Here is a 68506-nt window from a genome sequence, read left to right as displayed (position 1 = left end):
ATTTTTTTTAAATAATTATTTGCTGTACTGGCACTTGCATTATGTGCATGACCTGCTTTTGATTTTGCTTTTCATGTGCTTTATTTTCCTCCTTTCTATTCTTAACGTTATGAAGTGTACTTTTTCAACATTGCCCCCTATTAGTTTTCATGAGATGACTATTAAAACTCCAAAAAAATTAGTATAGGATAGTATTAGATACCAGGAGGGTTCTTATATTCTGCTCATTGAGGTTGTTGCTTGCTAGAAAGTTTTTTCCTACTATCATTTTGATAATAAGTGAAGACACATACTAGTTAGAGCAAGTTTTAAGCTGATGCGAGCAAGGTGAATCAAATGTAGGAGTAAACAAACTCATACATCTGCTACAAAATTTTTGGCTTATATTTTGCACTTAAAGAGTGATTAGAGTACACCCTGATAACATAGTTGCTCCTTTTCCCCAGATGCAATTGATGGCACGTGAGACATGTGTGCTCTGTTTGGAGGTGGGCACTGTCATCTATGCTTCATTCATAATATGTCTCTTGTCTTCCTTGCTAGTGGAGTCCGTGTCTAACTATCTAGTGAAAACCAGTCAATTGCTGTAGAGGACAGGGTTTATTTTTCCCAAAAAAATGTAACATGGAAAAGTTAACAAGATTTTAAGTTTTTTTTTTCTTTCTAAATTCATATGGATGTATTATCCTATTGAGATTGATTCATGAACTTTGCAATGTGCATAATGCTGCATGATATGATATAACAGTGTTTGTTTTAATTCTTGTGCTCTGACTAAAATCATTCTGTATTGATTCAGAGCTTGGTTTGTCGGTTCCAAGGTGACTTGCGTGAAGAAGAATCATTATTAACTTGAAGAAGCTATTTTGATGAACTGGAACAAAAGATTCTTATACTTTTTGGCTTATTAAAACTCCCAGCTCTGTTTACTATGTAGCTACAATGATTCCAACTCAAAATTCATCCAACACATGATATTGTGATTGAGAAATAATGTTTCAGTTTGTCCTGTTCAATTTTTTACCAATTGAAAAAACAGTATTTCTTTTCTTTGATTCTTGCCTTTACAACTTAAAAGCTTAGTCCTTTTCTTTTTACAAGATAATCCTATTACTACCCAAATAAATACGAGCATAAACATAAATTTGTAAAAAATGTATCGAGTAGCAATCTCACTAATTCACAAGAACTCATTTTCCTATGTTTTGTATTTGTTTCATTATTATGAGGGTGAATAGGGAACAACCTCGATCCAACTATAAGAAGCTATTTTTCTTACTCCCTCCTCTCTTGTCAACTTCCTCACTGCCTTAACATCTTCCCATTTTCCATAAGAAGCATACATGTTGGAAATAACAATGTAGGCATAACCCTTGTCACCCTCCAACTCTATCACTTTTGCAGCTGCAATCTTTGCTAACTTTAAATCCGTACAACCCTCACAAGTACCAAGCAGAGCTCTCCAAGCCAAAGCAGAACCCCCGAAACCCAGCTCATAGATTAACTCCACCGCCCTCCTCCTCAGCTCCCCTCTCTGTCCCATTAACCGGATCATACAACAACAGTGTTCTATACTTGGTTCAATTCCGTAATCCTCGATCATTATTTTGAAGTAATGAAATGCTGTTTCGAATGGCATTCGATTATGAGCGCACGCTGATAAAACGTTAAGAAATGTGATTTCGTCGGGCTGCACAGTTCTCTCGAGCTGCAGCTGATCAAAGAGCTCGAGTACTCTTGAAGAGTTTCCATTGTGAGCAAAGCCAGAAACCATAGCATTCCAAGTGATCAAATTTTTATCTGCCAATGATTTGAAAATCAATTCTGCCTTTGTAACCTCTCCACATTTGGAGTACATATCAATTAAAGCACTTCCCACAACAGTACATGTATCAAAGCCTCTCTTCACAGAGCAGCAATGGATCAACATTCCCCATGTTAAAGCAGAAAGCCCTGCAATTCCACTTAAAATACTTGAAAATGTGAACTCATCTGTTCTTAAATTTTCCAAGTGCATTTTGCACAAGACAGCCAAAGCTTCTCTTGCTTGGTTTCTATTTACAAATCCTGTTATTATGGAGTTCCATGAAGACGAGTCTGGATTTGGCATTCTTGACAAAATCTCAACAGCTTCTTCCATCTCTCCAAACTGTGCATACCCATTTATCAGCTCATTATATGATATTGTATCAGGCTTAGGCATCTGCTGTACAAAACAAACTGCTTGTTTTAAGTCTCCATTTTTAGCACATGCTGCAATGGCCGAATTCCATGAGATTATGTCCTTGTCAATCATATTACTGAACACAACCATTGCTTCTTCAACAGAACCACATTTCCCATACATATCAATCAAGCAATTGGAAACAACAATGCCATTTTCTACACCAGATTTCACTATCTTAGAATGAACTGACCGGCCTAACCGCAAAAGGCTCAGCGGGCCACACGCAGCCAAAGCAGCCGTCAAGGAAAACAAGTCTACAAAAATATCAGACCTGTCAAGCTCAAGAAAACTACCCAGTGCTTTACTAAACTGAGCAGAGCCCACGAACCCTGAAATAATAGAATTCCAAGAGACAACACTAGGATGAGGCATTTCAACAAACACTTTGTGTGCACCATTCAAAGAACCAAGTTTGACATAAAAGCGAATAAGGGCATTGGAGATAGAGACATCTGAGCCAAACCCAGATCGTAGAATGTAGCTATGAAGCTGATGACAATAAAAATCCCAACTCATGTCTGTGGAAGCTCTTAGCATGTGGACCAAGGTGTTCCAATCTGCTTTAAACAAGGCCTGCTCACTTTGAGAAAGATGTTGTTTTGGACATAATGAATGTAAAAGTAGGTTCTTTTGTACCAATCTATTGAATAGGAATCTTTGCATAGCTTTGATGATTAAAATTCACAACACAAACCAACCAACCAACCAACCGACGAAAGAGAAAGTTAATAAAGATTGATTTTTTTTTATAAAGAAAGATGAGTTATTTACGCATAGGAAAGTTAGCTGTGAAAGGCTTCTACTTATACATAGGATTCTACGTACCAAAGTTAAATGCTTTACCACTCGCACATTAAAATTAGTCCTGACTTTTGGTTGTGTATCTTATCTATTTGTCCACTAGTCAACAAAATATAACTCATTGCAATGAATGAGTTTTAAGAAAGTCATGGCTACATCAAAATGAAAAATAAAAAGTTTGGTTGTAACACATCTCACAAGTTACAACACAAAGCCACCTCCTTTGTTTCGGTGGCAACATCTAATGATGCATGCATGGTTTGATATAATATAAGCTAAATTAATTTATATATATATGTATGTATACAACTCGGTTGGTATCTAATTTTAGATTGACTAAATAAAGTCTTTCTACAAATTTAGATAGATGGAGAGATAGAGAGACAATCTAGCTAGTGTGATGTAAATTTATCCTATAATTCTAGAAAAAATAGGTGAAAACAATCTTCTGGGGGTGTTCTGTTCTGTTCATACAAGCCTTTCTTTCCCCCAAAAGAAAAAAAAAGTTTGAAGAGAATGAGAGAGAGAAAGAGTTAGAGAATTTTGTTTGAAAAGATAAAAAGAGAGAAGACTGGTAGAGAAGGAGAAGGAGGAGGCTCATAGTCAAATCAAAGTGAATGGAGAATGTTAGTTGAGATCATCAAAGTTTAAACCAAACAAAACAAGCAAAGAAGATATGAAAAAGAAAGAAGAGAAATTTGGTTTCTTAAAAAATTGAGAAAAGTGGGGTTGTGTTGAAAAGAAAGGAGAGAAAAATTAGTAGACGGAAAAAGAAGAATAATGATGGATTATTTGATGAAGAAAGATGTATTTGAAGAAGTGGCAATAATAAGTGGTTTGATAGTAATGCAATTTGTTTATGCTGGAAATTCTATTGTTCTAAGTTATCTTATGTCAATTGGTCTTGCTTCTTCTACCATTGTTATTTACTCTTCCTTTGCCACTTTCTTCATCTTATCTCCAATTGCTTTTCTCTTTGAAAGGTTAATATATATATTATATTCTTTCTTTCATCAATTCTATTACAATACAAGTTTTCCTTTTCCCAAATTAATTTTTATCTTTTTCTTTTTTTACAGAAGCAAATGGCCCAAGAAATTCAGCTTGAAACTCATAACTCAGATGGTGGTAATAGCCTTTGGAGGGTATGTGAATTAATTCAATTTTCTTTATACTAATAAAATTTCCCAAAATTGGTCTGAATAAGATTTTGTTATATAATTTGTATAGGGTAACTTTATTCCAGTCTCTTCTGTTAAAGGGTATTAGTTTAACATCACCAGCAATGGCAACATCCATGCCAAATCTCACTCCTGGTCTAATTTTTATAATTGCTTGGATATTAAGGTAACCAAAAAAATAAAAGAAAACACTTGTTCTTATATACATATATTCAAAAGGGAATATGATAATATTTGTATATATGTTATATAATGGCAGATATGAGAAAGTGAAACTAAGTTGCATGTACAGCAAAGTGAAGATAGCAGGGACATTGCTGTGTGTTGCAGGTGCTTTAACAATGAGCATAATCCACAGTGCAAAATCAGCAACAGCAACAACAACAGTAATATCAACAAGTAATAATGTTTTTTTCGATGAGGACAAGATCATAGGATGCTTCTATCTAATGGCAGCCATCTTTGTTTTGTCCACAAATGTTGTCCTTCAAGCTGCAACCTTGGCTGATTTTCCTGCTCCAATTTCTCTATGTGCATTTACATCTTTGATTGGTGTCTTTCTCACTGTAACTCTCCAAATACTATGTTACCACAAACTTGACTCTGGCTTTCCAATTCTCAGCCTTTCAAATTTGATTATCTACTCTCTCCTGGTAATTAATCAATTAATTACTTAATTAAGAATGAAAAGTGTTTATGGCCCTGAGATTGGCTGAGCTTTTAAAAACTGTTTTTGGGCTGGTTGGGTAATCGGTGTATATATGTGTATTAAGTGTATTAACTCAAAACCATTGATGTGTGTGTGTGTGTGTGTGCATGTAGGGAGGTGTAGTGAGTGGGACATGTGTGAGCTTCAATGGGTGGGCCATGAGGAAAAGAGGGCCTGTTCTTGTTTCCATGTTCAGTCCCATTGGGACAGTTTGTTCTGTAGTTCTCTCTATTTTCACTTTAGGAGAATCCCTCAAACTAGGAAGGTAACATAACACAACACAACATAACATAACATTTTTTTCCCAATATTAACAATGTGTAATTGTATTTACAGCCTTGTTGGTATGGTGCTCATGTTTACTGGGCTCTACTTTGTGCTATGGGCAAAAGGCAAAGAGGGTTACAACACTTACAGTAGCAGCAGCAGCAGCGGTGGCCGAGGCCGTGGTGGTGCTAATGCCTTAGCTAGCGAGTTTGATGCAGAGAAGCCTCTCTTAAGTTAACATACAAAACCTCTGTTGTTTTTTTTTCTTTCTCTGTTTATCTTTGATAGCTAATAGTTTAAGTAGTAACTAGTAACTGGTAACCACATTCAACCTCAAAAGAACAATCAATCAAATGGAAAAATGGACTCTTGGGTTGATTTTGTATATACATATATAAAAGTAGTTTACCTTTTTTTGTATAAAGCTTCAGCATTTTATTTTATTTTTGATGTGATGAGATGAAGAAAAAGAGAGTACTACTACATGTCTAAACAACCCATGTTGAGTTGATAAGGATAAGTTTTTGGAATGTTTAATGTGGCAGACAAACAAAGTAAGTATCTTATAGCAACAACTTTTCAAACAACACAAAACTTTCAACATTCTTCTATTCACCTTTTCCAATACAACAATTCTCCTCTTCTTCTTTTTTAATTTCTTTTCTACTATTCCTAAAAAGAAATGAATAGAAAAGAAAAGAGTGAGAATTTCGATTGAAGCCTTAAAATATGAAAATGTGTAAATATCATACCAATATAGGAATGTAAATGCAACAACCTCATTTGGTATACCACTTTTAATTTATTTTATAGGTGGGTGAAATGTGAATAGTGAAGTGAACAACTGTGATGTGTGTGTGTGTGTTTGTGTCATTTAGTATAAAGCATAATAGGAGTGATTTTGTGAGAAAGTAGGGCCCAAAATGAGGCCATATAGGTGTGTGTGGTGGCCACATAAAAGAGTAACAACAACACTAGTAGTAGTAGTAGTAATAGTAGTAGTGGCTAGTACTTGGGACAGTGGCTTTTGCCTTTTCCTAGTCTTGAAATGGGAAAATGGGGTCCATCCATTTCTAGCTATTTGGAACTCATTCAATGGAAAGTGACAGGTACTATACAGGGTCCCCTCTTCCCCCCTATATTTTCAACTGCTTGCCAATCAAACCCATCTTTTAGTTTTACCTCTTTTTTATTTATTTATTTATCTTTTTTCAACTTACAAACCAAGTATATTCCTCTTTGGACCCACTTGGTAGTATAAAGATCAGGTATTGTTAGTTAGACACGTCATTTGCATTGGGCAGTCCACAATCCACATAATAGTGTTCTTCATTTCTTTTTCTCTTACCTAAATATATATATATTATTAATTTTGTGACTTTTTTCTTTCTTTGTTCTTTGTGTAATCTTTATGATAAGCAGAAGGATATTGAATATTGCTGAATGTTATATCAAATCACAGTTGTCTTTTTCTTCAACCAAAAAAAAAAAAATATTGCAAATTGCTGAAAAAATGAAAATGAAATTTATGCTGAAAAAATTTATAAGTTGTTGTTGATTCGAAATAAATAAGAGGTCTATTATCGAGATAAAAGGAAAATATATATGGGCCAAAAAATTGGGGCCAAGGCAATGGGTTTCTTATCCATATTCCCAAACTCAGAACCATATCCTCCAATGATAGGAAAGTGGACCCACTTAAGAATGACTCAAAAAACTCAAACCCATTTCTCTCTCTCTCTCCAAACTATACACAAATGGATATGTTATATAAAAAAAAAGAAGAGGCTTGGTTGATTTGGAGTTAAGTATAAGAGAAGAGAGAGTGTAATGAAAATGGGTTGTAAAGTGAGTGAAATTGAGTCAGAGTTCACGAGCTCAAATGAGCAGATATGATATTCATTACATTTCATATTATTTATTTAATTAATTAATATCAATCTACAACTACTACTACTACTACTTCTCAATCAATAAGTAACAGTAAATAGTAGCCAATTCATTTCATTTTGTCTCATAAAAATCTCCATTGATTTATTATTATATTATATGTAAATAACAATAATAAGTGAGACTAGTGTAGTGTGTAGTATGGTGTGGTGGGGTTGGCATGCAGCCACACGAAAGCCACGTGGCCTGGGAATAATAACGTTTCACAATATGGTCATATATATATAGATGGGCAGTTAGTATTTGGTGCTACTTCTCTTCATACATTCACAATATTCATCATCACTATATGTAAATAACCATACAAACAAACCACAATTTAATCTTTTCTTTTCTTTTCTTTATTATTATTATTGTTTAATTTTAACTTTTTTTTATGTGTATGTATTTGTGTGGGTTAAGTGTCAACTTCATATACATGAATCTCACACAATCATAAATTGGATGGACAACAAACAACAATGGTGTTGGTGTTGAATTGAGTGTGAGTTGATAATGTGGCCACAAACTGTTGATGAAAATAGACCAAACACAAAACAATATAAATAATCCTTTTATGAATTCAACTAATTAATAAGAAAGAAAAATATAACCCATATTTTATTTCATTAAAAAAAACATAATGGAAATGATGTTACAATGTGGGTACTAATGCATTTATGTAAAATAAACAATAATATGGTAAAAAAGCAAAACTTTATTACTTCATTTGCCCAAAACCAAAACCTCTGCATGTTACTTCCTCTCTTTCTCTTATTCAATTATCAGAACTATCCTATATTACTCTAAACAACGATATTAATACTATAAAACTATTTTCATTTTCATATTTACGACAAACTCTTTTAATATTTATAATAATTATATATATGATCTAATAAAAAAATAACAGCAAAATATTTTATTGTAATTAAATTTATATATTTTTAATTAAAAAATAAGATAAATAATAATTATTTAATACGTAACACAATAATATATTATCACATATTTTGAGTTAAAGTATGACTAATTTCTTTCACTGTAAATATCTCTTTTCTTTTTCTAATTTTTTCAGAAATTAAATAAATAAATTTACAAGTGTTTCTTTTTCCTTCTCTATTTTCTTTTTTTCTTTTTTTATATAAAAAAATATAAATACAGATCAATCACATTTTTGGGTTGTGTGTGTCTTTTGGTAGAAGAATGCTTGTCACCTACTCCTTTTAAGTTCCCAATCTCCCAAAGCTCAAACCTTTATTACAATTTTAGTGAGAGAGAAAAAGAAAGCTAAAGAAGAAGAGAGAGAAATTCTGAGAAGTTACTTGCTTCCTCTGCTCTCTTCTTCTTCTGTAAGTGAGCAATGGAGAGACACAGATGCAAGCTCTGTCATCGAAGCTTTGCAAATGGCAGAGCTTTAGGTGGTCATATGAAAGCTCACCTAGCCACACTTCCTCTTCCTCCCAAAAACCCAGAACCAGCTTCATCTTCTTCATCTGATCCTGATGCAGATGACAACAAGTCTTTAGCTTTGGCTTATGGGTTAAGAGAGAATCCCAAGAAAAGTTTCCGTCTTGCAGATCCCGAGTTCTCTTTCCCCGCCGCCGATAATGGCTCCGTCGTCATTCAAGACAGGGAAAGCGAAACAGAGTCAAGAAACCCAACTCGACGGCGATCCAAACGGAATCGTCGACCCAATGCCTTGAAAAGAATACCCAGTTGGGTTGTTGTTGATTCAGTACCGTTAACTGAGACGGAACCGGTGAGTTCGGTTTCAGATACTTCGCCGGAGGAAGATGTTGCTATGTGCTTAATGATGCTTTCTAGGGATGTTTGGGAACAAGAAGAACAGGTAATAAAGACTGTAACTTTAAAAAAATCAATGACTGATGATGAAGAAGATGAAGTGATTGTGAAAAGGTTGAAGAGAGTTAATAATAACAGTAACAATGGTGTTGCGAAACACAAGTGTGATATGTGTAAGAAAGTGTTTCGATCTCACCAAGCAATGTGTGGTCATAAGAAGATTTGTTCAATGAATGAAAATCAAGAAAAAGAAGGTGTTAAGGATAATAAAATCTTTGAATGTCCTTATTGTTACAAAGTTTTTGGGTCAGGACAAGCTCTTGGTGGACACAAGAGATCTCACCAACTCAACTCATCATCATCTTCTGCAACTGCAACTACAACTACAGCAACTACTGCTAAGCCTATCATCATCATCACTAGTACTAGCACCACCACCACCACCACTACCAATACTACTCTTACTGATAACTCAGTAAAGCACAGACACCATTCTGGTTTGATAGATCTCAACTTGCCTGCTCCATTGGATGATGATGACTTCAGTGTCTTATCTGATGCTTGATTCATCAAGATCTGTTTACACCAAAATCACAAATGGGGTTCTCTTCTCTTCTCTTCTTTTCTTTTCTCTTATATTCTACCCATTGTTGTCTATAGATCAAATGATCATTGATCATCATCATTTTTTTCCTTTTTTTTTTTTGGTTTCCTGAGATTACAGTTCTTTTCCTGTTTTTTTTTTTCTCAACTATGATATGTTTTCAAGTCTCAATTGTTTTACTTACATTAGTAGTATTAGTAGTAGTAGTGTTAGTATTAGTAGTACTCACAAACAATACATAATATCTCTATGTATGCAGGTGAGTGAATAGGATGAGATCATTAGTATTGAAAAATGAAAAATGTAAGTCTTTTCAAATTAGTATATCTCAATTCTGTGTTCTTTCTTTTCTTTATTTTTGATTAAAAAAAATTGTATCTTTAGTTGTTGTTGCTGTTGTTGTAGCGTGAAGCATAGAATCAAATGATTTGAAGATGAACTTATGAATATGAATAGTAAATGAGTAATAATAGAATAAAATGACTAAAATATCCTCAGTAAAAGTAAAGGGGGCCAAAATTGAGTGAATGGAGGGGTCTTCTTGGTTGGTATATGCTCCCACAAAAGATCCCATCTGCCTTGAAATGAACGATGTATCCGGGTAAAAGGAGTTACCTTCTGCAATTCTTATGGAAGAATCAGTCAGACTCAAACTAATCTAATTCTTATTAAAAATTAATTAAAACCAATCAAAGGGTAGTAGTAGTATTAGATTAGATTAGATTAGATTAGATTAGATTATACATGTGATGTGTGATATGAGATATTATTGTTAAGAAATGATACCATCTTTCTCTCTTTTCTGTGTCTTGCCTATTCGGTTGCTTTTACTTTAAAAAATGTGTGAAGAGGACACTCTGTCTTGTGTAGTTAAGGTTAAGGATTCAAAATGAAATGAAAACCTCTCTCTCTTTCTCTCTCTCTCTCAATTGAACTGACACCACAGAGGCATAGCTTTCTACCTTACTTGACAGAGAAAAAGTAACAAAGTAATAAAATACAATAGAGCCAAGGATGTAAGCAACACCAACACCACCATCACCATTTTCCACCTCCCTAATTATGTTCCATTTTTGCTTCTGCCTACCCAAAAAAATTTCTTGTCTCTTTGCACTATCTTTTCTTTCTTTCTTTCTTTCTTTCCCTTTTTTATCAGCATTCATTCAGTGCTAAATTTCCTCTACTTTTTTATTTGATTAATATTATTTCATTGCTTAGTAATCTTCAGCAATCAATACAATATCTTCTTCTTCTCATTACTCACTTTTTTTTATCTCATAGTTGTCAAGGGGTGTAGTGTAGAATATGTTACACTCACTTTTTATAATAATAATAATAATAATAATAATGGTTATGCCTTTTAAAGCCCCTTATATAAATTTTTGTTCTTTCTTGTCTTCTCCTCTCTTATTTTCTTTGATATTAATTGTCATTGTTGATAACGTCTCATAGTTAATTTTGATTGGCAAATGCATAAAGACAATAGACTTATTAGACTCGTAGTGGGGAAAAATAGAGGAAAAAAGATAAGGCAAAAAGGTAAGAAAAATAAAAGATAAAATGATGTAGTAATAGTAATATAGTGTATAGTATAGGGCAATTATTTAATGACATTTTAGAATTAAGATGTGGTCAATTTCAAACCGTTGGATGAGCATATATTAGTTGACTTTTTTGTTAGTGTGTTTTCCTTATCACAACAAATTATTATGTTATCTTTTTCTTGTGATCTAACCCTCCTTCACCAACTATAACCATCCTTAATAATAATAAGAAGAAGAGTGGTTTTTTTTTTCCAAAAAAAAAAATAGCCTTTATACAATTTTCTAGAGGTTTTTCTATATAAAAACCCGTAAATTGAAAAAAATTAAAAAATAATATATGTAGATAATTTACTAAATTTTTATTAGTAAAATAATTTTACAAAAATTTTTATTAGCAAAATAATTTTTTATGGTCGCAAAAATGACCATGAGTTACACTATGTAACCATAAACGATCATTATGGTCTTCTTGTGATTATAGATTTATATTGTGCGACCATCATAATCGCAAATTTAATAAGATTATTTTACAAATTTTAATATTTAAAATAGTTAGTTTAGCAAATTTCAATAATAATAATAATAATCAATTGTTGTTTTGTTACTTTTAATGAATTTTGGATATGAGTTAGTGAAAAAATATTGACTAATATTATTATTTGGTTATGGAAGAAACATACCAAAAGAGAGGGAGATGGAAATGGCAGAAGGACAACTAGTGTTATATGCTGTCTGCCAAGCCAACTCAATTGTATTCAAACTTAGTTTACTTATTTGGAAAATGTACCTATACAATTCATTTTATATATACTAATTAAGGGATAATTAATTATAAAAAAATAATAAAAATTTGTCTTGATTTATAGAGTGAGAGAGAGAGACCTCTTTTTTGGTAAAATTTTGGATTTTGTGTCTAAGTAGTAACCCCCAATCCCATATATAGACACATAGTTTAAGTATTTTGGTATGAAGAAGATTTGACTGACTTTAATGGCATTTTTGGTGTGTGTTTATTATGACTAATAACAGAATATGAGGAGTTATTATTGAGTGGCAAAATATAGTGAATAATTAAGACTAAAAAGGGTGTTGTAAATGAGTCATAATATTAGAAATGAAAACAATGGGTTAGTATATATAATCCAGAAATTAGGGGTTATTATTAGTATATAATAGTAATAATAGAGTAATAGTAGATACATGATAGAACAAGTAACTAGTAGTAACTAGTAAGTATGTAAGTGGAATTGTGGCATGCCAAACAAAAGAAAAAAACAGTAATGATTTAGAAGCAAATGCATGTGTTTGTGTGTTTATATGTTTATGTATGTGTATTTATTATTATTATTTTTGGATGATTTGACCACTTAACAAATTAAGTAATATTGTTATTATGTTATGTAAATTGTAATATATTGTAAGAGTCCTATCCTAATTAGAGGTTGTTGATGCTCTCTTTATGACTCACTCACTCACGAGACTTGCTTCCTTTGCTTTTATGTTTTCAATCTAACCAATCAATTTATTATTATGATTATTATTTCTTTTTTAATCTTATATAAATATATTTATAGAAAAAAGTTGTGTGGGACACTTCACACTTGATAATATTTCACATTTATTATTTTAATGTTCAATATACTTACATGAACATTAAGAATTAGTTTAATTTGAATGTAATTTTTTTTTAATATTTAAAGAGTAAATACTACATAATAGGATTAGTTGTTTGATCAATAGGGAATATAATAGGAATGAAAACTAGAATTTTATATGTTTTTGGCTACAATTTGAAAGACATTTAATTGTAACCAAAAATATCCAAATATTCGAATATTTAGTTTAAATGCAAAATAACGGGATATTGTTTCCTATTTTTATACTTTGACCAATTCTTTTATCAATTCTCTCCCCTTAATCTCTCAACTAATTCTTCTCAATATAACAAGTGCATAATTACATGTGTTAAATTCATAATTATGTTTAATTATATCATAATTCCTAATATGAACTAATTAAATCGTGTCAGTCCGTTATTATATTCACGATCAAACAATTTCACATAGTAAATATAATATTTAAGAAAGTGATAAGTGTAAATAATAAATTTTACTATTAGAATGAATCATTATAGTTGATATTTATTCCATTATGTAAAACAAAGATCAAATAAGAAAATCTTAGAAAAAATAGTGATTTTCGATAGTCAAGTTAGTAAACAATTAAGATAGATTATCGTTTAATTAACCTTTATTTAATTGTATTTGGATAAGTCCAGTAAGGGAGACCATTTTTTGTGCATAGTTTTTTTAGAGGGATTGTTTATAAAACGCCTTTTCTTTTTAAAGGATTTTAAAATATTTCAATATAATAGAAAAAAAACCTATTAATACACTAAATATAAAAATTACAAAAAAGTTACATTATCAAATTGCATCACTAAAATAAAAATCATTGAAAACAGTTTCTTTAAATTACTAAGTTTGGTTCCAATTAAACAAATTCTAACAAATATGTTAAACTAATAATTTAATAATGTTTGACTCGAGTTTCATGGTTACTATACTTACTCAATTACTATGACACTGAGTTTATAAATATTGGTTTAATGGAATTATTTAAAAAAAAATAATAAATAAACAAATAAATTAATGGTGTGTTTATTAGAATGGCTAGGAATAATATTAACTAGGAATTGAATTCACTCTTAATGAATTAATCAATTAAAATCAAAATAATTTGTTTATGGATTCGGAATCCAGATAAGCAGCATTCCCATTAAACGACCTCTTTACGTTATTTTGGTTATTTTGGAATGATAATAAATTATTTTAAGTTACAAAAATACTTTTTATTGATATTTTATATGGATTTTATTTTTTTAATTTTAAAAGAAGCTTAAAATAAAATTTCATAATTTTAAAAAGAATGGGAGTAGAGTGGATCAACACATATTTCATTCTCTATTAAAAAAAAAAAAAAACACATATTTCATTTTATTTCTTAACAAAATTAAAGAAGTACACGAGATAATAAATTCTATTTCGTATTACTTATTCCCAATTCATAATCTCTAACTATTTACACATGTAAAGCAATAAGAGACTTAAAAAAATTCCCACTAAAACTATTTCTTATAAATATAAGATACAAACCACCTTGTAATGTACTTGTGCAGCAAATTTAAAAAAAAAAAACAAAATGGGTTATAATGATCTGTAAAATAAAACCAAAATAAAGGGATTGGATAATTAGGTAGATACTATTTTTTAAAAAAATAATAATGATAAAATGTTTATAAAAAAATGAGAAAGTAAATAGATTGCTTTGGTTTCCAATCAATATTTTTGAAGCAAAAACTAAAAGAATATTCCAAAATCACTCATCTCTAAGTGTAATTAAGTTTGTGATTGTCCATATTAATAGTTTCAACAAAAATAAAATAAGTGATCAATGGTGAATGGTGATGAAAATTTAGACTTATTCTCTCACATTAATTCGTTTCTTCTATCTTTGGTTGCCCTCTAAATCATCATATTGCATTACCTAGAAAAAAAAAATCAATTGAGACAAACCATTAAATAGACTAATCTGACTTACTTTTGTTTCTATGCAACAAAATCAAGAACAATAACAATTAAATTAAAATAAATAAGAGAAAGAAACTGATTATGAATAATACCCTTTGACAAACGGGGCAAAGATTGCTTCTTTCCTGCCATTCATATATACATGAGAGATGAAAATGATGACGACATTTTGTCATAATTTTTGGATTATCAACTGTGTACTCTGTTAAAACAAAAATTAAATGTTTAGTAATCGAAACAAACACACACTACAAATATTTAATAAGATTTTAGAAAAATTGTGTTTTTTAGCTATATTATACGCTATCATATAAGAAAAAATTATAATGTAACCCATCGATAATAATAAAAAACAATCGAAGATATAATATTTTTACCGTCAAGACAAGTAGGACATTCTTCTTTTTCTTCTTCTTCTTGTACATTCGAAATTCGGGTTTTTACAATTACTTGAGTTTTGGGCTTAATCTCTTCTCTAGAAGCTTGTTGGCCATTAGTATTAACATTAGTAGTACGTCTATTGGAAACCTGTGATTAATTCATTATCAATATCTTTAATCATCATAAATATAATATAAAATAAAATCATATAATTAAATTCACATACTTTAGGGACAAAACTTTTTTCATTGTTAGTATTTGATGAACCAAAGCAACATAGCGATGCACCCATGATAAATCTCTGCTTTTAATCACCCACTTAATCTGCAAATTTAAACTAATTAATTACGTGAGTTTGTTAACATTTAAATATATATAATTTTGATGAATTAGAAGAAAAGTATTAATATTTTGAAAACTAACAAAAAAAAAAAAGAATAAAATTATTCTCTCTAAACTTACAATTAATTAAGCTGATGAAGAAAAAAAGAAGAAGAAAGAATTATAATTCATCATTACATATATAGCCATTAATTACTCGAGAATATATACATTTTAATTATGATTAGTTTCCGTAAAGATAAATTCAATTTTTAAAAAAGATATACCTTTGAAAAAATTAAAAAAAGATTTGACACTCTAAAGTATACATATATTTTATTATATTTATTAATATTAATTAATTAAGTGAAATTTTTTTAATTTGGAACTAATATCATTTGAATTCCAAATTTCGTTTTTTTTTTCGAATTTAAAGAATTTGTAGAGAGATTATTAATTGTAATAATAGGAACAACAAAGTTTTTTGATAAACAAATTCAATTCATTATTTATATATATATATTTATACTTACTGAAAGATTAAATATTATTATTATTATTATTATTATTATTTAATATACATGTGGAATGAAAAATGGACTGTTATATAGATACAAAGGAAAGTGTGTACCTTCAATTATTATTAATGTTGATAATTTGAATCTTGCTAAGTTTAGATCTGCAAAATAAAACAGGAATCTTAATCAAAGATAGAAATTGAGTAACAATATAATGAGTAAGAGTAACTAAATAAAATCAATTTAGTAACTAAAATAATAGTTCCATTACTTAAAATATTGTGTAAATCAACAAATGTTGACTTTATACAAAATCAATTAAAATTAAGATTTGACAAAATATTGACGATATAATATATGAAATATATTTTTTAGATAGAAATAAAAAATAATATTCCCCAAATTTCACGCTCAAGTCGTTTCTATCTTGGTGAAAGGTTTTAAATTTAATTTTTTCTGTTAGGCTGATATTTTTGGAGTTTTTTTTTTTAAAAAAAAAAAAATAAAACCACATATAATTAAAATTACATTATATAATTTGTTAGGAAAAAAATTAAAGAGTTTGATATTATGTTTTTTGTTTTAGATTGAGGAGTATGATGGTAAAGCTCTGTTGTTGAATTGAATGTAATTGTTATGTATGTAATGTACTAAGAAAAAATTCACAGCAACTATGAAATCAAAGTAAAAAACACAAAAAAAAAAATTAAGTTAAGAGACAGTCATACATTTTTTCTTTATATATAATTATATTTATGTATATAAACAAAAATCTTAGATATATATAGAGAGAAAGAAAAAAGAAAAAAGAAAAAGCTGTGGTAATGTTAATGTGATCGATCGACAGTGGAAGTAAGAGGTGAGTGAGACCAAATGTGATGTGAGACCCAGAAGATAGATTTGAGACACACTGGTTTTTAACTATATGTTTACCAACTCTTATTTGGGCTTTGTTCATAAAAAAAATTACAAATATACAATTTGTATTTTTTAATATTTTTACGGGTTTTTAAATTTTATTTACGAATCTTTTAATATTTTTAGGTTTGTTTTCTTTTGTTTTTATAGACTGCAGAAAAAAATATAAAAAAAAAAATTTAAAAATGAATAAAAATTAATATTTCATTGTAATTATTCTAAAAAACACTCTTATTGGGCTTCACTATTCACATGGGCCTGCTTCTTCCAAATGGGCCTATGTTTTATATCTAGGAACCATTCAATATATTTTCCCATGGTATACTAAAATAGGAAAATTTACATGGTATACTAACTTTTGTCATTTTTTTTATAAAAATATTGTCAGGCTTAGCGATATTTTTTATAAGTTTCATACTGCAGTATACTGTGTTAAGTTTTCACTGGTGTTCTACTAGTATTTTTTAGCTGTTCTACTGTTGTTTTGAGTTGTTTTACTTTGTTTTTTACTGGTGTTTTACAAAACACAGTATTTTTAAAAATATTTCCGTGTGACAGTATTTTTGTAAAAATTAACCAAAATTTCAGTATTTTTATAAGTTTCTCTAAAATAATTCTTCAGTCTAATTAAAAATTATCCCTCCAATTCAATTGATATATATTTTTAAAAAAAATTATATTTTAAAATTTAGTATAACAAATATACACAATATATTTTATTCTTATTTATACAAAAATATAATTTACAACAAAATTAAATATTTTTATAGACGTACATTTTTTTCATTTGAATTTTTTATTTTATTTGTTTTATTTTTTTATTTTTTTAGAAATTTTCACTATTATTATAAATCAAAGATCATTTACAACCATATAGAAAATAGGATGTGGATTTTCTCCCATCCAAATAACATCTTCATCCAATTCTAGAGCGTACTTTGCTAACTCGTGGGCTGCTTGATTAGCATGCCTACGAATATGAGTAACAGTAACTCTAGAAAAAAAAAAACAAAAGACAACGAACATCATCTATTAGATCCGAAAAACAAGATAAGTCTGTACATGTGACGAGGCCAAAGCAGAAGAAACTCGTAAAAACATCCATTTCAACTTGTGCTATTGGGCTTTGTTGTTGAAAAGCCCAATTAAGACTATAAAAAAGTGCTTTCGCTTCCATTTCATCACTTCTAAATAGCCCTAAATTGGTTTGGATAATGCAACAACAACTTCCCTTTGTAATTTCGAATCACTGCTCCTATATCCAATACTTAGTCTATAGTGTTAACAGCCACATCTACATTTATTTTAAGACAATTGACGTTCGGCGGCTTCCACGGCATCCCATTCTGCATATTTGTGTTAAGACCCGTAGCATTATATGTGACAGTCAGTAGTCCCGTTATCCGTAAGGAGAAATACCGGGTAAGTCCCGTGATCCGTAAGGAGAAGTACCGGGTAAATCCCGTGATCCGTAAGGAGAAATACCGGGTAAGTCCCATGATCCATAAGGAGAAATACCGGTTAAGCTGTACAATCCCACATCGCCTGGGGAAGGTCAAATGGGATGATTATGAGATTGTGTAGGTATGGGACTACACAGTTGAAGAGGGCTTAAATGGATTGATTGGTACTACCTATATTAACAAGGTGCATCTTATTTTTCGGTAGCCCATCACGAAAGAACTCCACAGTTAAGCGTGCTTGACCTGGGGCAATTTCAGGATGGGTGACCTCTTGGGAAGTTTTTCCAGGAAGCGTGCGAGTGAGGACAAAACACGCTAAAAACACTCGTGTTGGTCTATAGGGTCAGTCATCAATCCATGAAGCAGCCAGAGTGACGTACTCGTGTATAAGAGACATTCATTCCGTGGGTGTAAGGACCCAATGGAGGCTTGAAGCGGGGACGTTACAGTATATGGTGGAAAATGTTGCTGGTTTTGCAGATCACGCTGATTGTAACACTATTGGGAAGGCCTTGGACTTGAATGTTGCTGCTGGTTTAGTGCCAAAGGATCTGAAGCTTTGGTTTGTTGCAGTATAGGTTGTTGTTTATCTCTGCTTATGTGCTTAGCTGAACGATATTTATCTATATAGGTTATAACTTGAGTTAGAAGAGTAGAATCAACACGACTTATTCGACCATGAAGTACACTATTTATGTCATTTCATATGCTCCACATAACGCATACTAAAGCTTCAAAATCAACCTTATCCATAGTTGTTGCTTTGTGGATTAGATAATCTCCATTGAACATAGCATGAGCACAATTAAAATCAATATTAAATTGTGTTTGCTTCCAAACAGCCTTAGCAAACTTACATGTAAATAAAACATCCCCAATTAATTCCCAAGCGCTCTTACATCTTGAACAAGTTACTAAATCAATAACCTTTTTTTTTTTTTATACTGAGCTTTGGCAACAGGCAAAGCTTGTTTAATTTGTTGTTAAAGAAATAAAACAATAATAATTTATTTTATTTTGCTTTTACTTATGTGAAAACAATATTTTTGTTAATAAATATTAAAAAGTAACCAATTGAATTGAATTTGAGTTATTATACGGATTAAATCTAAAATATAAATTTTTTACTTAATGCGAATGCATGCACAAACGAATTAAGTTAGATTAACACCCCTAATCTACACATACTTACTCATAGTAAAATTTATCAACTACACAAAAAATTGTACCAAAAAACATTTCTGAAGTTTAAACCCAATTTTTTTCTCAATGCCCCTATATTATTAGATTCATTACTTGAACTAATTAAATCCTTTAAGTGGAAATTACCAACTATAATGAATGATTTATCTACTTATTTTCTTCTTTCACATTTTTGGGTTGTCATTTATCTGGCCGATGGACTAGGCCCATTTATGTACGATGGAAGCCCAATCATATGTGCAGACATCTTCCAATATTCAAAGAGGAAGCCCCATTCAGGCCCATCAAAAGATTTCAGCCCCAATTTTTTTCATCAATAGATTTTATTTAATTCTAAAAAAAAATAATAAAAATTATTACGTGTTGTCATTTTTGACTTTCATGATTTCTATTCCTACTACCATTAATATACTATCAAACCCTTACAAATATCCCGAAAATTAAAAAATAAAAATAAAAAATAAATTATGTAATCTCGCCTATAATTTTAAATAGGTGTGTAACATGTTAGTCTAACTCATATTTTTCATGTTTTTTAAAATATGAATTCTGTTGTATCATGCCATAAAAAAATAAGTCATGCCAAGTCGTGCAACAATTTTATAGGATAGACCCGACATGATTCACAAATCTAGTAATTTCGTACCATACTCAAATTCGCATAGTTGTTTATTTGAGTCGGCTTATTTTTCTTAAATAGACCAACTTATTTTTTTCTATACGTGCTCAAATTAGTAATGTATAGTTTTACATTTTTATTATATATTGATGAGTTAAATACTACTAATATATGTGTATTTTATATGTGTATTTTATAGCATTAATTAATTTTACATATTTTTTCAATAATTACACATAATTATAATTTGAATATTATTATCATTTTGATTAATAAATAAATATTTATTATTATTATTAAATTATTGGACATTTTAATATATTATGCTTTCGAGCTAATTCATTATGTATTGTATTGTATTTAAGTTTATATTTTTTTTTCACTTGTCGTGCCTAAGTTATACTTTTTTTTTATATTTCATGCTTATGCTTCTCGAGTTCATGTCAATTTTATGTGGTATCAAAAAACTTAACCTATATTTAGACTACTAATCAGGCCGAATCATAGCAATAGTACATATATTTTTTTTTTATTGAATGGGATTATAATATATATAAATTTGAGTAAATAAATAATTGTATGTATTTATTTATTATTTGCCAACTCAACACTATTTATTTCAGATTTAGATCCATCCCTTAACAAGACAAACAACACCGTTGGCCATAGAAACACTTCCTAATAATAATTAACAATAAATTTTATAAATTTGAATTTATCTATATGGAGAATTATGATTTAATTATAGTTGGAAATACATACACATTATTATTATTACTATTTTAAAATAATAATAATAATAATAATAATAATAATAATTATTATTATAGTACAATCCTATTCTTACATCTTCTACTTCTCTATAGATATACTGTATATTTATTTATTTAATTTTTAATTATATTTATTAGAAACCAAACAAAATAAAGACTTTTATTAAGTTAGTATTTTAATACTATCTTATTTTATTTAACATTTATAAATCGATTCTTTGCTCTCTTTATTTATTTATTTTTCTTAATTTCAAAAATAAAAAAAAAAAAAAAAGAACACAATGGAGGTGTTGGTGGGTGGGTAGTGCGAAATCGAGGGCTGTCTTCTTTCATGGGCTACGACACACTCTCTCTCCTCCTTCTTCATCTCTCTCTACCTCTGCATCTCCGATCCTTGATCTCTAAGGTAATTTTGCTTCAATTGTTTCTGAATTTTGATTTTAATCAAATAATGCTTTCGAAATCGACCCCAACAATTTCCACTTGTTTTTTTTTTTGCTTCAACAGCCCTAGATCTTCACCATTGTCGCGCTTAATCTCTTTGATTTAAGTTTAGGACCTTGCCTTGCTGCTTTGCTGTACCGATTTTGGTGGATTTTTACCTGGATCTTGACATTTTTTTTATTTCTTCACCAAGCTTCGTTTTTTGCCGCGTCGGAAGTAGTTTGCTTTGGGGTTTTGAATTCTGTGAGATCGGAAAAGGGAAAAAGGATCGTAGGGTGATTTTAGTTAGTTAGGTCGATGGCTTCTAATCCTCCTCCATTCGAGGTGGAGGATCAGACGGATGAGGATTTCTTCGATAAATTGGTGGACGATGATTTTGGTCCCTCGGAATCATCTGCCCCAAAATTCCCCGAGGGTAATGATTCCGACGATGCTAAGGCGTTTGCTAATCTTAGCATTGCGGATGAATCTCCTGCATTGGAGGATTTTAGCGGTGAAGGTATGGTGGATGAACTGAAAACTGAAGACGGTGCTGCCCAAGTAGATGCTGCAGATGGGTCTGGGATAATTTGCGAAAAGAGTGTTGTTGAAGTTAATGCGAAAGATGGGAATTCTGGTGTATCGGCGAACTCAGCTTTAGATGCGGTTCCCGAGCCTAAAAATGATGGGACAGGATCTGAATTGAGGTTAGAATCCATGAGCAATGAGTCCGGCAGTGGAGGGTTTAAGGTGGTGGGGTGGAGTTCGTTCCATGCTGATTCTGCTCAGAATGGTGGTCATGGGTTTGGATCCTACTCCGACTTTTTTAGTGAATTGGATGCAGGTGTTTCTGGGGAAGTTCCTGGAAAAGCTGGTGAAGATTTGACCACTCAAGCAAATATGTTCCCTTCCCATGAAGAGCATAGGGATGAAAGCTTGAACAATATGGTTAATTACACACAACATCAGGAAAGTCAAAATTTTGTTGCTCCAGTAGAGCAGCAAAATACAAATGTGCAGGATGTAAATACCAGTCAATACTGGGAAAATCTTTATCCGGGGTGGAAGTACGACTCAAATACTGGGCAATGGTACCAAGTGGATGTTGTTGATCCTACAGCTCAAGCTCAAGGTAGCTTTGGAACGAATTCTGCTGTCAGTGACTGGACTGCTGTTTCTGAAGTTAAAACTGAGATTTCATATTTGCAGCAAACGCCTCACTCTCCTATGGGAACTGTTGCTAAAACCAATACTCATATGCAGCTACAGTCTAATTCTTTTATGGGAGTTTCTGCTGAAACAAATGCCTATATGCAGCAGCAAACATCTAATTCTGCTGTGGGAACTGCTGCTGAAACCAATTCTTATGTGCAGCAAACATCCAACTCTGTTGTGGGACCTGCTACTGAAACCAGTACAAGTCACAGTGTGTCCGACTGGAATCAACCGTCCCAAGCAAGCAATGGGTATCCTGAACATATGATTTTTGATCCCCAGTATCCTGGTTGGTATTACGACACAATCGCCCAAGAGTGGCGAACTCTGGATTCTTACACTTCGACTGTTCAACCAGCAGTTCAGGATCAAAATGGGGTTGTTTCAAGTAATATATATTCTCAGAACAAAAGTAGTTCCTTTGAAGAGTACAGGCAGGATGACAATCATGGGTCAAGAGGCCTTGGTGGCCAAGGTCAAGAAGGTGGATGGGGTGGATCTTATAATAATAGTAATCAAAACAATCTGAACTTGTGGCAAGCTGAAGTACCTAAGAGTGCAGCCTCAACAGCATTTGGTGGAAATCAGCAACTGGATAGTAAATATGATGGTTCACAATTTTATACAAATGAAAATCCGCAGGCATCTTTGAGTTCTTTTGGAGCAGTTCAATCGTACAATAGAGCTAATCAAGGGCACAATGAGACCAACGGGACTCTGGGATTCCAAGGCTTTAACCCTGTTACCCAGCCGTTTAATCAAGTAAATCTCAACGACCAAAATCATATCTCAAATGATTACTATAGCAGTCAGAAGCCTGTATCTCAACAATCATTTCCTGGTGGCAATCAGTTACCTTATAATCCTAGTGTTGGAAGGTCACCGGATGGACGTCCTCCACATGCTCTAGTAACTTTTGGGTTTGGAGGAAAACTCATAGTATTGAAGGATCATAGTAACGTTGGGAACTCATCTTATGGAAGCCAGGTAAGACAATGTAGCTTTTTTCCTTGCTTATTTAATTTTATTTGCTCAGTGTGCTTGGAAAATTAGTTTTTTTTTGCAGATAAGGGATTTCAGAGAAATGTATTATTTATCCATTTGACTGCATTAGGTTTTCATTCAGGAAATATTCTTCTTTGGATCTTATGATGTTACTTTGATGGACTTAAGCCTTAAATAGCATACATTTATGTCACAAGGGGCTTATCAATCATGTTTTCTGTTTGTTACATGTGTTAAGGGTCCTGTTGGAGGCATAGTTTCTGTTCTAAATATGCAAGAAGTTGTGACAGAGAACACCAATGTTTCAACCAGCAGTAGCTGTAATTACCTTCGTGCGTTGTGTCAACAGTCCTTTCCTGGTCCATTGGTTGGCGGCAATGTAGGAAGCAAAGAGTTGAATAAATGGATAGACGAGAGAATCACGAATTGTGAGTCATCTGACATAGATTTCAAGAAAGGTCAAATATTGAAGTTGCTACTCTCCTTGCTTAAGATAGCTTGCCAACATTATGGAAAACTTCGTTCTCCCTTTGGTTCTGAAGTTGCATTGAAAGTAAGTCACATACTTGCTTCCTGAACTTGCTGCTCATTTAGTTAGCTATCATTAACTTTTTTCTTTGATGGAATATTCTCATAGTGCACTTTATTTATATCACCAGTACTTGGTCTATTGCTTTAGAGTGTGATTAGAATGTATCATTATGCCATAGAAACACTTCGTTAATGGTTAGATCCAAACTTCAGCATAACTCTTCTTATTTGAATTTAAGTTTAGTCATCTTATCAACCGTAGAAGGGTGCTCCCTGCTTCATTCTAGAAACGTTTATGAATTCTACATTTGATAAGCCTTTATATTTGAATTCTCCGTAGGATAATGATACCCCAGAAGCAGCAGTTGCTAAACTTTTTGCTTCAGCAAAGGCGAGTGGAGCACAATTCACTGAGTATGGCGCTCTTAACTACTGTTTGCAGAAACTGCCTTCTGAAGCGGAACTACAGGTAAAATTTGCTTTCTCCTTTCCCATTTCCCCTTTATATCCGGCACTAAGATGAGTCCATGTTTCAGGCAACTGCTTCTGAAGTGCAAAATCTTCTAGTTTCTGGTAGAAAGAGAGAGGCTTTACAGTATGCACAAGAAGGTCAATTGTGGGGTCCTGCACTTGTTCTTGCTTCACAACTCGGTGATCAGGTTTGTTATCCTTTTTATTTATCCATTTCAAACATTATTCAGGTGATTGCATGTGCTGTGTGTTATGCTGTTATTTTTTTTTAAACTACTTTAATTAATTTTGGTGGGAACACCTTGTTATGACCACTCCAGTTCTATGTTGATACTATCAAACAAATGGCTTTCCGACAATTGGCTGCGGGATCTCCTCTGCGGACTCTATGCCTGCTTATTGCAGGGCAACCAGCTGAAGTGTTTTCTGTAAATGCTGTTGCTGATGGCAGTGTTCCGGGTTCTGTTACAATGTTTCAACAGCCTGCACAGGTGAGATTTTGATTTAGGAAGAGCTCTTTTGGCTGGTTTGGGCTAAAACATCATGTGAGATACTTTTGCCTACAGTTTTTCTTTGATCCTCTTGTTTTTTTTTTCTTCGCTCTACTAGTAATTATAATAATAAAACATCGTGTATTTAGCTGATTTTGAATTAGTTAATGAATTAATTGTCTGGATTAAAGATTGCTAAAGCTGGTGAGATAACAATTACCAAGATTTGCGAATTTAATGTGGATTGGGATTTTTGAAATCAATAGCGTTCACGGCAGTCAATGCAAATTTGGAAACTTTTACTATTTTTCTGGGTTTGACAATAGTATGATTTTTCCAACAGTTTGGCACCAGTGGTATGCTTGATGACTGGGAGGAGAATCTAGCAGTAATTACTGCAAACAGAACAAAAGATGATGAGTTGGTAATCATCCATCTTGGAGACTGCCTGTGGAAAGAAAAGAGTGAGGTATGATATGTATCGAGTACCTTATCTTCTTTAAAGCTTTGTGGAAGATTGTGCTTTTCATGATCTAACACAAGGGATGTTTCAGATTACTGGAGCACATATCTGCTATATAGTTGCGGAAGCAAATTTTGAGTCATACTCAGACAGTGCAAGACTCTGTCTGATTGGAGCAGATCACTGGAAATTTCCTAGGACCTATGCTAGTCCAGAGGCTATTCAGGTTCTTTATTACCTAGTTTTCTTTTCCAGATATTTTTGTAAACTTCTATATGTCATGCTTTCAACTTATCATCCAAACCTTACTAGTTATGCTGAACATGAAGTTACTCCCTCTTAATATCCTATTTTTGCTAGGTTAGAAGTATTATTTCTCTCAGTCATTTGTACTTTATGCAGGATATCTTACATCACTCGTTTTCTCTATTTAGTTTTTCTCTTTTTATTACCTGGGCTTCGATTGTCGTTGTTGCCAATCACATGCTATCTCGTTCTCATATGCCTAACTTTTCATTTTTGATATGTTTATGTAATTGGTTCTCCGTCCATGTTGTGTTTTTGCTGATTGTTACTGATTTGATGTTTGGGCAGAGGACTGAGTTATACGAATACTCAAAGGTGCTTGGGAATTCTCAGTTTATTTTGCTACCATTTCAACCATATAAATTAGTCTATGCTCACATGCTTGCTGAAGTGGGAAAGGTTTCAGATTCTTTGAAGTAAGTACATCTCTCTCTCTCTCTCTCTCACTATATATATTTCTATAAATATCTTACCATGATATGATTGTTTTCAGATACTGTCAAGCAATATTGAAGTCTCTGAAAACTGGTAGAGCACCTGAAGTAGAAACTTGGAAACAATTAGTATTATCACTTGAAGACAGGATTAGAACCCATCAACAGGTATAGTTTGGTTCTGATAACTTTTATCTTTATCGTTATTTGATTGATTATTAGTTTGAACGCTCTTTATGAAATTCTTTTTTCAGGGAGGATTTACTTCAAATTTGGCTCCTACAAAATTAGTTGGAAAGTTGCTGAACTTTTTCGATAGTACTGCACATCGTGTTGTTGGAGGTTTGCCGCCACCTGCACCGTCTACATCACATGGAAGTATCCACAGTAATGAACATTTGCACCAGCAGCAGATGGCTCCTAGAGTATCGGGTAGTCAATCAACAATGGCTATGTCATCTTTAATGCCTTCTGCTTCAATGGAGCCCATCAGTGAGTGGGCTGCTGATGGCAATAAAATGTCAATGCATAATAGAAGTGTTTCAGAGCCAGACTTTGGTAGAACTCCAAGACAAGTGTGTACTTATTCTTCAGTTTCATTCTTCAATGCTATTTGTTTCAATAAAACCTGTATTTTATGTGTGTGAACATTTTTTATGTGGTTTCTATAAAAAGGGATCTGATCCATTATATGATCAGGATGACTCATCAAAGGAAGGAACCTCAGCTGATTCTCGAGGAAAAGGATCAGTCTCCGGGGGGACATCTCGCATGTCACGTTTCGGTTTTGGGTCAGTGTTGCTGCAAAAAACAATGGGCCTAGTTTTAAGGCCCCGCTCTGGTCGTCAGGTAGTCTATAATTATTGGTTTTAGGCTTCCTGTGATTATGAGTATTGATATCCTTAATGCACATTTTAAAATGTTTTGTGTTGCTACTGAAGGCTAAATTAGGTGAACAGAACAAGTTCTACTATGATGAAAAGCTGAAGAGATGGGTTGAAGAAGGTGTTGAGGCCCCTGCTGAGGAAGCTGCTCTGCCACCTCCTCCAACAATGTCCACCTTCCAGAATGGAATGTCAGATTACAGTATGCAATCTACGTTGAAGAGTGATGCAACTTCTCTTGGAGGTAGCCCTGATCCAAAAAGTTCAACTCCAGAATATTCTTCAGGGATCCCACCTATTCCACCCACTTCAAATCAATTCTCAGCACGTGGGCGGGTGGGTGTTCGGTCAAGGTAAACACCAATTATTTTCCCCTTATAAAATGTGGGTTGCATGTTGTCACAACTGACCATTTCAAAAGATATGTAATAAGCTTTTCCTGTCTATGAAAATCATATTGCAAAATATGTTTATGAAACTCCTCTCCCTATCGAAATGCCTTTTCATCTTCTTCACGATTGCAGGTACGTTGACACTTTTAACCAGGGTGGCGGTAGGCCAGCAAATTTATTTCATTCGCCCTCTGTACCATCTGTTAAGCCAGCTGTTGCTGCCAATGCAAAGTTTTTCATTCCTACCCCTGCCTCGGGAGAACAGTCAATGGAGGCTATAGCAGAAAGTGTGCAGGAAGACGTGCCAACAGTGGGGACACATGAAGAAGCTTCCACATCTACCGGGAATGCAGCATTCCAGGTTCCCCCACCGTCAGCATCCATGCAAAGGTTCCCAAGCATGGGTAACATTCCAGGCCAGCGAGTTATGACAAATAGCAATGGCTCCCTTTCTTCACTCTCGCGAAGAACGGCTTCATGGAGTGGAAGTTTTAACGATTCATTCAGCTCTCCAAAAGAGACGGAAGTAAAACCTTTAGGAGCAGTGTCGTCGGGCATGCCTCCAACTATGTTTTCGCCCACTGACCCATCATCTATGATGCGTGCACAGATGAATGGTGGCAATTTTGCTGATGAACTCCAGGAAGTGGAGCTTTGAGAGCCAAGTAGTAAAGCAAAGATGTACATATTGAGTTTTGTTCCTCGTGATCAAATACAAAAATAGTTGGGGGATGGGTGTTTCATGTTCCTGCCATTGCATCCCTCAGAAAATCAAAGTGGTGGGTATGATACGGTACGGTATATGGTACGAGTTAGAATTTGAGATTATACAAAAAGTAAATGGAATGTTTTCCTTTGCCTTATGCCTCCTTAAATCTGCCATGAATTCTGAAGTTGGGTGCAATTCTAAGTACTACTACTATTATTATTATTATTATTATTAACTACCCTGGGAATCACCATCATCTGAGGCTTAAGGAGCTGGTTCCATGTGGGCAACACACCTCTGTACAGTTCATTTATTCATTTGTTGGAAGAAGAAACCAAAAAAAAAGGAAAGACCCTTTTGAGGTGTAGTCCAAAGGGATTCTCCATAGATCTCTCAAGGGGAGATGAGATGATAGTGTATTGAATTTAGACAAAGGAAAGAAAAAAAAAATGAAAAACACAAACGAATAAAATTCTATGCTTGTGCCTTTCCAATCCTTTTCAAATGCAGTTATGAAATTGAATCAATTGTTAAAACTATTTATCCCATTTTTTTTGCTTTAAAATGTTACTAATATATTTTTGTGATAATGTGAATTTCCAACTCACTTTGCTTTTCAATTTTTGTATTTTTATGAAGACAGATGAAACATGCAATATAATTTTAAAGAGTCTGCACTCTGCAATGCACTCAAATTTCTCTTATTAATTCCAATGGATTTGAATTTAAAGATATTACAAACAAAAAATAGTAAATTCTCTTGGACCATCCTTAAATGGCTTTATAGCTATGTGCGGCTTCTAAATAAATTAATGTGTTGTAGTTGAGGCTGAAACTAAAGCTGAGCTTTTAACAAAACTTGATGAGACTTAAAACTCGGCCGAACCAGGTGTCCGGGGAAAAGGAATAGCATCTCTTATATTTTCTACACCAGTTGCAAATTGTACAAGCCTTTCAAAACCCAAGCCAAAACCAGCATGAGGAACTGAAAAAACAAAATACAAAACCATACATCATGTACACAAAAAGGCTTAACTATGAAATCAGAAACTAGTTATATATAACATCTTCAATATGAATTTCGAATGTAATTCTTTATCTTTAAAAATGTTACAAGAGAAAAAGAATTCTCACCTGAACCATATCGGCGCAAATCTAAATACCACCAGTAGCTGTCCTTATTTAACTTCAATTGATCCAACCGATCTTCCAGATATTCAAGCCGTTCTTCTCTCTGGCTTCCACCAATAAGTTCACCGACCTATACGAACAATGTTTTGAAAGAAACAGCATTCTAATCTTCTCTAATAGCTTTTCACTAGTGAATAAACATGTGCACTGCACTAAACTCAGAATTGAATATGATAAAAATTGATATTAAAAGGCTTGAAGTTACCCGAGGAACCAATACATCCATAGCTGCCACAGTCTTCCCATCATCATTTTGCCGCATATAGAATGCTTTAATCTCCTGAAATAGTTATAATGTATAACTTAGTAGATTTTCCAAATAAGGAAAAAAAATACCAATAGCAATACAATTTTAAACCTCAAAGTGAAAAAGAGAAAGAGCAGCATACCTTTGGATAGTCCCTGATTATTACAGGGCATCCATTGAATGCCTCTTCAGTTATATAGCGTTCGTGCTCACTCTGCAAGTCACACCCCCACTTCACCTAATTTAACAAGGAAAAAAATAACAAATCAAACTACAAAGATGAGTACATAAAACAATAGTTTCAATGCAAAGAAGAAGTTCAAATAGCATTTAGTAGTACCGGGAATTCAAATTTCTTCTTTGATTTTAGAAGAAGTTCAATTGCATTAGTATACGTCAATTGTACAAATTCTTTCTGAGCAACATCCTGTTGACACCAAGATAATAAAAAGAGGAGAAAATGAGAAACAAAACAAAACAAAACATAAAGCAAGATCATTTGATCAAATACAAAGAGAAATGAGTAAGAAGGTTAAGTTACACAAAGAGCTCATACACTCAATCGATCAATTATGCCCTTCTCAATCCAAGTATTGAAAAAATCCATGTCCTCCTTGCAATTTTCGAGAACATATTTCACCTTTAAACAAAGAAGCAGATATCACAAAATAGATACAGAATGATAAAATTGAACTCTTAAGTAGGCCATTCTTTCTGCACAATTTTGTTCACCCAAATCTAGAAGATGAAATGTAAAAAGTTAAGGAAGGTAACATACGACATACTGTAGATAGGCAGTTGCACAAGCCATATCATCATTCAGATCAGCAAATGCAAGTTCAGGTTCAATCATCTTTCACCAAAGGGAAACAAATGAAATTTTAAGGTACATGATTCAGAATAGAAAGTGTTTAAGAAATTTTGAAGAAGAGATGTACAAGAAATTACATAAACAAACCCTTACCCAAAATTCAGCCAAGTGCCTAGAAGTGTTTGAATTTTCAGCTCGGAATGTGGGGCCAAATGTGTACACCTGTGAGAAACTGTTTTATTACATCTTGTTTTGGTACAACGCTTTATCTAAGATAATAATTAGGACATGACTAAAAGATGTACATCTGAAAGAGCAGTAGCATAGGTTTCAGCATTAAGCTGACCAGACACAGTCAAGAATGCTGGTTTCCCAAAGAAATCCTGCCACATAGATAAAAAGAATTGAAATAAAGATTAGCATGGAGCTCTCTCGTCGGAATGACACAATGTACACACAAAATGCTGCGATCTTTATGAATAGAAAAACTAGGCTTGTTTATTTTCTATTTTAAAATTTCTAAGCGGAGACAAAGGCAGTGAAAAAAGAAATGGAAAAGCACATGACTCACTTGGGACCAATCAATCAAACCATCCTTTGTTTTTGGAATGCAATCCACGAGAGAATCAACTTCTCCAGAGCTTTGCATCTGTTGATAGAGGAAAGATTAATCTAACAAATGCATAAAACTTAATAGAGTAATTAAGAAAATGCAGGAAACTATATCAAGAATAAATGACAACGTTAGGTATCATAAATAAGTACATAATTCAGCCATGGAGCATACCAAAGTAGTCACACAAAACTGTTCACCTGCACCTTCACAATCTGAAGCAGTAATAATAGGACTTGAGATCCAAACAAATCCATTTTCTTGGAAAAATTTGTGTGTAGCATAGGCCAAAGCATTCCTCACTCTTGCAACCTGAAAGCAATGGAACAGATAAGATTACTAAAGTCGTATATAGTTTTTAGAGAAAAAATGCAGATAAAAGCTTGCGTATTGATCGTTCGATGCACCATATAAATACCAAGCAAAAACAGAGACTATAAATATTACTCCAAGTGTTAGTACAGAAAATTGTATGGACACAGAGCTAAGAAGCGAAACCTTACCGCACCAAAAGTGTTTGTTCTTGGACGAAGATGAGCTTTGGTTCTCAAAAATTCTTTGCTTACCCTTTTCTTTTGAATGGGAAAAGAGGGATCACTTTTACCAACCTATAAGACAGGTTCATATCTCAATGTTCAGTCTTTACAGAATCAAACTTCTTAAGTTAGACACATAATACTCTGTGTTCATCTTCATAGAATATACAAGAATTCATTGAAATGCAACAACAAAAGGTAACACCTTAGAGTTGTTGAACTATGCATTCGAGTTAAGTGAGATGAAAATGTGTATAAAACTAAAATAATAAACAAAGCCAGAAAGAGAACAATTGGTAGAAATACTAACCACGACAATCTTATTAACCTTCAACTCCACCTTTTGTTTAGATCCCTGACTTTTCACCACAATCCCTTGCACCCATATTGAGGCACCAGTTGTAACTGACCCAGATTCTACCTATTCATAGTATGCTCCAAAAGCTTGAATAATCATTGAACAAAAAATCAAAACAACTCTGAAAAAAAAAAGAAAAAAAAAGACAATCCTTTGTGGTTCAATTGATTAACACATACCTGATCATAACCATCAGCATCAGAACCCATAACACATTGCATATTTGAGAGACAAGAACCATCATTAACCTAAAACCCAATACAAAAGCTTCAATCTTTAGTTTACATTAATTAAAAAAAAAAGGAAAGATTTTCAATAAATTATCACACAAATTTGAATTGTTTACATCAATGAAAGTGACAGAGCTCTGAACACGAACAGTCCGAACCCACCCCTTCACTACCAGAGTTTGTCCCAATCGCTCCAACCCCTCATCGGGTCCGCCTTTAATATCCGCAATCCTCAGCTTCTTCCTGAAATCTCCAACGCTCTCGGACCTCCAGTTCTCAGCGATTTCCGGCTTAGTTTTCTCGCCGCCGGAGACTAGAGAGCAGAAGCAAGTCCGAGCTGGGGAAGATGGGGAAATGCGCCGAAACAGTGGCGGGAAACAGAGAGGTCGAGCCCTGGGAAGAGAAGAGTAGAATGAGAGAATTCGGAGAGCTGAATAGGGTTTGAACCCAACAGCAACACAAGCCGCCATCGCCGCCAAAGCTCACAGCCACCGGATTGGGATGACACAGTACTCTCTCTCTCTCTGCTCCAGTTATTTTCTTTCCTATTTTTTAAAAAGATCCATTTTTTATGAAAAATAATTACACTTTAAAGTAATTTTTTTTTTACTACTATTACAACTATTTGAATAAGGGAAATTTGATATTATATGCTTAAAATTAATTTATCCACTAAAAATATGCTAGTATATTTTGCATCATGCAAAATATACTCACACTATTTTTCTATCCAATTTTACCCTTAAACAAATAAAAATTAAACATCCATGTCTCTCTCTCTTTCTCCGGCGTTAATCCCGACCTAGAACTCCTACCGTCGAACACACAGACCCAGAACTTCAGTCGCAAGGCCTCGCCGTCATCTTCTCTCACGGCCTCTCTTGTTTTCTGCATTTTTTTCTTCTGGTTTACCAGTTTTTTGCGATATTTAGCGATATTTAGCGATGTATTTGCAATGATAGAACAAATCTGAGGTCAGGGATGAAGTTTAGTGATGATTTGCGATATTTAGCGATATTTTGCGATGTTTCGCGATGATATTCGCGATGTGTTTCGCGATATAGTGAATTGGAGATGTTTTTCACGATTTTGCGATGTTTCGCGACATGTTCGCGACATCTAGCGATATTTCACGACATCGTCAAAAATCAGAAAAAAAAAATGTAGAAAACAAGCGCTGTTGTGAATTAAAGACATTTAGAGATGTTTCATGATTTTGCGATGTTTCGCGACATTTAGCGATGTTTCGCGACATCGTCAAAAACCAGAAAAAAAAAATGCAGAAAACAAGCGAATGGGTTTCGCCGGAAGTGGTGCGGTGGTCGTGGGTTGTCGGGGGCTTCTCGTGGATGGTCCGGTGGGGTTTTGTTGGGAATGGGTTTGGAGAGTTAGAGAAAGAGAGAGAAAAACGAGAGAGTTAGAGAGAGTGGGGGTTTGAAATGAGGAGGGTATTGTTGGGATTAAAGATATTTGGAGGGTATTATTTTTACATTTTTTTAAGAAGCATATAAAAACAATTTATGCTTTTTTTTAAGTATATAATGTCAAATTTCCCTTTGAATAATTCCCCAAAGAATATTTTTTTTTTTTGGAATAAACTTAGCAACTTTATTAACTAGCAATCCTTAATAACAATAGAACGCATTTTGTTACAATAATTATCCAATTGAAGCACACGACCGGGAGAGAAACAAGAATTCTTGACTAAAACATGAGTCAGCTTGTTTGCAGATCGTTTGACAAAACACAACTCAACATTATTTAAAGATAAGAGAAGAGTACGAACATCATGAACTAATAGACCAAAAAAGGATGACAACATAAACTGACTATCAGTTTCTAAAATCAATTATCCCCACAAATGACAGTCAATTCAGCTTAAAGCTTCTTTTATGTTAACAAATTCATCTATTTCAGGTTACACCTGCCATTTCGGCATAAAAATCCCTGCCATTTTCTCTGCTGCCTCCATTCGCTAATAATTACTCGACGTCATGGACACCCGAACGAATCCAGAACCAAGAACCAATAACTAACGCCAAAAACCAATAAACCAAAACCAATGAGAGAAACTATAGAACCATGTCAAAAGACAAGACTAATAAAAAAACCTAATTAGTTTCAACACATGAAACTAAAAATTTTGACCCCATAAAAATGCTAATAGGAATTAACCTCATAACAGTAAAAAAATAAAAAATAAAAAATAATTAAAAAAAAGAGTAATTTAAAACAAAAGAACGACAACCAATCGTTCACTGTAAAGCAACCAATTGTTGACTGTAACTCACGGAAACAATAAACTAAAGCCAATTGTTCAATAAAAGAACTAAAGCCAACTAATAACTCATGGAAATAGAAAACTAAAACCAACCAATCGTTGACTGTAACTCACGAAAACAGGTTGAACCAATCTTTTACTGTTTTGATTAACGACACGAAACCGAACCGCAGGACGAAAACAACTTGAACCAATCTTTTACTCTCTTTAATCAACGACATAGAACAATGGTTGAAATCGCAGGAGCCTTCACACCGCTGTCATTGAAGTTTGCGAGAGGGAAGAAACTCGCCACCGTCGTCTGCGATTGGGAGTTCGTGCACCGCTGGCGTCTACAAACGGGGAAGAGCTTACACCGCCGTCGTCTGCGAATGGGGAGGCGCCGTCATCGTCAGATCGTCTAGGTGGCTGGGCTAAAGCGTAGGACGATACCCTAGAACGTGACTCTCTCCAACACGCGTATTCTCTCTCTTCCGTATTACTCGCTAATCGTCGTGCGTTTTTTTATTTTTTATTTTTACGTAGAAGGAAATATAGAAATATAATTTTTTTGTACCAAATAAATATTAATTAATATATATAAAAATTGAATCTTTATTCCATATATATTTTTTGTAAAATTCCACAATACATCTTTGAAAAAATCCACAAATACACCTTTATTTATTTTAGTATTTAAATAATTTTTTGGTCAAATTTTTTCAGGTTATAGTTTTTGAAAATAATTTATAAAATGTTGAGAAATTTAGAAAAATTTAATACGCTGAAAACAAGTTTCAAACAATGTATTACGCGTATGACTATTTTATATTATACACATGTGAAATAAGATATTTGAATATTGCTTTTTTATATTTTAAATTATTTCAAATTTTTTAAAATTTTATATAATATCTTAAATAATTATAACATATATTGTTTATATTGAAAATTTGAGTATTTAAAAAAATTACATACTTTCACCAAAATTTTATATTGAAAAAATGATATTTACTATTTTTTTTATCACTATTACCAAATAAATATTATTAATAATAAAAACTGCATCTTTATTCAAGATATTTTTTATAGGAAAAAATTAAAAAGATAAAAACCCCAAAATAAGATATCTTTTAATACTTAGATCTAATGACTAATATTAGAGTAACCATCAAAATGGATAAAAAAATAGTAATCATTAATAATTATGATGGTAGCAGATAAATATATATGAGAAATGTTATATCAGTATTAAATCTTATTTATTTTACTTTAATAAATAGTATAAAAATTTATAGGGCTAAATTTGATTGTGCTACTAAGCACCATAAATTCTTGTACATATATTGCATTGCAGCAGACCAAAGATTATAGAGGTGAATTTCGAAGTCAAGAAGAAGCGTGGAGTAATTGAGTGGTAGCATTAAGAGTAGGAAGCTTTACTTTCTGTGGGTGGCCATTAACATAAGACATGTTTGGACAAAACACTATATGCATAGTCTGTTCATTTGATGAGTCGCTTTGCAGTTTATACAGATGCTGTCCTGCACCATATCCCCCAAGCAGTTGGTACGACCTCTCCGATTGATCCATCCTAACACACATATCATCACTGCCTGTACTTCAAACAAACACACAAAAATTACATAATACTTCATATAACAATTAATAAAGATGTTTAAGTACAATTCATATAACTCACAAGCAGCTAATTCAATCTGGGTCTGGTATATAAAATCAAGAACTGTAGATATTTCCTGTTCAAACTGATGAAAAGCTCCATTCTTGAAGTTCATCTTTCTCAGCTTACTAAGTCCTTCTCCCAACTCCATCATTGCTCCTTTATGATTCTTAAAACCAAATTATATATATATAAATCAGAGACGGTAGTAAAGGGAAAAAACAGTTTGTGGTTATTAGTTGTTGAAATTACCTGATTAAACAGATGATGGAATCCCACAGCGCATTGAAGAATACCATGGATGAGAGTTCTAGAGGGCTCTTCAGCTCTGTTCCATAAAGTTTCAAGTAAATCATGGCACCTGTAATATTCTCTTTCGTTGAAAAGCTCTACTGCCTCGTCGAAGCTGCAATTCTCGGCATCTTCTTCATCGTGGTCGTTCGAAGGAGAGAATCGGTAGAAAGTGCGGAAAGAATCTGAACAAGTAGGGAGTTTTAGTGTATTGTATTGGGAAGGAGTGAATTGAATTTTCAGACGGGGAGAAACGTAAGAAAAAGAAGAAGAAAATACGTTGGGACGATGGAATGAGCGATTGAGAGAGGAAAGGGAGATGTCCAGTCTGAGAGAAGATGGAGAAGCCATGGATGGTTGCTATGTGGTGAGACTTCTCTCTCTTACTATTTTGTTTTTTTTCTCAAAGGCAAAAAAAAATATATTCTTTAGGATTTATCTATATTACCCAACTAAATATTAATGGGAAAAAAGATATTTTTATTAATGATAAATCTCTTTATTTAAATTTCAGTAATAAATAAGAAAAAAGAAAAGCGGGACCATAAAAAAGTGTTCATATATATCTCTCTCTCTATATATATATCACCGCGTAACAGAACAGAGCTAATTCTCATAATTCCCTTAGCTAAGGCGGTAAATCCAATCCCCATCCCTCTGAGTTGTATCGTATAACCATGGCAACCACCAACCACGATGATTTAGATGAACTCCTCGATAGTAAGTCAAAAAGCTCCAAACTTTTTCTTATGGGTTCTCTTCCTTTTCAATTTTCAATTCATTTTTATGTAAATAATTATATCATTACCAGGTGCTCTCGATGATTTCCAAACTCTCAACCTCAGTACCAAGTCAAGTCCAGCTTCCACCATTGCAAGGTTAGTAATTTACTTTCTAAACAATGAAAAAGACCGAGAATTGATGTCAATTTCTGATTATTTTTTGTTAATTTATGGTATAGAAGTAATGAAAGTAGAGATAACGCACAAAAGACTGTTCCGTTGGGTAGTGGGGTTCAAGGATTGGGGTTGGGTTTGCCTGACCTCAAGGCCAAGAAAAAGGGCAAACAAAAGGCTTCAAAGGAATCCCATGTAGCAGATGCCCTTGATAAACTTAGAGCTGAAACTAGAGAGGCTGTTAAGGGTCTGGAATCTGTCACCACAGCTGCCAGGCCACCTGTTCCAGACTTGGGTAATGATGCTATGATGGAAGATTGGGTTAAGCAGTTTGAGGAGCTTGCTGGCTCACAGGTACTCCTCTTATTCAATCATTTTGTCATTGGATTTTTCTTTTTTGCTCTTCAAAATTATTCTTGGTTTTTAATTGAATATGATAGTGCTTGATTTTGCCCATTTGCTTAATTATTCTAAATTAGGGTTTCATTATCATTGCTTTAGTCCTTTAGTATTCTATCTAGAGTATGATTCATTTTGCCCAATTCATTTGTTATGATGTCATATTAGGTAGTTTTCATTACAACAATGATGTGTTCTTTTAATGCAAATTTTTATTTGAACAGTAGTGGAATGCTTTCCTTACAGAAATTTGAAGTTTTTAAGATTCAGTTGTGGAAATTGTATTATATGTTTGTTTGGGGTGCTCCTACTGAATCAGTTTTACCCAATTACTATGCAAAATAGTTTTTTCATATGTCAATTTCTGTTTGGACCTAAAATTGAGATTAATTGATCATAAATTTAGGCTGATATATATATCTTTAGAATTGCTTCTCACTAAAAAGTTTATCCTTTAACACCCTTGAATTGAATCCCTCTTTTCAGTCTCATCTTTAGATTTGTTTGTGGGAAAAACATCAAAGTTTATCCTTTTACATTTGAACACTACATAGCTGAATATTACAAGGTTGATTCATGGTATGGCAGTAATCAAACTTTGATAAAATACTTATCATTCTCAGCAAATGAGAATCATCATTGAGGCACGGTCATCAATATCGTCAATATTCTTTCTTCTTCTTTTCTGTTTTTGTTTTTTCAAAGCAATTTTCATCGTTTGGCCATGCTGCTCATTATTATTTATGCATATCGCCTTTGACTTTCTCTTCGATGATTTCTATTGTGTTTTTTCATTAATTCTCTTTTCCTTTCTGCATAGGACATGGAATCTATCATGGAGAACATGATGCAACAACTTTTGTCAAAGGAGATTCTTCATGAACCCATGAAGGAAATTGGAGAAAGATACCCAAAGTGGTTGGCTGAGCATGAAGCGAGTTTGAGCAAAGAAGAATACGAACGTTACTCCCACCAATATGGACTGATAAAAGATCTTAATGAAGTGTATGAAAAAGATTCCAATAATTTCAGTAAGATTGTTGAGCTTATGCAGAAAATGCAGGAGTGTGGTCAACCACCCAATGATATAATGCATGAGCTGGCTCCTGATTTTGATCTAGCTACTCTTGGCCAACTGTAAGTATTCTAATATTTTTCAACTTAAAATCTCATCCACCAGTTTGCATTATTATTTTCTACATAGAATTCATGGAACTTACATAGGCATTAATTATTTTAAATTACTATTCACAAAATCGTTGGTAGGCTGATAACAATTCATGGGGTCAATCGTTGTTAAGAGCTTTCATTTTCTAGAGCTCTCAACAATTTACATAATTTTTTAGACAATAGTAGAAAGGTACATCCGTACATGATAATGACCCCATGTAGTAATAGCATATAAACAGTAGAAGGGTACATACAGGAGATTAGAATCAGAATTAGAGGGATCATGAGAATTCTATTGTAATTTATCAATAGCTCTTGGGAGAGTTTGAGGTCGCTTGAATACTTGTTCTTATTATTTTCTTCATTCATTATTAAACATCATGGCCTGCATAGCTATTTCTTTTCTTGTATTTCAATTTCAATATCTCTTCTATTGTACCGAGCACCAAGCTTAAGACATTTCTGTTTTCTGCAGATCACCAGAGATGCTAGAATCTCAGGGAAATTGTTGTATAATGTGAAAACATCACAGACCGGCCGGCAAAGCCTTATTCGCAGCAGCTGTAGTTGGTGGTTTCTGTCGGTCAAACCCAACCGGAGCATCCATGATTCATTACATCAAGTTTATAATAAAGTGGCGCTACCTAAACTAGAGTTGCATATATATTGTTCACCTTTCTTTTTCAAGTGTTTTATTTAGAAATTTAGTTGACCAAGAATTTGTCAACTTGGTATTTTCTCCTTCTCTCATCCCATCATCATCATGTAATTCTAATTTTAATCAGAGACAAATGATTTGGGGGAGTGAGTGAGTGGCATGAAAGAAAACCATGAAAAGAAAGAAAGTCCATATATATATATATGTGTTTTATTTATTTATTCAAGCCAGAAATACATAACATGATACAAGTTATTATATTATATTACACATGAAAAATTGAAAAGAATTGAATATAATTTTTGTGTACGGTAAATAATTAATGAAATAATTAAGCATCAGAGGGTGCAATCCAATGTCTGCCATTTACAAAACTCTTGACCAAAAAGCGATGAGCCGTATCAAAATCAAGCTCTCTGGCCCAAGATGTCCCATGCAGTGCTGTTACTCCTGGACCAGAACACTTGTACACTCCCAAAAGTACATTCCTGCAAATTTCAAATTCAACTTCATTATTATTAAAACAACAATCATAATTATTAGTGTTACTAAAACGGTGCTAATTAATTAATAGTCTTTTTCTATGCTTTCTACAAACAAAGGTAAAACCTTTTACTAGCTGTTGACTATTTGACACCACACGCAGAATCAAAATGATTTATATATACACATAATTACTTGACTTTAGAGGGTGTGAGGAGCCCACTTCCTTGGTTATTAGGCAACACCATATCCGTGTGAGAATGATTAACAATTTTTCTATATTATTTTTATATTAAGTCAAAAAATATAAACCTCGATATTAAATCATACTAATAATAACAGTTTAACACTTGTTGGTGTTCTCCTTAGCATCTCTCTTATCTTTAGTTAGTATTATAGTATTTGTTAGAGGTTTATTAAGGTGTATTAATTGTGTAAGTAGGTAATATATACTTACTTGCTGTTGTTGTTGTCACGATTGATGTTATCCCAGTCTTCCCATCCACCATGTGCAACCACGTCATCAAAGTAAGTAAAAGAGTAAACAATTCTAGCATATCTCCCCATGGCTCGTCCTATGTACAATGGACCCGTACCAGTCACTCTACACTTGACGAAAGCAAACCCTGTATTCTCGTACGGCGAGTTCCTGTAATGAGCCGCTATCGAACCGAACCGAGTGGCTATCGAGTGCAGCTCACACTCCTATAAACATATAAACACATTACACAACACATTCATTATAATTCATTCATGCATATATATAACACAGACGTCATGAAAAAGAAAACACTGTATAGTACTTACCAAAATATATATATAATATAGACAAATTAAAGTGAACGATTGTAGTACGTACTAAAAGGGTTATGCTCTTTTTTAATATATATATAAATAAGATTATTATATATTACTTTGTACATGGAGCGAGCGTTGCCGAAGATGAAATCAATGGAGCCTTGAATATAACACTGCTTAAAGTAATGGCGTCCAGCATCGTCCAACAAGGTATCCTGAGCCCCATAGAATCCACACCCTGAGAAGTACGCCTTGTCCCCTGATATTCTAAACGCCGCCGCCTGCCACCCTTGCATCCCCGGCAACGGAGCCGGCGCTGTATTCTACATTATGTAATATGTTATATATTATTATGTTGTGGTGGGTCATGGGTGGTTGTCCCACATCGAAAATACATTAAAGAATTTCATACCTTAAAGCTGATATTTCTTGCAGAAAAATAGTTAGCAAAAACAGTAACCGAAGCCGTTCTGTAAGTCCTAAGCTGTTGACCATTAGGACCAGGATCACAAGCTCTGTCGTGCCATTCAATCACTGTATTTTCTCTCCCTGCTCCTTGAAATGTTATGTACGGCTTTCTCACTGGAACCACCACCTTCTCTCTACATTAATATTAATTAAACAATCTCATTAATTAATTTAATTCAATTCATTCACATGAATTATAATTAATTAATTAATTTTTAATTACATGTAGTATCCTGGACTGATTAGTATGGTAATGCTAACTGTATTGTTCTCCGAAACCGAATCCACCGCCGCTTGAACCGACTTGAACTGAGCCGAGCCGCCCTTTACATCGACGGTGATGAGGCGGTGTCCGACGGGTCCAATCCACTTGTGCCTATGGCTCTTGCTCACAACACTTGCTTGTGTTGTAGTCCATAATGTGATCAGAATAATGAACACCATATTTAACCTGAAAGTACAACAACAACCCATAACAACATGCATTAAATGAAGATTAATTAATTAACTCACACAAATTATGAACAATTCAATAATAATAATAAAGTATAGAAAGAGTAAGAGAGAATAATGGAATTGTTGTCTTGAGCTGAAACTCTGAAGAGAGAGAGAGAGAGAGAGCTTTTCAATGATTTGGAGACACAATAACATTTGTGTATTTTGTGTATGTGTGTGTATATATAGTGTGTGTTACATGTGACAATCTTAATTAATTAAATATATTATTATGAAAATTGGGAAACAACTGGGTGTTTCTTCTCCAACGGTCATTTTTTTCTTCTTCTTGATGTATAGGTAGAGCTATATAGATAGAGTTGATGAGTCTTATTACTTACTACTCACACTATCTATTCATATATGTGGGTCAGTCAGTGCATATATATGTCATAAAGTTCTGCACGTGAATATACACACATGAAACTATCACTGGTAAGTAATGGTATCTTATAACTTATAGTAGTTGGCTGGCCAATGTGTGTGAATGGTACACCACTAACTTCTGTTTACTCAAATATATATTAATTGTCTTATCTACATATTGATTAATTTAACCTTAATGACATTATTATGTGTTCTTCTAGTTATGGTCCAAGCATGGTTCAATACCATTTTCTATTAATTATACATATGTTTAGTTTGTTTGTACCATTCATTGATACATTTCTTTCTTTCTTTCTTTCTGGTCCCCTATGTATAACATATTTTTTTATGAACGTTGGGACCTGAGCCACTTTTTCATCTCCCCAAATTGGACAAATACAACACAGCCAAACAATACACAACATACCAAAGTTTTCATATACCTAAACATAGATGGACGAAATTGCCCTTTTCATTCTTTATTATTGTTATTATTTTTTCATAGAGAATTGGGGGCTCGAATCACAAGGTGAACAAAAAGATACCCTTCTTTTTTGGCTTTGTCAGTAAGCCAGTGTCACTGTGCATATCATTACAGCAGAAAAAAACTAGGGTCCGTTATGTTGTCGTAAACCGAGGAGGGCCCTCATGTCTTTTTATCTTTTTAATTGGGAAATTTTATTTACACCCAAAAAGTTTTAAAGGAACTCATAATTTTTTTTTATATAAAATTTATATTTTTAATTATACTAATTTTTTTAACTTTTTCCTTTCAATTCATATTCTTAAAAAATATACCTATCAAACAAAAATAAAGTGTATTTTAAATATTATGACAAAAAAATTAAAATAAAAAATTATGTGAATTTTTTTTAGAAAAAAAAAAATACACATGAATTAAAAAAAAAATTATGAAAATGAAATCAAAATAAGTATTAAAATTAACATAAAATAATGTAAAGAAAAAAATTTAAAAAAATATTAAGAGTAATTTTTAAAAATTATTTAAGTTTATATTTTTTTTAAATAATGGGATGTATTTATAAGTTTAAGGGGTGCAAATAAAACTCCCCTTTTAATTTTAGAGTAATTAGTATTTTTGTCCCCTGAACTTTGACATACTATTGAAATTGTTAGATTTAAGGATTTTTATCTAATTTCATTTAATTTTACTATTTCAATGATTGTTTATGTACTATAACATGCTCCCTAGACTTTGATATCTATCAAATCTTACCCTTTACACTTTGACATATACTAAATTATGCCCCTTGAATTTTTATATATGTTAGACTTTTTTAATAAAATAAAAAAAAAAATCCTTAAATCGAATAATCACAATAGTTCAGAGAGTATTTATAACGACCTTAAAAGTTCAAGGGTATGATTTGGTACATGTCAAAGTTCAGGGAGCAAAAATCCTAATTAACTTTAATTTTAAATAGTAATAATATATAGGTAAATTAGTATTTTTAACTTAATAATTGTACTTTTATTGTTTTAACTATTACAATTTTTTTTAACTATTGAGATAGTTAGATTTAAGAATTTTTATTTAATTTCTTTTAATTTAATGATTGTCTATACATTAAATAATGCTTCTTAAACTTTAATATCTAGTAAATCATGTTTTTTAAACTTTAACATGTACCAAATCATATCCATTAAAACTTTGATTCATGTTACATTTTCTGTACTAATATTAAATAAAAATTCTTAAATCTAACCCAATAATCTTAAAACATACTTTAATAAAGTTCTAATTAGTACATATTTTATTCAACCTGATATATAATTAAAGAAGGTGACGCTGCTTGCTTCTTTTCCATTCCATATTGTGTCGTTTTACGTCTTGGTGTTGTCGTTTATTGTGTTTTTTGACAAGTGTGCAATGCAAATAATTATAACCCAATCAGCAGCTTCTTCTATTTTGTTTCCAGTGGGATTAGATATATAATAATACATTAATTTGATTTTCTTCACACACCATCATTATTATATATATTTATACTACTCTTGCAATATCATCTATCGTCAATTGCTAATCTTCTGTCTGTTTATATATATTCTTTATTTGTTTATTAAGTAAAGACTAATCATTGTTAATTACAAGATTGTCTTGTTGCCAAAACTATACGAGCAAGGAAAAAATGGTTCATGAAAAAAATTATAATTACTATTTCTCACTGTACAATAAAGAAAATAATAATTACTGTTTCTTCACAAAAAAAATTACTAGCAATTTCATATAACATCAAATATAGATTCTTAAATAAAAGCATAGTTTATTAATCTACGATCAACGGTTAATTTGATTACAACTTTTTATTACAATTTTTTTTTAATTTTTTTTATAAAGATAATGTTGTAATTATAATAAATATTATTATAAAAAAAATTAATTAAGATTTTTTCTCGCTAAACTTTAACATATATCAAATTATGTTTCTTGAACTTTTTTAGCCGTTAAAAATTTCCCAAAATTGTTAGATTTAAGAACTTTTGTCTAATTTCATTCAATTTTACTATTTCAGTGATTGTTTATGTGTTAAACAATGCTCCCCAGACTTTGATATCTACAAAATCATGCCTATCGAACTTTAACATGTAGTAAATCATGCCTCTTGAACTTTCATCCATGTTAGAATTTTTTTTACTAAAATTAGACAAAAGTCCTAAAATTCAACAATCTCAATAGTTCATGGAACATTTTTAACGACCTTAAAAGTTCATAGGCATAATTTGGTACATGTCAAAATTCTAGAAAAAAAATCTTAATTAGCCTAAAAAAAATTTTAAAAAATTATTGAACACATGTATTTTCGATAACAAAAATTAAGTAAAAAGTTATAATATTTGGTTTACCAACACTTCTCAAATACTTTATCACATCAAATAAGAGTTTGAAAAGAATGATTAATGAAAGAAAAGAGCCAAGAAAGATTCCAAGACAGTAATTTAGGAGGACATTTCCAAGAAGGGCATATCCCTATACTACATTTCATTTCATCATGAAATATCCATTAAAAGAAATTAATTACAAACTCAAATAAAATGGTGTATTTTTCTATAAATCAAATTGGTAACAAAATCAAAGTCTAAAAAGATTATTGACTGACATATAAGTTTCTCCACAAACATTACATTTACGTTGAATAATTCTGCCTAACAACAACAACAAAAAAAAAAAAAAATCATACCTTTCTGACTCCACCTTTGACTATATAATATATCCAAGTATGACTGATATTCAAGATATTTAGGAAATAGAAAAAACTAATGAGAGAATAAATAAATGATTAAAAATGATTCTATTCAATGAGATATATTTTTCTTCTTTTACAATGCTTGATCAATATATATTACAAATAAATTAAGTAAATGGTTGGGTTTTTGTTTTAATTAGTTTGATTAAATTAACAAAGCTTGTTAATCCCAGAAGGGGACGTGGTGGTGGTGGACTCACCCAATCTAGTAAAAAACAAATCTTTTTCAAACGAGTTCGTAAGACAAATCCTAACTCTAACTACAGATGCCCATAAAAAGGGGGCACACAAAAATGCATAACCAAACACAGAAATAGCTCTAACAATCCCATCTGGGTACCAAGGAAAAGCCATAACAAAAAGAGCCCCAAAAATGGCAAGCCAAGGAGTCAAAATGGGAAGAGTTGGGAGCAAGAATGCATTGATGGAAACAGAGGAAAGAGCAAATGAAGCAAGCAAATAGAGTGTCCAGCCAATCAAGGGGTGAATGGTACATGGAATGAGGAAGAAAGGGACAGCGTAGGCTGCAATAATGGACCAAACAGCTAATAATTTGAGGCCCATTTGAATGAAGGGGTTGGTCTTGTCCACACGCACCCCACGGTACCATAGCTTCGACATGTTGCCCCGTGACACCCTTGTCACTGCTATTAGCCCCACGTACATACCTGCCTGCAACAACACAGCTCCCATCTCTTCTCCGTACCTAAAAATAATACATAATTTAGTCAATAATCATCACAACATTATTACTATTGCTCTAGTAGTTTTTAGATGGGTTGGGGGGCCGGTTTTGATTTAAAATGGGTCATAGACAAACAAATTTTTTTGAGCCCAAAGATAAATGGTATTTTTAAAAAATATTAAAAAAATATATATATTTAGGTATTAAATAAGTTGCTACCTGCATTTTCATAAAAATATAAAAAAAAAATTACTTTAAAAATAAATAAATAATTTTTATTTATATATATTTTTTAAATATGTATTGACCCTCGTAAACTTTTGGAATTGACTATATCCCAGATTCCCTACATTTCTTAGGTTACTTAAAATTTGAATATGTAGAATTGTGGATGATAAATACCTTAATTTTCAAATTTTGAGTAGTAAATAGTAATACTAGTAGTAGTTGTATATTTGAAAATACTTAATAAATAAATAGAAGTTGTTATAAATATATAAAGTAGGTACCCGAGAGTTTGACGACGTCGTTCGTGCCAAGAAATACCAAGTGGCAAAACAGGCCAAGACCACCAATACCAAGGCTTCAACCAAGGTGCACTTGGAAATGTAATCACACTGTTTGGTCCACACGGTACACTCCACCGAAGTTTAAGATCTGATTAATTAATTAATTATAATTATAAACACCAAAATTAACATCTATAATATAATTATTATTATTAATTAATTAATTAATTGATAAAATATACAGTACTTACAATAGTAAGAAGCATCCATTTGATAACCCAAAGGCAGTCTAAATGTGCCATTAAGCAAAGTGGTGGGATTAGAAGGTGGATGAAACATGGGCCTATCAAGCAAATCAGGAAAGTAACTACCAATGAAGCCTTGGTCCGCACCATCTGGATTCTCTCTCTCATTTTCCAACCCACGAACCATGTCCTTAAACACTTGCATCGAAGGCTGTAGCACAAAAAGTCCAGTGTGGAAAATACATGGGTTAATGAACACAGCACAGAATTGACCACACTGGAATAACTCATCTGTGTTTTGAAGGAAAATGTTGTCAGAATCGAGCATAACAACTCTTTCGTACTCCACTAAACTCCAAACGTAAATCTTGTTCATTGTTAACATAAATCTCCAATCGAAATTCGACTGTTTCTTGTACGGGTTGTTTAGATTTTCCACTCTCATCACTTTCGCCCCATCTTCTTCTTCCCTGTTATATATATATAAAAAAATATATATTAATATAAAAATCTTTTTTGATGTAACAAAGGAAAATGATGAAATTGTCATCTTTATCATCTGTCACACTCTCAATACTACTTATTAATATTACCGTTACTTACAACAAGTTATATTCATACGAGTATTTCAAGGCCAACAAATTAATATTATTAACCGTACGTAATTTACATAATTATTATCATTACTTTTCTGTAAATACATTTAAAAAAAAAAAGAAATTTTTGAAAATATACTTTATTTATGTATTATTTATAATTTATGGCCTAAAATTTTTATTTATTAAGATTGTTTGTAAAATTTTAAAATTATATACATGGTCAGTAAAATATAAAAAAAAAATAAGGAGAAAATAATATTATATAATTATAAATAAAAAATTTAAAAATATAAATATAAAATTATATTCATGTTGAGTTATTTTTATAATATTTTACAAATTTTTTGGTCTACACTTCAAAAAATTATTCAATACAAAAAATAAATAGAATATATGGACGGTATATTCTTATTTTATGTTCGTTAAGACAAGTGGCAAAGTGGGTGTTACTTTGTCCATTCCATTGTTATAATATGAAATTGAAATAAGGAGACACGTTGGCAGAGAACACGTTGGCAGATACCACGTGGAGTATGTCATTCCATTCCATTTGGCATCCATATATATATTATAATATTTATTTATAATAATACTTATATTGGCCCCATTCCATTCCATATTTTCAGATAAAAAAAAACACTACTTATCCATTCATATCATATATCAGAGTGTTGATGAAGAAAGTGGAGGTTTTATTGGGTACAAGCGGGACCATCTAATCTAAGACTTTACAGCACAGACACACAGATATTCTCTTCCAAACAGATAAATCATTTCCTCTACAGATTATACACACGTACCGTAATAACGTACTCCTGCCCTTAGCTGATCATAAGTTAGACTTTATTAGTTTTCTATATATCAACGCCTTTACTTTACCCTTCCTTACCTTTTCAGTTTCTATTTATTTATAATATCTTATTAATCTTAATTAGGTTTAATAATCCAATATTAATTATCGCCTAAATAAAAATTAAAATACTCCGAGGCCGGAGAGCCGTATACGGAGGAGATATACATATATATATATATACTTACATGGCTCGAACCCATCGAAGAGGAACATCGAGAGAGGCAATAACAATGAGATCTGCATCCACGTGGAGTTTAGCAAGTGATCTGAGCATGACACGTGTCGCCACGTAGAACTCGTAGTCTCTTGGAGTCCCCATATACATCATCGTTGCATAAGCATACTTATTCCGATTCATCACCACCGTCGATTTATTAGACAACTTATTATGATCAACAACCTGATTATGAGACGACGTCGTTTGATCATCATGCTCTGCCGCTGTAACATTAATAACGCCCAACAAAAACAAAAACAACAAGACCATAACAGTAACAGTACTTTCTTTAGAGGCGGCCATTTCTCTATCTCTCTCTTCTTCTTCTCTTTCTCTCTCTTAGTCTTAGTGTTTTCCAAGTTTTATAAGTGGAAAGACTCGTTGGTGGTATTATTAATTTATATAAAATAATAATGAGGGGAAAGTAGTGAAACAGACAAAGTCATCCTCAGAAATTAAGAAACTTTTTATTTATTTATTTATTTATTTGAAAGAAAGGAGGATGTAACGAGGGAAGGTCCCTATATATGCCAATGCCAAATTTTTAGAAAGGAAATTTTGGACTTTTAGTATCTCTATACACCTTTAGAATAAGGCAATTTATTCTTCTTCTTTATAATTTGACCTTTTCTCTTTATATATCATCATTTAATTATATTTGGTATTTAATTTTTTTTCAGTCTTTGTTGGTATACAATCTCTCATGGATATTTTTATTAACAAAATAAGGAATTTACAGAAGTGCCCTTCTCCTTGTTTTCTATGTATAGTAAGCAAATTATAATTTTCACTTTAAACTTTTAACATGTATTAAATTATAGTCTATAAATTTTTTAAATTGTTTATTTTTTTAAAAAATTATTGAGATTATTAAGTTAATTAATTGAGAACATTTATATAATTTTACTAACGAAAGTCTATTATAGATAAAAGATAATGAGGCAAGAATTAAAGTTCGAAGAGTAAAATTCTATACATGAATAATTATTGTATTAGTAAAATCAAATAAATTTTAAAAAAAAAAATCTTAAAAGTTAATAAGATTAATTTAATACATGTTAAAATTGAGTTGAATCATCTCAGATTCATAATAATATATTTCACTTAGAACAAAGAGAATTTATGTTTGGAACTTGGATAGAGAATCTCCAAGATAATTTTTTTTTTTTTAGATTGTATAAAATAAATGATGGGAGATTCAAAATAACTTACCAAATATAAATATAGTCTAACAATTTCAACAGTTAAAAAGACTTGTTATTATTAGTCGTTACTTTTGGTTTGCATTTCTTACTCGTACGTTTCAAGTCTCTAGCTAGCTCCACGAGACTTTTCTTATTATCACTACCACACTCCAACACATAGCTTATTATTTTATTTTATTTTTTACTCAATAACACTTGTCTTAATTTCATTGATTAAATAATCAAACATATGAAAAAAAAAAAAATTATAGGGAAGAATCTTAAGTATCCTATATCACAATCAGTAAAAATATACATTTTTTTTAAATAAGCGTTCATTGATACTGAAATTTAAGTCTGTCAAAATAGAATAAATATATAAGCTACCATACCGTTTATGAGTTAAAGCTCACTTAACCAGAGCAATAAAATTACAGAATTTAGAAATATAAGTAAAAATACAACTATCAAAATATTTAAAGAGTCTTCAGGTAAGCGTGTTCGCAGTGCGGGTGGTGCAGTTTTTGACTATTTTTGTAATGTGCGGTGCAGTGCGGTTTGAACCACATATTAACAATTCAAAACTGCAAACCGCACCACACTGCGCGGTTTAAGAAAAATTCAAACCGCGGCCGCACTGCAAAGAATTTCAAACTGCATTTTTTTTTGCGTTGCGGTGTGGTGCGGACGGTTTGAACGGTTTGATGAACACCCCTAGTCTCAGGCAAAAAGAGAAGTAGTTTTTCAATCTCTCAATTAGAAAAAAAACTGGTTAAGTACTAAGAGCACGCTGCCTCCTTGCTACCACCCGAGAAATCCAACCTAACGATCGAATAGCCATTATAACCCAAACCACCTCACTAGATTGGTTTCTAACGACCACAGCGAGAACTTATAATAATGTTAATGAAATATATTTGATAATTTCATAAATAGAAATAGAGAACTAATTACACATGCACGTGGCTTCTCTGGACAACTAAATTGCCAATGAATTATATGCTAAGTGGGTCATAAGAATAATGTATTATTTTTAACATTAGTAAAAAAAAATGTGCATTTTTAGGAAGGAAAAAAAAAGAGCATAGACACATGTCTAGTTTGTTTATGCTCAGGATCGGTCTGTGTTTAATTAACATATTATACTATTATTGATACAGTACTATCGAGTTCTTATATAATTAAATATTTTAATTTTTATAAGATACTATTAAATAACTATAAAATATCACCTGCGGATCGATGGGGATGTTAGATAATATTGGTAATTATTTTGGTAAATTAAAGAGGCTAGGGTTTTGAACAAGATTAGATTGGAACTTTATTTTGACCCAAACAACGTGTGTATAATAGATATATAGATATAGTCTATAGATACAATTGATCATTTTTTGGGTTCGGTCTACTTCAACTTCAACTACAGGTATTTCGTTGACCAATTCTATATAACCCAATTCAACTATATGCAACTTTTTGAAATAAAATTAAAACGATATTTTGTATTATATTTTCTTTATTTATTATATTATTATAATAATAATTTATATTTACAAGGAACCGGTCCTTAATTAATTCCAAATTATTATTTTATTTTATTTTGATAATAGAGTGACCTTGTAGTTAATCACAATATACAATTATATTTTAAAATTTAACTGCAATTTCAAAGCTCAATCTCCTTAATTATATATATACAATTTGTTATCTATAGCATCTTTTAAGAGATGACATCGTTTTTGTATGGTAATCAAACTTCACTTTAACTATATTATTATATCTTTGTTTATTTTCCCCCTTTCTTTATTATTGTAAGCTTTATAATATTATTAATATACATAATAGAAGCCTTTAATTATATTTTAATTTTCTTCTCAAAAAAAAATTTATATGTTAACTTATCTTTGGAGAGTATATGCGCTTGCATTGCATATGCACATATATATAAACATAACTTTTAATATTATTTTAATGATATTTATTTTCATGATGAAGTGATTAATCAATTTATAAAAGAATTGTTAAAAAATATTTGATGCTTAGTACTTTCGTTATATCTTTATTAGTGTAATTAAGAGAATTGCTAAAAAGCACCCTAGTATCTAATATTCTCCTACTATTACTATAATTAAATATTGAGTCTTACCAGGACCGGTCCTGAAACGAAGTGGACCATAGGGAAAAAAAAAATTTTGGGCCCTTATGTTAGAAAAAATGTAGTATTTTTAAAATCGGTAAAAAAATATATAATTTTAAAAGAGAAAAAAAAAATTGGGCCCTAAGCTGGGTGGGCCCTAGGCACAGACCTAGGCCGCCTATGCCCAAGACGAGGCCTGAGTCTTACATAACTTTATGAAAATAGTCTTTAAAAAAGAATATTACTAATTAATTATAAAACAACACGTATAAAAAATGATAGATATTATTGGTATCTAATAACTCTACAATTAATTATCAAATTTTATATAATATAAAAAATAATTTTTAAAAAATATTACTAACTAATTATAAAATTTTTATTGTATAAAAAGTGATTAGGTGCCCCATAACACTCTCCCTAAAATGATATTAAGAAAGTGTAAATTAAGAAGAAAGATAGTGCAACACGTCAGAATATTTTGACTATTTGAGATTATAATTTGTGAGTGGGATGGGATTTGACCACCAATACTCTCTACTCTACTGCCTCACTTTGCCACTTGCTGCCTTTTACAGATAACTACCTATAAACCCACGTGGAATTTCAATAATTTTATCTCATCTTCCCATTTTAAAAATCTTTTATTTTTTTATTTTTTATTATTAATATTTTTTAAGGTTAAATAGTAAAATTTTAAATTGGTAAGAAGCATAAATTTAATACTTATTTTTAAATTGTAATTTTTTTTTAATTTTATTAGTACAGATTCTATTTTTAATTTATTAAAAAAATATTTAGTAATAATTGATACCATATAATAATTAGAAAGATTATAATTTTATAAATATTTAATATTTATACCGTTAAAATTAAACTTTAAGTACTGCTAAATACCCATTCTTTATTTTAATGAATTCATTTCTTTTGACATTATTAAGCTTCTTTTATTTATTTATTTATAATAAAAGTCATCATCTGATTCTGATATAATCTAAGCAACTTAATTAAATAAAGGTGATGAAATTTATGTACTTGTATATAGTACGCGTATTCGTATATTATTTATTTATTAATAACCTTTTACATTTTCCTATATAATATAATTAACTTCAGCATTAATGGATTGTTTGGCTATTCAATTATTATTTGATATTGATTTGATTACAAGCTATAAATATATATGTATATCAAACAATATTATTTCATGATTCATTGATTTGATATGACTTGATCACAAACAAAGAAACAATTAAAATACATACACATTAAATATAACAAATTTATTAATTGAACAAGCAGAATTAATGGAATCAATCGAAAGATATATATAACATGATTTCCTTGCATATGTTGCCATATATATACTACTCATATATATATATATATTAATTAGTTGATATAAATTATAATAAAATGAAAATATATAAATTGTTTTTGTTTTTAGAAAGGAAATGAAAAATTGCAGTCAAAACTAGGTAGCAATATATAAATCTATGTCTATGTGTGATGAGTGAGTTAATTGAGTATATATATTTTGACCATCTGAGTCATAATTAGAATTCAAAGCCAACCAGTCTGTCAATTTGGAAAATTAGGAAGGGTGGTAGATGTCTAGATGATTTAATTAATTAAAGTCTTCCATTATTTGAAAAATAATAATACTAAAAAAAATATAATTAAAATTAATTTCACTTCAATTTTCCAATAAAAAGTGCATCAATATTTTCTTAATAATTGGCATTTCATTCTATTGATAAAAAAATATTTATCCTTTTTTTTTTTTAAAGAAAAATACTATTATTATAATTTGAACTGGGTGTGCATAAATCGATCAAATCCAATAGAAACCGACCGATCCAATTATAACCGACCGCCAAACATTGGATATCCAATTGTGATCGGATTGGATTAGATGTTATTTTTAAATATCTAATTGGATCGGATGGTGGATGGGGTGTCTAAAAATCCAATACATCCAACATTCAATCGAACTAATTTGTATTTTCATTTAGTTTGGATTATTAATTAGATTTTATATTGTTATATGTCAAATCTATATGTATATATGAAAATTAACATTAACATTTTACTCTTTTTTTTTATGGATGGATCGAGTCAAATCCAATACATACTTGACCTAAAATATTGGATGGATCTAATTCGATCTAAAAAATACTAGGTTTAAAATATTGAATAAACCCAAATTAAACCAATATATATATATATATATGAAATACATTCAATGATAGAACCGATCCAATCCAACATCCAACAGATGTTGGATAGATTGGATGACTGAAATTGATTGGATCGTATTAGATAGTAAAATCTAACATTTAATATATGATTGGATCGGATCTGAATAGGCCTAAAAACATTAGATGTAATCCAATAAACACATATAATTTGAACCAAATTACAAAACTTATCTTTAAATCTTTTTAATTACAAACTAATCTTTGAATAAATATTTTTTAATTATGCATATATCTATAATTAATTAATGTTATTATAATATAAATCACTTGCCGGCAAATTCGGCAATTTATTAATTTAATTATTCTGTTATGTTTATATTCAAATAGAAAGCTCTTATTACATCATTCTAATTTATTTGATACACCACTAATAATATTATTTAAGTGATGGTTATTTTTTATATTAGCTTGGCACTTTATGTTTTTAATAATACTTTTGTAATATTTTATACTTTTAAAAAGTATATATTAGATATTTTAAAAATAAATTTAATTAATACAATTTTATTAACTTAACTAAATAATTTTTAATTATATATAATTAAATTATTATATTTAAATTTAGAATTCATAAAATTGAAAATAGTTTGATCGTTAATTCGTTATGCTATCCTCTAGTTCATACAATTTGCTTAGATTGCCATCATTTGTTTACTATATTTTGCCAAGTCACTTACTATATCATCGTAGCTAAAAATTAGTAAAGCACTTTTCAAATCAAATTATGTGAGATTTAATATTAAATTACACTAATAAAATTTTTTCAATAAAAGATGTAAAATTATATTTAACACAAAAAATATTTTTGTGATATATTGAAATCAAGTATTGTGTCTAATACATAATTGGAAAAGTTAATGCAAAATTTAATATTTAATTAATAGCCTCAAAAAAATAAAAATATTTTCATCAAAAGTATAAAAAATAATACCTTTATCATTATATATAAAAGAAATGCTAAAGGGCACCACTGGTGCCTAGCACTCTCCTATGTGTTAATATCGCTATTGGTTCAACTAAGTATCGGGTCTCACATAATTTAATATAATAGCTTTTAGAAAGTATCGCTAGCCAATCGCAACGCGACATGCCGAGAAAGTGCTAGGCACCACTGATGCCTAATGGCGATGCTCTATATTCTATCATGTAAAACAACAAAAAATAAATACAAAAAGTTTATAATTTAATGCATCAACTTTATTTAATAATAAAATACTAGAAATGACTTAAAAGTAAACATAAAAATAGTGTAATTGTTGTGTTGTAAATTTTGTATCATCATATTGTGATCTAAAATTGAATCAACTTTTGAAGCAAATATTTCTCAAAATGAGTAATAAATCACTAATTTGTATCTCTCCATTGGATGCTCTAAACCCATCTCTAATGCGTGAGGTAAAAAAAAGTGCTAAATTTAACATAAAAAGTTAGTGAATGCTATATTTAGTACACTTTTTTGTAATTCTGCTCTAATAATAGAAAATTTAGATGCAAATTTAGATAAAAATATGTATTAATTGTGTTAAATTTAACATTAAGCAATTTGACGTATGTTGAAAGTAGGCCCAGCCCTAGGCATAAGTGAGTTAGGCTTATACCTAGGGCCCACCTAACTCAGGGGCTTAAATTTTTTATCTAATTTTAAAGTTGGGGTAAGCTGAAAAATAACACTTTTATTAATCAATTGATCAAATTTGTCTCTAATTTTATATTTAATTGAAACATACCTCTTTTTATATGTATTGTACCCAAAATACCCTGATATAAGAGAGTCACATAGAAAGTATCTTGAAGTGACAGGGGCAAAATTGGTACAATGTTTAAAAAAAAGAGGTAAAAGTGATAGACTTTAAAAAAGAGGGTAAAAATAAAAGAGGACAATATAAAAAGGGTATAGAGTGTAATTTCCTCTTTAAAGTTACATATTTTTTTATTAATTTTAAAAAATACCATATTTTATTTTAAATAAGGGCACGAATTTTTTTTTTTTTTATGACCCACTAAATTTCAAGATCAATTCTAATTAAAAGTAAAATTAAATTTAGTACAACTTTTAATACATGAAGAATAATATTTTGCGAAAATATCAAAATATATAGGATTACATCACTTATTTGACAACTCTATAAGATTTGGCAATTATAGATGTTTTAAGTAATACACCTCATAGAATAAAATAAAAATGTGAAAATTACACCAAATATGGGATTCTATACAAAACTTTGATAAATATGGCTTTTTTAACTTTACCACCCTTATATGGTATTTGTCCAATTTAAAGTTTTTTATGGTATTTCTTTTTGCCACTTTTTTATAAATTAAATTTTTAAATCCCATAGGTAAAAAGAATTACAATCTCAACCCTAAACTCACTCTCTCTCTCTCTCTCTCTCTCTCTCTCTCTCTCTCTCTCTTCAATCGGACTGAAACTGAAGGCCACACCGCTCAATCGCTGCCTCTCTCCTTTCTTCTCTCTCTCTCTCTGACCACCGATCAGTGCGATCTCCGGTGACCAAATCCCTTCTCGACAACCGCTACTGCCTTTTGCCTTCTCTACAAGCTTCTCCCAAACTCCGTCGTTCACCTCTCTCTCTCTCTCTCTCTGCGCTTCTCACCCGCAGTCGATCTCTCTCCATTTCTCTACCACCCAGCTCCTCTTCCTTCTCTCCAGTCCGCACCACACAGCTCCTCTTCTCTCCGCAGTCGGCACCACACAGCTTCGGCCTCTCTCTCATGAATCTTCACCTGGTATTTTTGTTTTTAAGCTTGAATCAATGTTTAAGTGAGTAGAGCTAATTGTTTTGTTTGATTTTTGTTTATTTCTGTAATTTTTTTGAGCAAGTATTTGTATTGATCTGCCTGCTCAATTTTTAAGACTTGGGACTGAGTTAATTTTATGTACTTTTAATTTGCTTGTCGAATCATTAGCAAGGATTCTGTATTTGCTTCCGTTTCAGCAATTTGGGTACTCCTCCAAGCTCCAACAGGTATTCAGTTTCGGTTTTGAGATTGATTTCACTAATTTTGAGTTGTTTAATGTTTGTCTATAGACTTTGCTTTTTTCTCAATGTAATCTGCCTACTGTTTAGAACATGTATTTTGAATAATTATGTCATTGTGCACGTAATTATTTCCTCACCATGACAATTAGGAGTTTGTTTGTATAACTTTTATTCAAGATTATTTTGTATGGAAATGTCTATAAATCATTTTATAGTATTACCTTTGATATTTAGAGTCCACTTCATACATGCATGATGCAACAGAAAGAATGTTACAATGTCAGACTGATTCATAAAATGACTAATTAATCTATTATTTACTATATAGCCTAGTTGTGGTTGTAGAACAACAAGAACAAGTTTGTTCATGTTGTTAGATAGAAAGATATTGAGTTTGTGTTTTTTGTTGTGAAATTTATTAGTTTGTGTATTTCAGAGGGCTGGTTTGCTTGTGTGAAATTTATTAGTTTGGTTTGCTTGTCTCTGGTTAAGTTTTGCTGCTCTAAGGGTCCTTGGCATAATTGACATTATGCTAAGTGATTTAAATCTATTATGTTGATATTGCAGAAACTGGTTTTGTTATGATTTCACAAATTTTGCTATGATTTTTCATAGGGTCAAAACTGGTTTAGCAGGGTTCACAAGTTTGAAACCTGTTTCACGGGTTTTGAGGGTTCTGTAATGAGGCTTAAAACTTGTTTTCACACCTATATTTTGTTTTTAGATTATTGTTGTGTATTGTGTGTTGCTTTGATTATATTAATTTGTGATCAATATTTTTTATTTTTTGTATATGTGTGTGTAATTTTTTTTTTCTCATTTGGTTTCTAATGAAATTAGTTTCAGTTAACTTTTATTGTTTATCATTTATGTTTTTGTTATGATTTTTCATATAGTCGAAACTGGTTTCACATGGTTCACAAATGCAGAACTGGTTTCACATGCTTTACAAATTTGACATTGGTTTCATAGATTTTAAGGGTTATGTAATGGGGTTGTTTCATTTTTTTGATGTTATTGTATATTTTTATTTTATGTTTTATTTTATTATTTTATTTCTAGGCTCGAAGCTGGTTCTCACACTTCATTGTTTTGTGTGACAAAACTCATTTTTGTTGGGTTTTGTATAATATTAATTGTTGTTGTAAGATGAAACTGGTTTTAGTTTATTTTTTGTCTTTTGTTCAAATGGAATATGATTCCTCTAATAAGGATACAATGAAAGATGTTGCTAAAGATTCAAGTGTTGATTCTGAGAAGAAACTTCCTCTAATTAAAATTAAAATTCTTAGGAAGGTTATTCACAAGAAAAAAGAAAAAAAATGAATATGATCCAAATTTTAAGGATTCATCTTTGGTATGCATTTTTTTTTAAAAAAATATATTAATTTATTTTAATTTATCTTCTCGTGAATGTTCAATTTTTTAGTTGGTTGTACTAAATAATTGATTTCTGTGTTTAATTGTTGGTATGTTATTTTACATAATTGAGGTTTAAGTTTCATTTTTTCTTTTGTTATTTTAAAAAACTGGTTTTACTGTGTCAGATTTACGTAATGTACTTACTTTATGTAACTAATTTTTCTGTGTCACTTTTTAATTGGTTGTTTAACATAACTAGTTTCAATAATTTAAATTTATTTATATGTTAAGAATTATCTTGTGATATGTTTTAATTTTTTTAATTGATTAGCTATTTCGTGTTTCAATATATCATTTTATTGTTTTAGGCTTCTTATGTTTTTGTTTCTATATTAATTGTTAGTTTTGTTTAATTAGCTATCTAATGTAACTGGTTTCTGCAGTTTGATTGTTATTTTTTTTTTCTAAGAACTAGTTTTTATGTTTCAGTTTATCTAATATAACTGGTTTCTGTAATTTAATTGTTATTTTTTTTTTTCTAAGAACTAGTTTTTATGTTTCAATTTATCTAATATAACTAGTTTCTGCAATGCAATTTAATTGTTAGTTTTGTTTTGTTTTGGTTTTTTTTTTTTTTTTAAGAAAACTAGTTTTTATATTTAATTTATCTTTTGATTGTTTTAGGTTGCATTGGTAACTGGTTTTCCTATTTAGTTATTACTTTTGTTGTTTTATATAACTGCCTCTAATATTTTAGTTTTTGATTCGGTTGGTTTAAATAAGTGGTTTCTCAATTATAGTTTTAACTAGCTGATTATTGTAACTGGTTTCAGTGTATCAAATTCCAACGTCTAACACCGATGACAACTCCAATTTCTAACAATGGTGACTTTCCAGCTATGAAGACAACTTCAACAAATTTTTTAACAATAATCTGACAATGATAACAACTTCAGCGAATATTCTCATTTTATTTTCTACTCTTTTTGCGGCTAATATTTTATTCTAGTGGATAATGACTATTTTGGATAGTGTACTGAGTTGATGATTAAATCTTGGAGCTTTTGAGAAGTTTTTAACTAATTTTATTTTGGTATTGTATTTGATTTGTTCAATATTCCATACAATATCTAGAATATAAGCATGTAAAATTTATTTATAATTTTTGACATCCATAACATAACTGGTTTTTTTTTATCAAGATAACACCTCTAGCAATTTACACTCATTCTATATATTTTCTACTTCTTTTGTGGCTAATATTATTCTTTAGTGGATATTGAATGTTTTGGTAGTGTGTTGATGGTCTAGTATTGGAGTTTTTGAGAAGTTTTTAACTGGTTTTAATATTAGTATTGTGTTGGTATTAGTTTTGATAGTGGGTTGATGATAAGTTTTTGAGCTTATTAAAAATATGTAAATTTTATTGCTTAGAATAAACTGTTGTCTTAATTTATTGCCTTAACAAAATTATATTACTATTGTTTTAGCTTTTATAGTTTTTTTTTGTTTGTTAATTTTTTTTTTATATATAGTTACAGTACTTATGTAAATAACTGGTTATTTTATATGATAAAAAATGAATCACAATTTTATAGTTTTTTATGGCATTCTTTTTTATTTATAAAATTTTTCCCATATTTTAAAGTTTTTTTTTAAAAAATGCCATATTTAATGCAATTAAGTTTGCATGCCATATCTATCAAAACTTTAATTTCTTTTCCCATATTTTTGTAAATAGCCCAATAAAAATCTAAAAACACATTTGGGCCAAGATAAGGGCCGTGGGCCTATTCCCCCTCCCCACCCAAACTTGGACTGCTCCCCACGAAGATTTGAGGAAATTAGACTCTATATTTTTTTTTTTATATTGTCTTCTTTTATTTTTACCAATTTTTTAAATTCTATTATTTATTTTTTTTTAAATATTGTACCAATTTTACTCCTGTCACTTTAAGATACTCTCCATGTGACTCACTTATGTCAGGGTATTTTGGGTAAACTATATATAGAAAGAGATATGTTTCAATTAAATAAAAATTAGAAGTAAATTTGATTAATTGATTAATAAAAAAGACATTTTTCAACTTACCCCAAAAATTTTTGTTTGAGATTTCATCTAGGGATAATTACATAAAACATAATTTTTTGTAAATTTTTTTTAACATTTTTAGGTTTTAAGATTTTTTTATATATATATTTTTACGATTTTCTATAAAAATAACACGAAAATAATAAGAAAACTACATAAAAGTAACAGAAAAATAATATCCAACAATAACAAAAAATTATATACAAATAACAAAAAATTAACAAGAGTATAACATAAAAAAACCGTATTTTCTATAAATAAAATAAAAAAAAAATCGTAAAAATATTTAAATTTCCGTACAACCGTAATTTTGTAATTATTTTTGTATATTTGTGAAATAATCCCTTTCATTTAAGAAGAAAAAAAAAACATATTCCATCATTTTATTTCTTATTTATCAAAAAAAACAAAATGAGAAACCCATTATTAATTTTTTATTTCTTATTTAACAACAAAACAAATCTATCAATGTAAACATGTAGATTTGGTCCGGCCCAAATATATTCGGTTCAAAGTGTTTGTTACACGCAAAAGTAGGGGTGTTCATATAAACCGGGAAACCGCAGTTTTAATTCGGACCACTACAATCCGAACCATTGTAAACCGTAACTAGAGAAACCGTTTTTAATGGTTTGGTCAATCCGGACCATTTACATCGTAATAGTTCGGTTGCGGTTCGTAATATATAATTAATGGTTAAACCGGACCGGACCGTTTATAACAAATAATTAATTTATATATTTTTTTTATATATATATATGACTATATCTATAATTTAAAACTTTTTTGTGTGTCAAGTTTTTTATTGCATAAATTTTAGATTTTCATGTTATGTTTGACTTTTGAGAATATTTTTATAACATTATTTATATCTCATAGATCTATTACTTATCATGTTAAATATATATTTTGAAAAATAAAATTAAAAACTTAGTAAAGATAGTACAATTACTAAAAAAATATGAATAATTATCAATTCCACATAAACTGTGGTTTCGAACCAAACCAAACCGTTCTTAATGGTTTGGTTTGGTTTGGTTTGAGAAATTTTTTGGTCTGGTTCGGTTTTTAAAATTGAAAAAACTGTTATACTGGTTTGGTTCAAAACTTATGAAAATCCGGACCAAACCAATCCGTGAACACCCCTACGCAAAAGTATCCATAAAAAATTGAATTTAAAAATTATTCTAAATATCTAAACAAATAAAAGTGTATCCGTAAACCCCACACTATGACATTTAAGAAAATGTCTTTTTTTTTTTTTTTTCTCACACAGACACCTTACTGTTAAATAATGAATTAAAGTTATTTAAGTCTTTGTTTTTTTTATCATTTTAATCTTTTATGTTAGTTACCTATATAAATGTGTATTTATTTTTTGTCTAATTAGTAATTTTTTCCCCTACACTTTAACATATACTAAATTATGCTTCCTGAACTTTTTTGGCCGTTAAAAATTCCTCCTGAACTATTGAGATTGTTAGATTTAAGGACTTTTGTCTAATTTCATTTAATTTTACTGTTTTAGTGATTGTTTATGTACTAAACCATGCTCCCCAGACTTTGATATCTACCAAATCATGTTCCTAAAACTTTGATATGTACTAAATCATGCTCCTTGAACTTTCATCCATGTTAAATTTTTTTTTTACTAAAATTAGATAAAAGTCCTTAAATCTAACAATCTTAATAGTTCAGGGGAAATTTTTAACGGCCAAAAAAGTTTAAAGGGCATAATTTAGTACATATCAAAATTCGAGGGAAAAAATTGCTAATTAGCTTTATTTTTTTTAATCCAGACATCTAAATATTAATAGTAAGATATGATATCTGAATTTAAACACTGAAATAAGTAGAAAAAAGTAATTAATAAAGAAAAAAAAATAAATGCACTTAATAATTCAAAATCTGATTCAATAAGATCTAAACTCTTATTAAGTTTAAACAAATGGAGCCTAAAACTTACTTATTAGTTGAATGAAACTCTGATTCTATTTTTTATGTATCTTTTATTCTTTAGTCCTAATTCTTCTCAAATAATTATTAGTTAACATTTGTAATATGGGAACTATTTTTTTTTTTCTTTCTAATTAAGATTCTATCAAAATCTAAGATAATACTAGTGATTATTATTAAGAGACATGTCCATTTCATCAAATAACTAACTATTTAACTAATAACCATTTATATATTTAGCTACCCCAAATTTTTCTTCTTCTTCTTCTTCTTATTTTATTTTTGTTTTAATGTATAATCACTTTCATATAATAATATATAATATCTATCAAAAAGTAAAAAAAAAAAATGTTAAATACACTATCTAGTAATTTCTCACTCTAATTAAGTAGATCTATGGCACAATATAATTAAGTATATAAATAAATTAACACACATCAAAACTTGATTCATTATCACTCCAAGGAGATTATTTTGCTATACATGAATCCATCTATAATAAATACATGAATATATATATATATATATATATATATATATAATAAGTAGAAGTTAAGAGTAACTTAAAGAGAAGAAGAAGAAGAAGAAGAAGAAGAAGAAGAAGAATTAATTAAAGGGCAACCATAGAAAGAGTATTAAAGCTATCTTGGTGATGAGCTGCTAATTCATCAGAATTTGGAGATGAAGTACTAACAAGTCTTTGATAAATCAAACCAAAAGCCCTTAAAAATCTACTACAAATAGAAGACTGACCATTACTATTTTCATCACTATTTTCATCATAAGTAGTAACTAAAATGTGACCCAATTGAAAAAAAAGTAACCTTGACTCATCAATTACCTCCCAATATCTTAACCGAAACACTTTCATCTTCAACAACACCTTCACACCCAATGGCACCATCAAACCACCCAACATCGCCGCCCTTTGCGCCGATGCCGCCGACGATTGCCAACTCACCACCACCATCTTCATCTTCATAGCTCCTATCACTATTCCCAACCCCATTATATATATCATCTAATAAATATAATAACACAACATATATATAGATCATTCCATTTAATTTCTGTTAAGGAAGGTGTTAACTCATCAAGACTAAGACAGTACTTAATGCCATACAAATACAATGCATAGTTTAGTATAGCTCTCTCTTGTCTCTGTCTCTCTTAAATTTTCAAGATAAAACAGAATAAAATATAAGATAAATACTTTTGAATTTGTAGTTTATAAAAATTAATAATTGGACCATTTATTTTAGAAAATGATAAATTAGAGTTTGTATTTTTTAAAATAGTACAAAATAATAATCTCACATTAATTTTTAGTAATTTTTTTCTTAATATAAACAACTTGAAGATAATTTATACTAGAAGAACATACCTATTTTATCATAATAATTTTAAATGGGATTCTTATTAATTTTTTATTTTTATAAAAAATATTATTTTAAAAATATAAGGTCTAATTTATCATTTAAAAAATAAAATAAAAATTCTAAAATTATATATATACTTGTTGTTTTTTGTGATGTGACAAAAATTCGAACATAATATTTTAGTGAATTGGAGGCTACTTTTATTTTAAACAGCATATATATAGTATAAAGAATAAACAATTAAATATATATGGAGAACAACAAATAATTAACATAAGAAGAAAACACTAACAAAAGTAGATATAAATATAGGTAGAAGATAATAATATATATTGATTATGGGGTTATTAATTTATAATTTTTGATTCCTTCTTTAATTTATTTGTAATTAATAATTATATATATATATATATATTATCCTATATATATTATCCTAGACGGCCCTGAGTTAAAATAGACTATAAGCAAAAGAAAATTTTTGGACCCTTACTATAAAGATAAATAATATTTTTAAAAATTATTAAAAAAAATGTATATTTTTTAAAATGTATTTTTTTAATTTGGGCTCCTAAAATGAGTGAGCCCTAAGCGCGAACCTAGCCAGCCTATGCCTAGGATCGGCCCTGTCCTTACAGCATATATATTTTGACTGATTAAAAGTTTTGTTTCCATATGTATTAAATTATATTTTTTCAACTTTTAAAGTTATTAAAAATTTTCTCTGAATTATTGAGATTGTTAGATTTGAAGACTTTTGTCTAATTTTAATAAGAAAATTCTAACATAGATGAAAGTTCATAGAGTATAATTTAATACATGTTAAAATTTAAGGAGTATGATTTAGTAGATATTAAAATTTAAAGAGTATCATTTAACACATTAATCACCTAATTAGAAAACAAAAATCTCAATTGACTATATATATATACGTTGATGTAATATATAAACGTTTAAATCAAAATATATATATATATATTTATATATTTTATTACACTAGGTGTAGGAGTATAGGACCACTTGAATTATATGTATGTAGGGTCATCTATTAAATTCAAATCAAGGAAATTTCCTCGAAGTTTCTTGATGGAGGTAAAGGACATGGAGTAGGTCCACTCCACTACTTTAATATTAATTTATGTGTAATAATTAATTTTTTTGATTAACTTAATTACACTAATTTGGATCTTTTCTATAAACTAATAATTCAAACTATGCCTTCTTCTTCTACTTCTTTAATTACTAGTTTCTCTATTTATGCTTAATAATTTTGTTTTTCTCAATAATTAAAAATGTTGTTCCTAGGCTACAATGAACACTCACTTTAATTATTTCATAATGTACATATTAGGTAGATGGTGTTAATTTATCATGCATGAATAGTGTATTACTTCGTATTTTTGGATTAATTTAAGATGCAAAAAATACAGTTTAAATATTTTACCATACACATATAATATATTGTGAACACTAATTTTAGCATTATAATATATTTTATAAATTTCTCATAAAATGTATTGATTTTGAAGTTAGAAGAAAAAAATATCTACATATAATATCATAATAAAATAATGCCATTCCTAAAAAAAATAATATAATAAAATAATGGGCATGTGTTAATAATAAAAAATAGAGCCCATCCATGAACAGTTCTAATAATTAAGTGAAAGTTGAGAATTAATGGTACCCCATCTCACCTGTTTGTTTCTGCAATAATCACGTGAAAATAATAACTTGTGATTTCATTTCAAAAAAAAAATAATAATAATAACTTGTGATTTATTTTTCAGCTAATTTTTTCCAAATTGAGAATGGTACTTTATCACTGTTTATTATTTTTTATCTTTGAATTTTGACATGTACTAAATTATAATTGAAATTTTTTTGACTGTTAAAATTTTTCCTTGAACTATTGAGATCGTTAATTTAAAAACTTTTATCCAATTTCATTAAATTTTACTAATTTATGCTCCTCAAATTTTAATATTTACTAAATCATGCCTCTTGAATTTTGACATGTGTGAAATTATGCCTTCTGAACTTTCATCCATATTAGACTTTTTTTACTAAAATTAGATAAAAATCCACAAATCGAATAGTCTTAATAATGTAGAAAGAAATTTTTAACAGTTTCAAAATTCAAAAGGCAAAAATCTTAATTAACAAATAAAAAATATATATTCACATTAGGTGCAATATATTATATTGTATCAAACCAATAACAATGTTACACTTTGTTATATTAAGCAATATTGTACCTTTAAACATTTTATCAAAATTTGTTTTCAAAAAAAAAAAAAAAAAAAAACATTTTATCAAAAAAAATAAAAATATGTTAGATATAATATGATAACACAATAACAATATTATAACATTTATTTATAATGTTGAGCACTTTTAGCATTTAAGTTTACATAATACTCACCCACAATTTACATAGAATTCATATTGTATTATTCTTATACAAAATAAATATTGAACATATTTCTAAGAAAATAATTACACCTTTAATAATTATTATTCATATATTAAAAAAAAAACAGGAGAATTTTTTGTTCAGAATGAAAAGAATCAAAATAAGCAAATGTTGATCATTTTGAAATTATATGATTTTCATGTGTCATAATAAAAGTTTGATTTTTTCTTTTCTTCTTTTTCACCAATTTTCATGAGCACCTATCAAATCCAGTAATTAGCTCTTTGCCCACTTGGATTTCCCCTCATTTTCTCACCAACCAACCAGACAAATCCCAACAAACACACAAACCAACTACTCAAAATGAAAAAAAAAAAAAACCTGAAATAGTCAACAAAGTACTTTAGCTACTAGCATTTGAAGAAGAATATACTCATAATATGGAATTACACTAATGTGTATTAGAGAAGAGAAACATCATTCCTAAACTTAAACTTTCATTTTAGACATCTAAGCAACTAGACGAGTCGCAGCACCCGACCGCCTATTTTTGGTAGGCGGCGATGACCATCGACTCGTCAAAAGCTTCCTATCTTGCCAGTTTGAATGTATTTTTGTTAGTTCATCTTGCCAGTTTGTATGTATTTTTGCTGGTTCATAATAAATGAACTCATCTGATTATCTAAATTCATGTCAATAGGAAAATATTATTGACCAAAAACCAAAGTACATATAAACATATATTCAAAGGGAGAAAAATCATTACCGTAAGGGCTGAAGCTGAATGCAGAAGTACCTAGTTATAGGCCATAGAGAAGAAATATCACAGTGGATAAATGGCGACATAAGTACTCAAAATTTTAAGGTTGTAAGTGGCATAAACTCGATATTTATTTTTAGCGATATAAGTACTCAATATTTTTAAAACTGTAATTTTTTACTAATTTCATTAGTACAAATTCTGTTATTATCTTAAATAAGGCACATATAAAGCACATATAAGGCTCAAATTCTAAATCATTAGGTGTAAACAAAAACATGTAGTATCAGCTACTTCCAAATGTTCTTTTAATAAATTTAAAAGAGTCTGTGCTGACGAAATTGAAGAAAAATTACAGTTTACAAACATTGAGTACTTATGCCGCTAAAATAAATATTAAACTTATACCGCTTAAAAACATAAACATAAAATTTTAAGTACCTACGATGTTATTAACCTATCACAATATTTTATTAAAAAAAGTGCTCATCCTTTAGTATGTATCAGCAACAAATAATATTTGAGAAGTCAAGTTTACTTTGATGTAATTAGTCTGTGGTGTGGTCGCTATTGCTGTTAACGGTTAAGCCAGTTAAGATATTTAATTGACACTAGTCAAGTTAGTTTTGAGCACTTATATAAAGGTATTGGAGAACATTACATAGAATAAATATAAAATTATTGAGTTATATATAAAAACATGGTCTACTCATGTTTCTTAACAAAAAGGACTCAACTATAATTTTTGTTAGACTAATCTAAGAGACTAGAGTTTAAACACAATAAGATATTAGATTATAAGGACTTGTCATTTTTCTTTATTCAAATTAGCTTCTGGTTTTGAGTACTGGTGTGCATGTATGATCGAGACAACATTTCCTAACATATTGTAATGGAATCATTATTAGCTTACACTTTACAAACAAATCCACTGCAAGAATACAAAAAATAAGAAGAATCAGTAAAATTGCTAATAAACTCATCAAAGTGACAAAGTCATCATCATTACTTTAGAGCCAAGAAGAAAAAAAAACATACCATCCTGTCCTAGCTGGTAAATGGTATCCACATATCAACATAACCCATCAAAGAACGAGGAAGCATCTTCTTCCATGAATCAAGATCAGGCATAGGACCAGTAAGAGCAAGAGAACTATCTTCATCTCTATTCCCAAGGCTCAAAACCAAAACCTTTCCACCAAAAACATCACTCATAGCCTTTAATGTTTCCTCCATCACTACTTTCCCATCTCTACCAGAATCCTCAGCCTCAACACAGCTACCTCCAACATTCACCATTACTCTCCCACCTTTTCTCAAACACTTTCTGAGCATTACCCAAGTGTTTGGATCTTGAAGCTCAGGGATTACACTACCTTTCGAAAACAAATCAACCAAAATCCCAGAAAACCCATCTCTAGTACTAGCTTTCAATGCATCTCCAATGTAGATAAAAAGCC

The 68506-nt window shown here is 30.6% G+C and overlaps 12 protein-coding genes and 1 long non-coding RNA gene across 26 annotated transcripts in view; 6 read left to right on the top strand and 7 right to left on the bottom strand.

The window, feature by feature from the left end:
- Positions 1-1055, top strand: part of LOC115716041 (protein NONRESPONDING TO OXYLIPINS 2, mitochondrial) — a 2286-nt gene extending 1231 nt beyond the window's left edge. For 4 of the 8 annotated variants that reach the window (XR_009688045.1, XR_009688043.1, XR_009688042.1 and 1 more), the window contains 2 exons: positions 447-488; positions 800-1055. Coding sequence is in view for 2 of the 8 variants with exons in the window: in XM_030644735.2 (XP_030500595.1) it covers positions 447-466 (20 nt within the window). In the remaining 6 variants the exon portion in view is untranslated. The other 4 variants (XR_009688044.1, XR_009688041.1, XM_030644734.2 and 1 more) reach the window with 2 other exon arrangements.
- On the bottom strand, positions 800-3124 carry LOC115716039 (putative pentatricopeptide repeat-containing protein At5g47460). The gene has a single exon (XM_030644726.2). The coding sequence runs from the start codon at positions 2888-2890 to the stop codon at positions 1223-1225; it is 1668 nt and encodes a 555-aa protein (XP_030500586.2). The 5' UTR covers positions 2891-3124; the 3' UTR covers positions 800-1222.
- Positions 3125-3181: 57 nt separating this feature from the next.
- LOC115716040 (WAT1-related protein At5g47470) lies at positions 3182-5628 on the top strand. The gene is made up of 6 exons (XM_030644727.2): positions 3182-4011; positions 4108-4173; positions 4259-4375; positions 4469-4862; positions 5032-5183; positions 5255-5628. The coding sequence occupies exons 1-6, from the start codon at positions 3809-3811 to the stop codon at positions 5421-5423; spliced, it is 1101 nt and encodes a 366-aa protein (XP_030500587.2). The 5' UTR covers positions 3182-3808; the 3' UTR covers positions 5424-5628.
- A 2667-nt stretch (positions 5629-8295) lies between these two features.
- Positions 8296-9870, top strand: LOC115717123 (zinc finger protein ZAT9). Its single transcript, XM_030646068.2, has one exon. It carries the CDS (start codon positions 8478-8480, stop codon positions 9483-9485), a length of 1008 nt encoding a protein of 335 aa, XP_030501928.1. The 5' UTR covers positions 8296-8477; the 3' UTR covers positions 9486-9870.
- Positions 9871-14313: 4443 nt separating this feature from the next.
- Positions 14314-16053, bottom strand: LOC133037694 (E3 ubiquitin-protein ligase At3g02290-like). 2 transcript variants are annotated; one of them, XM_061115069.1, is made up of 5 exons: positions 15992-16053; positions 15266-15363; positions 15036-15186; positions 14751-14860; positions 14314-14614 (listed from the first exon to the last, which is right to left on the bottom strand). In XM_061115069.1, the coding sequence occupies exons 2-5, from the start codon at positions 15329-15331 to the stop codon at positions 14576-14578; spliced, it is 366 nt and encodes a 121-aa protein (XP_060971052.1). In that variant the 5' UTR covers positions 15332-15363; positions 15992-16053; the 3' UTR covers positions 14314-14575. The 2 variants fall into 2 exon arrangements, with proteins under 2 accessions (XP_060971052.1, XP_060971051.1); XM_061115068.1 differs by lacking the exon at positions 15992-16053 and adding an exon at positions 15502-15657.
- A 4856-nt stretch (positions 16054-20909) lies between these two features.
- Positions 20910-28798, top strand: LOC115716017 (protein transport protein SEC16B homolog). The gene is made up of 14 exons (XM_030644705.2): positions 20910-21260; positions 21362-23479; positions 23736-24050; positions 24369-24497; positions 24565-24687; positions 24820-24990; positions 25334-25459; positions 25545-25679; positions 26048-26175; positions 26253-26361; positions 26448-26768; positions 26893-27042; positions 27135-27430; positions 27602-28798. Exons 2-14 carry the CDS (start codon positions 21596-21598, stop codon positions 28125-28127), a joined length of 4413 nt encoding a protein of 1470 aa, XP_030500565.2. The 5' UTR covers positions 20910-21260; positions 21362-21595; the 3' UTR covers positions 28128-28798.
- Positions 28799-28836: 38 nt separating this feature from the next.
- LOC115716018 (asparagine--tRNA ligase, chloroplastic/mitochondrial) lies at positions 28837-32742 on the bottom strand. Its single transcript, XM_030644706.2, has 15 exons — positions 32281-32742; positions 32114-32182; positions 31887-31997; positions 31544-31648; positions 31215-31352; positions 30999-31076; positions 30733-30810; positions 30581-30649; positions 30395-30469; positions 30173-30256; positions 29957-30043; positions 29759-29854; positions 29575-29649; positions 29313-29439; positions 28837-29163 (listed from the first exon to the last, which is right to left on the bottom strand). Exons 1-15 carry the CDS (start codon positions 32632-32634, stop codon positions 29048-29050), a joined length of 1662 nt encoding a protein of 553 aa, XP_030500566.2. The 5' UTR covers positions 32635-32742; the 3' UTR covers positions 28837-29047.
- A 2859-nt stretch (positions 32743-35601) lies between these two features.
- LOC115716252 (uncharacterized) lies at positions 35602-36821 on the bottom strand. Of its 2 annotated transcripts, none has more exons than XM_030645011.2 (3): positions 36358-36821; positions 36127-36274; positions 35602-36040 (listed from the first exon to the last, which is right to left on the bottom strand). In XM_030645011.2, the coding sequence occupies exons 1-3, from the start codon at positions 36745-36747 to the stop codon at positions 35814-35816; spliced, it is 765 nt and encodes a 254-aa protein (XP_030500871.2). In that variant the 5' UTR covers positions 36748-36821; the 3' UTR covers positions 35602-35813. The 2 variants fall into 2 exon arrangements, with proteins under 2 accessions (XP_030500871.2, XP_060972235.1); XM_061116252.1 differs by having other exon boundaries at positions 35602-36045; positions 36358-36816.
- A 54-nt stretch (positions 36822-36875) lies between these two features.
- Positions 36876-39740, top strand: LOC115716253 (peroxisome biogenesis protein 19-1). Of its 2 annotated transcripts, none has more exons than XM_030645012.2 (5): positions 36876-37116; positions 37208-37274; positions 37358-37646; positions 38512-38828; positions 39337-39740. In XM_030645012.2, the coding sequence occupies exons 1-5, from the start codon at positions 37074-37076 to the stop codon at positions 39380-39382; spliced, it is 762 nt and encodes a 253-aa protein (XP_030500872.2). In that variant the 5' UTR covers positions 36876-37073; the 3' UTR covers positions 39383-39740. The 2 variants fall into 2 exon arrangements, with proteins under 2 accessions (XP_030500872.2, XP_030500873.2); XM_030645013.2 differs by having other exon boundaries at positions 36957-37116; positions 37361-37646.
- LOC115716251 (probable pectinesterase 68) lies at positions 39699-42110 on the bottom strand. Its single transcript, XM_030645010.2, has 5 exons — positions 41492-42110; positions 41213-41402; positions 40917-41123; positions 40460-40707; positions 39699-40007 (listed from the first exon to the last, which is right to left on the bottom strand). Exons 1-5 carry the CDS (start codon positions 41752-41754, stop codon positions 39851-39853), a joined length of 1065 nt encoding a protein of 354 aa, XP_030500870.1. The 5' UTR covers positions 41755-42110; the 3' UTR covers positions 39699-39850.
- A 3315-nt stretch (positions 42111-45425) lies between these two features.
- On the bottom strand, positions 45426-49107 carry LOC115717368 (putative glucuronosyltransferase PGSIP7). The gene is made up of 4 exons (XM_030646336.2): positions 48472-49107; positions 46841-47304; positions 46590-46737; positions 45426-46101 (listed from the first exon to the last, which is right to left on the bottom strand). Exons 1-4 carry the CDS (start codon positions 48804-48806, stop codon positions 45546-45548), a joined length of 1503 nt encoding a protein of 500 aa, XP_030502196.2. The 5' UTR covers positions 48807-49107; the 3' UTR covers positions 45426-45545.
- Positions 49108-56470: 7363 nt separating this feature from the next.
- Positions 56471-60278, top strand: LOC133038177 (uncharacterized). 2 transcript variants are annotated; one of them, XR_009688040.1, is made up of 3 exons: positions 56471-56830; positions 57011-57069; positions 59280-60278. It is a non-coding gene; the product is annotated as an uncharacterized LOC133038177 (long non-coding RNA). The 2 variants fall into 2 exon arrangements; XR_009688039.1 differs by having other exon boundaries at positions 56471-57069.
- Positions 60279-66659: 6381 nt separating this feature from the next.
- The window catches only part of LOC115715694 (uncharacterized), a 3190-nt gene continuing 1343 nt past the window's right edge, over positions 66660-68506 (bottom strand). The window contains exons 2-4 of one of the 3 annotated variants that reach the window (XM_061116250.1): positions 68085-68506; positions 67053-67082; positions 66660-66968 (exon numbers count right to left, since the gene is read on the bottom strand). The exon at positions 68085-68506 is cut by the window's right edge and continues 589 nt beyond it. In XM_061116250.1, coding sequence (XP_060972233.1) covers positions 68094-68506 — 413 coding nt within the window. In that variant the 3' untranslated portion in view covers positions 66660-66968; positions 67053-67082; positions 68085-68093. Of the gene's footprint in view, positions 66969-67052; positions 67083-67907 lie in introns of those variants that run through there. The other 2 variants (XM_061116249.1, XM_030644353.2) reach the window with 2 other exon arrangements.

Source organism: Cannabis sativa, chromosome 5, assembly GCF_029168945.1.
Source record: "Cannabis sativa cultivar Pink pepper isolate KNU-18-1 chromosome 5, ASM2916894v1, whole genome shotgun sequence".
In the NCBI taxonomy this organism is placed as follows: domain Eukaryota; kingdom Viridiplantae; phylum Streptophyta; class Magnoliopsida; order Rosales; family Cannabaceae; genus Cannabis; species Cannabis sativa.
Note: the sequence above shows the minus strand (reverse complement) of the source record. Positions and strands in the feature narration are given on the sequence as shown.

What these genes read in the sequence shown, in the direction of transcription:
- LOC115716017 (XM_030644705.2), top strand. Translation starts at nt 21,596, where the DNA reads ATGGCTTCTAATCCTCCTCCATTCGAGGTGGAGGATCAGACGGATGAG. An exon ending in TGTTTCAACAGCCTGCACAG is followed by an intron (nt 24,991 to 25,333) that starts GTGAGATTTTGA and finishes TTTTTCCAACAG; the next exon opens with TTTGGCACCAGTGGTATGCT. An exon ending in TTGGTAGAACTCCAAGACAA is followed by an intron (nt 26,769 to 26,892) that starts GTGTGTACTTAT and finishes TTATATGATCAG; the next exon opens with GATGACTCATCAAAGGAAGG.
- LOC115717368 (XM_030646336.2), bottom strand. Translation starts at nt 48,806, where the DNA reads ATGGCCGCCTCTAAAGAAAGTACTGTTACTGTTATGGTCTTGTTGTTT. An exon ending in CTTCGATGGGTTCGAGCCAT is followed by an intron (nt 47,305 to 48,471) that starts GTAAGTATATAT and finishes TATATATAACAG; the next exon opens with GGAAGAAGAAGATGGGGCGA. An exon ending in AATGGATGCTTCTTACTATT is followed by an intron (nt 46,738 to 46,840) that starts GTAAGTACTGTA and finishes TTAATTAATCAG; the next exon opens with ATCTTAAACTTCGGTGGAGT.
- LOC115716018 (XM_030644706.2), bottom strand. Translation starts at nt 32,634, where the DNA reads ATGGCGGCTTGTGTTGCTGTTGGGTTCAAACCCTATTCAGCTCTCCGA. An exon ending in ATGCTACTGCTCTTTCAGAT is followed by an intron (nt 30,650 to 30,732) that starts GTACATCTTTTA and finishes AGTTTCTCACAG; the next exon opens with GTGTACACATTTGGCCCCAC. An exon ending in TTTGCGCCGATATGGTTCAG is followed by an intron (nt 29,164 to 29,312) that starts GTGAGAATTCTT and finishes TTGTTTTTTCAG; the next exon opens with TTCCTCATGCTGGTTTTGGC.
- LOC115716040 (XM_030644727.2), top strand. Translation starts at nt 3,809, where the DNA reads ATGATGGATTATTTGATGAAGAAAGATGTATTTGAAGAAGTGGCAATA. An exon ending in ATAATTGCTTGGATATTAAG is followed by an intron (nt 4,376 to 4,468) that starts GTAACCAAAAAA and finishes ATATAATGGCAG; the next exon opens with ATATGAGAAAGTGAAACTAA. An exon ending in TGATTATCTACTCTCTCCTG is followed by an intron (nt 4,863 to 5,031) that starts GTAATTAATCAA and finishes GTGTGCATGTAG; the next exon opens with GGAGGTGTAGTGAGTGGGAC.
- LOC115717123 (XM_030646068.2), top strand. Translation starts at nt 8,478, where the DNA reads ATGGAGAGACACAGATGCAAGCTCTGTCATCGAAGCTTTGCAAATGGC.
- LOC115716252 (XM_030645011.2), bottom strand. Translation starts at nt 36,747, where the DNA reads ATGGCTTCTCCATCTTCTCTCAGACTGGACATCTCCCTTTCCTCTCTC. An exon ending in TCCATCATCTGTTTAATCAG is followed by an intron (nt 36,275 to 36,357) that starts GTAATTTCAACA and finishes TTTGGTTTTAAG; the next exon opens with AATCATAAAGGAGCAATGAT. An exon ending in CCAGATTGAATTAGCTGCTT is followed by an intron (nt 36,041 to 36,126) that starts GTGAGTTATATG and finishes TTTGAAGTACAG; the next exon opens with GCAGTGATGATATGTGTGTT.
- LOC133037694 (XM_061115069.1), bottom strand. Translation starts at nt 15,331, where the DNA reads ATGGGTGCATCGCTATGTTGCTTTGGTTCATCAAATACTAACAATGAA. An exon ending in ATGTCCTACTTGTCTTGACG is followed by an intron (nt 14,861 to 15,035) that starts GTAAAAATATTA and finishes TTGTTTTAACAG; the next exon opens with AGTACACAGTTGATAATCCA. An exon ending in TTTGCCCCGTTTGTCAAAGG is followed by an intron (nt 14,615 to 14,750) that starts GTATTATTCATA and finishes TTTTTTTTCTAG; the next exon opens with GTAATGCAATATGATGATTT.
- LOC115716039 (XM_030644726.2), bottom strand. Translation starts at nt 2,890, where the DNA reads ATGCAAAGATTCCTATTCAATAGATTGGTACAAAAGAACCTACTTTTA.
- LOC115716251 (XM_030645010.2), bottom strand. Translation starts at nt 41,754, where the DNA reads ATGCATGTTGTTATGGGTTGTTGTTGTACTTTCAGGTTAAATATGGTG. An exon ending in ATCAGTCCAGGATACTACAT is followed by an intron (nt 41,403 to 41,491) that starts GTAATTAAAAAT and finishes ATATTAATGTAG; the next exon opens with AGAGAAGGTGGTGGTTCCAG. An exon ending in CAAGAAATATCAGCTTTAAG is followed by an intron (nt 41,124 to 41,212) that starts GTATGAAATTCT and finishes TACATAATGTAG; the next exon opens with AATACAGCGCCGGCTCCGTT.
- LOC115716253 (XM_030645012.2), top strand. Translation starts at nt 37,074, where the DNA reads ATGGCAACCACCAACCACGATGATTTAGATGAACTCCTCGATA. An exon ending in CCAGCTTCCACCATTGCAAG is followed by an intron (nt 37,275 to 37,357) that starts GTTAGTAATTTA and finishes TTTATGGTATAG; the next exon opens with AAGTAATGAAAGTAGAGATA. An exon ending in AGGAGCTTGCTGGCTCACAG is followed by an intron (nt 37,647 to 38,511) that starts GTACTCCTCTTA and finishes CTTTCTGCATAG; the next exon opens with GACATGGAATCTATCATGGA.